This window comes from Gossypium arboreum, chromosome 13, assembly GCF_025698485.1.
Source record: "Gossypium arboreum isolate Shixiya-1 chromosome 13, ASM2569848v2, whole genome shotgun sequence".
Taxonomy (NCBI): domain Eukaryota; kingdom Viridiplantae; phylum Streptophyta; class Magnoliopsida; order Malvales; family Malvaceae; genus Gossypium; species Gossypium arboreum.
In genome coordinates, this window is record NC_069082.1 from 403,956 (window position 1) to 461,621 (window position 57,666).

General features: G+C 32.5%; 5 protein-coding genes, 1 non-coding gene and 2 pseudogenes across 11 annotated transcripts; 3 read left to right on the forward strand and 5 right to left on the reverse strand.

Moving 5' to 3' along the window:
- The first annotated feature begins 14,779 nt into the window (after positions 1–14,779).
- Positions 14,780–14,930, forward strand: LOC128287033 (U4 spliceosomal RNA). Its single transcript, XR_008277733.1, has one exon. It is a non-coding gene; the product is annotated as a U4 spliceosomal RNA (small nuclear RNA).
- Positions 14,780–19,648, reverse strand: LOC128286947 (uncharacterized; annotated as a pseudogene).
- An 11,009-nt stretch (positions 19,649–30,657) lies between these two features.
- On the forward strand, positions 30,658–31,704 carry LOC108463263 (two-component response regulator ORR10). The gene is made up of 3 exons (XM_017763212.2): positions 30,658–30,978; positions 31,063–31,276; positions 31,357–31,704. The coding sequence occupies exons 1-3, from the start codon at positions 30,873–30,875 to the stop codon at positions 31,538–31,540; spliced, it is 504 nt and encodes a 167-aa protein (XP_017618701.1). The 5' UTR covers positions 30,658–30,872; the 3' UTR covers positions 31,541–31,704.
- A 2,563-nt stretch (positions 31,705–34,267) lies between these two features.
- LOC108462370 (polygalacturonase-like) lies at positions 34,268–35,655 on the reverse strand (annotated as a pseudogene).
- A 457-nt stretch (positions 35,656–36,112) lies between these two features.
- LOC108462369 (polygalacturonase-like) lies at positions 36,113–37,772 on the reverse strand. Its single transcript, XM_017762325.2, has 4 exons — positions 37,314–37,772; positions 36,931–37,220; positions 36,613–36,841; positions 36,113–36,455 (listed from the first exon to the last, which is right to left on the reverse strand). Exons 1-4 carry the CDS (start codon positions 37,758–37,760, stop codon positions 36,237–36,239), a joined length of 1,185 nt encoding a protein of 394 aa, XP_017617814.1. The 5' UTR covers positions 37,761–37,772; the 3' UTR covers positions 36,113–36,236.
- Positions 37,773–39,971: 2,199 nt separating this feature from the next.
- Positions 39,972–41,499, reverse strand: LOC108463513 (polygalacturonase-like). The gene is made up of 4 exons (XM_017763440.2): positions 41,056–41,499; positions 40,652–40,941; positions 40,346–40,574; positions 39,972–40,190 (listed from the first exon to the last, which is right to left on the reverse strand). The coding sequence occupies exons 1-4, from the start codon at positions 41,497–41,499 to the stop codon at positions 39,972–39,974; spliced, it is 1,182 nt and encodes a 393-aa protein (XP_017618929.2).
- An 8,620-nt stretch (positions 41,500–50,119) lies between these two features.
- On the forward strand, positions 50,120–52,803 carry LOC108463134 (uncharacterized). The gene is made up of 3 exons (XM_017763084.2): positions 50,120–50,334; positions 52,001–52,038; positions 52,508–52,803. The coding sequence occupies exons 1-3, from the start codon at positions 50,262–50,264 to the stop codon at positions 52,619–52,621; spliced, it is 225 nt and encodes a 74-aa protein (XP_017618573.1). The 5' UTR covers positions 50,120–50,261; the 3' UTR covers positions 52,622–52,803.
- Positions 52,804–54,360: 1,557 nt separating this feature from the next.
- On the reverse strand, positions 54,361–57,435 carry LOC108463997 (E3 ubiquitin-protein ligase DIS1-like). 6 transcript variants are annotated; one of them, XM_017764040.2, is made up of 5 exons: positions 57,055–57,435; positions 56,725–56,784; positions 56,062–56,287; positions 55,145–55,531; positions 54,361–54,916 (listed from the first exon to the last, which is right to left on the reverse strand). In XM_017764040.2, exons 3-5 carry the CDS (start codon positions 56,278–56,280, stop codon positions 54,596–54,598), a joined length of 927 nt encoding a protein of 308 aa, XP_017619529.1. In that variant the 5' UTR covers positions 56,281–56,287; positions 56,725–56,784; positions 57,055–57,435; the 3' UTR covers positions 54,361–54,595. The 6 variants fall into 6 exon arrangements, with proteins under 6 accessions (XP_017619529.1, XP_052879893.1, XP_052879897.1 ...); XM_053023933.1 differs by lacking the exon at positions 56,725–56,784; XM_053023937.1 differs by lacking the exon at positions 57,055–57,435 and having other exon boundaries at positions 56,612–56,727.
- Positions 57,436–57,666: the final 231 nt, after the last annotated feature.

A 57,666-nucleotide genomic window follows, 5' to 3' on the forward strand; every position in this document is an offset into this window, starting at 1 on the left:
ATATGAATTTTAGGCGACTCTGACGCAGAATGGCATACATTCGAAATGCTTAAATAAACAATTTAAACCTATTTAAGGGATAGAATAAGTTTAGTAATGCCTCGTGCTCGATTCTGGAAACAGTCTCGGGTAAGGAGTGTTACAATGTCAATGACTTAGCAATAGTATTCAATTCATGGTCAACAAGAACATTTCCAATGAAGTCATCATTCTCAATAACAAGGGCCTCCACATCCAGCATGAACAATCTTATTAAAGGTTCTGATTATATTTACTATTTTTGACATAATGTCTAGAATTATCTATAGCCTCTCTCTAACCTATAAATAGGAGGATAATGCACTTCAACGCACTCGAACCCACGTCCTACTGTGTAACACCCCCTACCCGTATCCATTGCCGGAATAGGTACGAGGCATTACCGGAGTTTACTGAATATTTTTAGATAATTCTGAGTCATTTATTATTCATATTTTGAAAATAATCATAACGTCTCTTTATTGGGCCCTCGAAGCCCCAAACATACATTAAAAACCAACCGGAATTAAATCGAGATCATAAAAAAAATTTCGCAAAATCTTAAATTTTATTTTCATCTAAGTACTTACTATTTCAATGCTTCTTATAATTAAACATGTTACCATTCAATCAATAGCTTGACCCTTGTCTAAGCGTCAAGCCACATCATTGTTAGTATACTTGCACATATTTCATATAAATTCAACATTGATATACTTATTTTCTCGACATGTCACACTTGAGTTTAATAATTGTCTTTACTTACATAATTTCCTTGTATCAACATATCAAAGATAATCATATATATACATGTCATGAAACATATCATTCTCTTACCGTTTCTTCATAAGTATATATCAATTATTTCATTATATCAATATTTCATGCTCCATCATTTCCATATATTTTATGTATATTTATTCCGGTAAAGTTTATATCAAACTTAACATAAATTATATTCCATGTACTTATTCTTATTTCGTTTATCTATCTTCATAATTATTTCATACAACTATTTTGTACATATATTTCCATATGACCAGTTCTTGTAAACATTTCGCACAACCATTTTATATAACCATTCGTCATCTGATGCATATTACCTGAATATCAATTGTTCAATAGATGTCATCGCGTCTCCCATCCACGGTCTTATTTATCTTTGACATGATGCCATAGTGTCTTTCAACTATGGTCTTACTCATTTTCTTTCATGTTGCCATGATATCTTTCAACCATGGTCTTATTCATTTCATATCACGTTGCCATGGTATCTTTCAACCATGGTCTTATTCATTTTCTGTCATGTTGCCATGGTATCTTTCAACCATGGTCTTATTCATTTCATATCACGTTGCCATGGTATCTTTCAACCATGGTCTTACACATTTCATATCAGGTTGCCATGGTATCTTTCAACCATGGTCTTACACATTTCATTTCAACCATGGTCTTACACATTTCATATCAGGTTGCCATGGTATCTTTCAACCATGGTCTTACACATTTCATATCAGAGAGCACACTCCCATGAACCTTATCCTTACGGTGGGATTACCGGTCAAGCTAAATCACGTAATATAAACTCATAGAGTATTGTCGGGATTACCGGTCAAAGCTAAATCCGCAACGTTAATTACTCTAATGAGCTTGGATCTAAATTACCATCAAAGCTAAATTCAGACCCTAATTCGGATTACCCGTCTAGGCTAAATCCATTTTCCACATATTCTTCGGGAGGGCTATATCAGGGTAGGATCACCCGTCCGGTTAGATCCTTTTTACTATCAATTCCTTCTCAGAGATCCATCGAAATTTCCTTTCATTCAACCGGGATTTCTTCCCTTTTTTATCAAATATATCAATGTTTCATAAATTTTCATACAATGAACTTTCAAATCATATTCACATCAATAACATACATTTCAAGCATTTAAGAATATAATTCAAGTTATACGAACTTACATAGCGAAATTGCAAAAATATCAAGATTCAGGGACATTTTGGTAATTTGCCATTTTCCCAATTTTCACTCGATCTTAAATTGACAATTTCATTCAATTTATTAATTTAGATAATAAAACAATTCATTCCCTTCAATTTGGTCATTTTGATATTTTTATAAAATTACCCCTTGAAGTTTTACTTTTATTCAATTTAGTCCTTAAGCCTAAAACATGCAAATTAGCCATGCTAGCTGAATATTCATATATATTTTCCTCCTCCTCCTCTCCATTCCACATCCTTAATGTGTATAACACATTTGGAAGTAACATCATCTATAATTTTTGTTATTTACTTTTATGAATATTCAAACTGTCCATCTGTGTCATAGTCACTAAATTATTTATATCTGGAGCTATAGAGCTCCAAATTAAGATCCAATAATTTTCCCTGAAACTAGACTCATATATCTTCTTTCCATAAAAGTTTTAGAATTTTTGGTTTAGCTAATAAGTACAGTTTATTCTTTAAAGTTACCCCTGTTCTGTTGTCTGACAGTTTTGACCCTTCTTCACTAAAAATTAATTATCTCCTTGTACAGAATTCAAATGACATTCATGTTTATTTCTATTGAAAATAGACTCATTAAATATTCTAAAAATATAAATTTAAGCCCCTAGTTATTTCTATCCAATTTTTTATGATTTTCCAAAGTCAGAACAGGGGAACCCGAATTCATTCTGACCTTGTATCACAAAATTTATTATATCTCATGATTTACAAATCCATTACTTACACCGTTTCTTCTATAAGAAACTAGACTAAACAATATTTAATCTCATATTTTATTCATCCTATCATTCGATTTTTACAATTTTTGGTGATTTTTCAAAGTTCTACTACTGCTGCCGTCTAGAACTGTTTTAGTGCAAGATATTAATTACCATGTTATAGCACCCTTATTTTCTTTTTCTACACCATTTCTCATCACTTTCTCTTATTTTCTCTTCACTAACATATCAAGAATATAGGACCTTATGTAAGAAAACTCTACTATAACATTATTTCCATGCTTTGTTAATAATACCAAACTTAAAAACATATTGAAATATTGATTACCTTTTCTTATTGACTTCAATCTTTAACTTGATTTTTCTCTCTCCTCCAGCTTCTATTTCTTGAATCCAACTTGATATTCTTGCTCCCCATCATCTCCTTGCTATCTTTGTTTCTTGATGGCTATGGAAATTCTTTCAATTTTTAGGTGAAAATAATGAATTTTTGGAGAAAGGACTAAATTGTAAGAAAAGGAAAACTTTCTTTCTTCTTCTTCTTCTCACGTTAGTTGCATGAGAAAGGTGATCATATCATCCTCCCATTTCTTTCCTTACATATATATATATATATATATATATATATATATTAAATAAAATATCATTTAAAAATCAATTTTAAAGTATTAATAAACTAATATTTATTTATTTAATTTATCTAAAATATCTCCAACATCATCATTGTCTCTAGATTTCTCTCTCTTCCAATTGACCATTTTACCCTTTGTGATCTTTTAAAATTCCATCCTTGAGTCATCACTTAATTTGGTAAAATTGTAATTTAGTCCCTCATAATTCTTCACCTATTCAATTTGGTCCTAATTCATCAATTTTCCTTGGTTTCTAGATCATTCCACCCTTAAAATATTTACACTATTAGTCCTTCAACTTTTCATATTTACACTTTAATCCTTCAAATTTTGAGTATTTACTCTTGAGCCACAAAACTTTTCTCACTTTTACAATTTAATCCTTTCTTGAATCAATATGTCATAATATACTTCCTAATATTGACATAACTCAAAATTTCCCTTTTTGTCACTTTATTTCCTTATTTTACTATATCACGGATAATATTTTATTATAAAAATTTTCGGGATATTACATACTGTATAGATAACAATATGCATATCAATCGAACTAAAACTCAATCAAAGTGAATTTTGAAGCAAAAGAATTTAGCAAAACAAAATTAAGATTCAATGATAGCTTAAAACAATAATTTTATTGCCAAAATACTTGTAGTGAAATGAAAGAACAAAAAAATCCATTGGACTTGGAGTTGTACAATCCACAACCGAAGTCTACAATATATAAACTATTGTTAAGAAGGGCCCAATGCTTTGAATTTGTTCAACGAAATTCCCAGTCCAAATCCACTTGTTTTTCTGGCCATTTTCCAATTTTCTCCTATGCCATTAACATCATCGTTGGTTCAACAGCCTAATTCTTTGCACCATAAATTTCTTTTGTTCAATTTCATCATTACTATTGATGGTAATCATAATTTAAGAGAAGGTCCTTACTACATTTTTTTAATATACCTACATTTACTCATAACCCTTCAAACTCTTAAATCGAAAGAAAATTGTGTATATTTTTTCGTTAAATTATAGAAAAATGTTCAAATTTTTATTTTAATTTCTTTATTATACTTAAATTTGAGATTTAATTTCTATACTTTAATTTCTCTTCAAACTGTTGATTCTCTTCGAAAGATAGTGGGGAGTTGCTATTGGAAGACCCCATTTCTTGTTTTGGTTATTCTCTACTCAGTATTGTGAATATTTTGTTTGAGCAACCTCCAGTCGAAATCCCATGGCTGAGGGTTCCCTTTTCGTGTTTTCTTTTTGACTGTTGGTTCATTTAATTATCTTTTTACTTTGTTTAATTCATTAATAAAGAGGCTGGCTTTTGAGATAAAAAATAATTAATATAGTTAATTTTTTAATTAAAATGTTACGTGATTATATATAATTTAAATGCTATAAAGGTCTTTAAGACTAACACATCTTTTTGTTTGCCTTACTCTTTTTCTTTATTATAAGAAAATGGACAAATTTTAGGTTTGATCCTTATATTATACTCTAATGTTTGACATAAATTGGTTCATCTACTTTTATAATGTCATTAGTTAGTTTAGATAGTTAACATTATTAATTATTTCAATTACAATGCTGACATCATTTTTAAAGAATACTATTCCAACAAAAAAAATCTATCATGATAGATTCGAATGAATATTTTAAGAAAAAATTCACATCAATATTTTCAAAATTATTTTTTGTTACACCATTGCCAAGTGATTTTTATTTTATTTTAAAATATCATAGTAATGAATTCGATGGAAGAATTTTAAAAGTGATAACAACTAGACCTTAGTTTTTAAATTTGAAAAATGCTAGGATTAAATTTCTAAATATAAAGATGGAAAGATTAAATTTCAAATATACAAAAAGCACAAAAGCTTTAACAACAACGCAATTAGCATAAGTTAAACCCAAATCACATCTAAAATAATGAACATCGTTACCATCAAATCATTATGGGTTGAAACTCAATATCTATTGAAGTTTAAATAAATATTTTACACATGCAAAATAAGATTTATAAATAAAATCTATAGCGCTGATAAAATCATAAAGGGGATGATTTGATGTAAAAGGTCTAATGAATGTCACAATAGTTGAGGTAAATGTCATAATTCTAAAAACACACACACAATAGATGTATGTTTGCAAAAAGAAAAGCACATGTCATGGATTTCTTGGACTTCCAAAGTTCCCAACTTTAGTCAAATGAAATTTCATATACCAATGTTTGATAAAAACCACATGGGGAATTGTAACTAAACATGCAGACAAATCTTTTGAATGTAAGCAATTTGGTGGGGAGGGAGGGGAATCCTTTCTGGACTTCTAAAACCTCATAAATCAAATCAAATCAAATACATTTGGTAGTTCAATTTCATTCAATCTTACATTATAAATCGGGTTTTTTATCTTAATAATATAAAAAATAAAATAAAATATTAAAATAAGTTATCTCAAAAATTAAGTACCAAAATGGTACATTTCACTTGGTGGAGGGTGGTGTATAGGCGTTACCATCCTCAATTTCTGACCCAAAATAGTAAAAAAAATAATAATTATAATGATTTAATCGATTTAGGGACCTGTTTATTCAAATTTTTCATTTTTGAATAGCTGCTGAAAAGGAAGGGAAAGGGTGCCACCTGACAGTGTGGCGGCACCAAATCTGAAATTTGGATAATTTATTTGTAAGCCATCCTTATTTGTTATTTTCTTTTTATTCCCCTTCAACTCACTATATTGTGTTTAAACAAACCATTAACCTATTTTTGTAGTTAAATAAGCCCTTTACTTATGATTTTTACTCATAAAAGCCCTATATTTTAATATTAAAGTAAATATATTTTACCCAAAGTAAAGCTATTTAAAAAATATAAACTAATTCACATCTTATGCTAATGTAAATTTGATGAGAATAATTTATTAAATAATAAAATAAAATATTTAAATTTTGAGAGTGCTTATATACATGATATTCTTAACTACTTTTTGAACTTTTGATTACTTTTTAGATTTTATGTTGATGTTAAAGTGTATAATTTTTATTGCATCAACAAAAATTAAGATAAGAGCTTGAAATTAAAATATATATATTTACTTTAATATTAAAATAGGCTTTTATGAGTAAAAACTATAAGTAAAAGGCTTATTTAACTACAAAAATAGATTATGGTTTGTTTAAACACAATATGGTGAGTTGAAGGGGAATAAAAAGAAAATAGTAAATAAGGAGGGCTTACAAGGCAATTATCCAAATTTCAAATTTGTTGCCGCCACACTGCCAGGCGTGCCACCCTTTCCCTTTCTTTTCAACAACCATTCAAAAATGAAAAATTTGTATAACAGGTCCCTAAATCTTTTAAATCATTATAATTATTATTTTTTTACTGTTTTGGTTCAGAAATTGGGCAGCACCACCCTCCACCAAGTGAAATGTACTATTTTGGTACTTAATTTTTGAGACAACCTATTTTAGTATTTTATTTTATTTTTTATATTATTAGGGTAAAAAACCCTTATAAATGATTTTGGTTTGACTTTATTTGGGTTTGGATGATATTTAGATAAAAAAATTTCAACAATGATTACTTTAAAATTTAAATTCAATCTAAATGTTTGAGAAAGAATCGACTACTACTTGATCTTTCAATCATTCAGCAATCGGTACGGTGGATTAATACTCATTGATGAGCAGAAGGATAGTGTTGGAGATAAGAGAAAAAAGCTATTTAAATGTTAGTTTGGATATTTATGATATTCGAAGTTGTTTCATGAAAAAAACCGAATTGTAACAGAGAAAGGGAAGGAAAATAAAAACTTTCAATTGCTACAAGCGATATAAACAAAAAGACTATACAACAATAATAATTTAAATAAAATTTTTTAAATAATTTAATAACTATTTATAACTTTTTAAAATTAATCTAAAATCAAACTTCCAAGTTGAATATTTGAGCCATCAAATATGTGAAATGAATCGGACAGAGACTGAGCCATCAGAGAAATTTGTTGATCTGTGTGCGCGAGTGGCGACTACATGCGTTGAAAGCCTTCATAGAATCATACATAGAGTTTCACACTCCATCCATTGAACTAAGACTTTTTTATTACAAATTGAATGTCGTCTACAAGATATGCCTTTTACCATTCTTGGACTTTGCTGTATCTTTCATACTCTTTCTTTAATTATTATTTGTTTATTTTTCTCTTTGCATCTTATCATATGATATCGTCGTCTGCGTATCTACCTACATGTGCATCACAATCACACGTATATGCTTTATACATTTACGTATATTTTATCTTTACTCAATTAATATAAATATTTTTATCAATATAAAAATTGTATATTTATATAAGTCTTACCTTTTATTTATAGGTTTGAATGCAGTTAAGCACACTATTTGTCCAATCTAAAAGTTGACATTGTGTTAAAAAAAAGAGATAAATATCAAAACTATATATTAACTTGAATTCAATGTATAATTTAATGCATGGAGTTTGATTTTGTGTGATCATACACATTAAACTTTTATTTTAGTTCATATATTTTAAAAATAAATACATTAATTTATTTTTAGAATTTGTATATGTAATATGTAAACGCATACAATAATGTTATATCGATAATGATGTTAATTATTTATGAAAATTGAATCCGATCAAAATGTCATGTATAAAATTGCATGAAATTAAAGTTCATATATTACATTACACATTGAACCAAAGCTTATGGGTAGTTTTGAGATTTATTCTTATAAAAAAGAAAACATATGTAGAAGGAGCAAACCCAAAATTAATGAAATTTTTTTACAAGTCCCTTAACACTCCATATATGATTGAATAAATCTTTTATAAATATATTTTTTACAGAATTTTTTTTCCATGCTTTTAGTTTCTATATTATGTGTAAATTGTGGATGTGGCATCTATAATCTAAATTTAATCAATTTTAGATTTTGTACATTTTGAATTTTGAAATTTCAGTCTTGACTAAATAGTATCCATTAAATTGTGCGGCAAACATTTTGTCAAATGTATAAAGCTCATGTCAGCTAACTATTTTTTATAATACTCTCTCTCGCACACAAAAAAACGTCATTTTTAGCGAATAATTTTAATGGGCTATCGTTTGAGACAAGTTTGAAATTTTAAATTTGAAAAATTATAAAGGCTAAAAATGATCAAATTGAAGAATAGAAATTAAATTCACAACTTACGCATAGTGCGAAACTAATAACAGAATTTGATTCAACGGATTTAATTACTATTTTTCAGGTAATAATTGAATTTTCAAAATTTAAGAAATGTATATAAAGTTTTAAAAGTTTTAAGTTATATATATATACTAATGAATGTTGGGTATAGTGATAAAACACATTATATTTTTAAGAAGAGACGTAAGTTTAAACTTTAAAATGACTAACTCTAAATATAGACTGTAAACAAAAAATATATATGATTAATACAAAAATACCCCTCATATAAAAAATTTAGAAATTAGAGTTAAGAAATCTCCTTAAGATAAGATTTGTGTCAAGAATGTGAGAATCCATTTCTAATTTTTAAAAAGTGATATATTATTTAATTTAGATATTTCTAGAAGGGATAATACGTGTCTCCCATGTGCCAAATGAGGTTTGGAGTTAGATTTGCTAAAATTAGGGAAGACAAATGGAGTTTTGGAATAATTATGTATGAGATTAATCAAATATTCATAATTAGGAAAGGAGTTTTTGGATTTTGACATGTTTAAGCGTATTTTTTATTTTAAAAATTAAAGATAAATTGTAGAGTTTTTTTATAATTTATAATATATATTTATAATAATCTAATTAACATGGATTTTTTAAATAAGATTATGATTAATTATCTTTAGTACTCACTTTCGAAATTGACATGAATTAAATTAAGAGAGACCAATTTATTTAATTTTAAAATTGAGAGAGATTGGAAAGATTTTGTTTACCAAACTTATTCAATTATACAGCACTAATGCATCAAATCTCATCAGAATTAGATGAGAATAATACTAAGATGAATTATCTCCTAGGAAACTCAAGTGTTGAGGGCAAGGTAGCTATTATTCACCTAAACAACCCACCACCAATACCACAAATGTGAATAATAGGCAATGGATGAAATTAGTCAACATCATTAACTCAATGCGTAAGAAAAAGAAAAATGGATTTCCACATCTTCATTCACTTGCTTCCTTCTTCGCAATTCTCATTAATTTATGGACGGAAAATAATTTCCCCCATGTTAAACGTGAGAAAGAATAATTTTGTAGGTTTTTCCTCTATTGCCCATCACTTGGTCTCCATTTTTGTAAAAACTAATAAATAAAGTTTTTATATATATCTAGATTTTATCGTACCCATAACTCATAAAGTGGGTGAATCGAAGAAATTGTCACTCCACTAATAATTATTTTGACCAAATTCTCAAGTTGCCTCAAATAAATCTTTTGACCAATGCTTTCATTTTTGGCCGTTATTGATGTGAATTCGTTTAGTTTTTGTCCACACGATAATTCATGTGGTTGATTTTACTTATATTAATATTATTTTGTCGTATATGTCATGTTAAAATTTTAATTTAAAAAATTTAAAATTATTAAAAATTAAAATGCAAAGAAAAGAACCTTAAAATATAAAAAGAAATTAAAAAGGATTTTAAAAGAATTTTAAAAAAGAAAAAAATTATTATTGAGTGATTTTTCAAGATCAAGTCTAGACAATTTTTAAGCGAATCCTAATCAATTTTCTATTACTTATCCCTTGAAGCAAATATCGTAATTTTACATCAAGTCTTAAATACTTTTAAACTCGTCTTAAAATTGTAACTCATAATTTCATAATAATTCTTTTAATTTGTTTCATATCACTATTCAACTCAAAATTTGTGTTAATAATTGTGGAAGTAGGGTTTTTTGTTTTTTTAAATTCAATTTTTTAATATTTTTATTATGATCATAATGCTCTTTTTATTTTTAATAATTTATTTCATGTCCTATGTATATAGCTTCATAACAATTTCTTTGAAAATTATTTATTGTTCATAGCATCCAATTTTTTTAGTACATCTAAAATATAAAATTAAAAAAGTACAAAGCCTTTTCATTCCTTAGCCTTCAATTAATTATTAAAATCTCAATTAGTTGAATTTATTTTTAAGAGCTTCAATGCGTGGAAACATTTAGTTTAATGTTAGTATACGTGTGTATCAAGGGAGTTTCATAATGCAAGTTTGGATTTAATTCAATGATTTTGATATATTTTTAATTTTAGATTTTAATAATTTTATTATCGTTCTTTTTAACACAATATCTATAATTCTTCTCTAACTAATTAATAGACAAATAATATATTTTAGCGTACTCAAATTTATATTTTCTATATTAAATCAAATTAAAACTTAATCGATAATAATTAAATAATTTTAGAATAAAAAATTTTGATTGATGGAATCCTTGAAAAGAAAAATCCCGACATGAGTCATAAAACAGACATATCAAAATGACTTTACAACCAATCTTCGACATAAAGCATAAATAAAACATTTTATATTATTCTCCTACTATTCCTTTTCATCCAATAAATAATGACAATAAGACCAAAATAAAACACAAAAAGAACTCGACATAAACATTTTTAATTCCAATAAAATCCACAAAAATTGTTCACAACAATAAATATATAATTTCGATAATATTTGATGCTGTAAATAAATAAATTTTGAGTGTAATGATCGATATATCTTTAGAAAAGAACGATATTTTATAAATAAATAAATACTAATAACCAATGTTCTTAGGAATGGATAGATAAGGCAGACTAATTACATCAAGAATCAATCAGTACAAACAAGATAAAAATTGGATTGACCTACTGATAGATCGGAGATCAAAAAAGAGTTGTTTGATTTAACCAACAATAACAAAAGAAAATTTAATTTTAAATATTGATTTTAAATTTATTTATAAGTTGATTAATAAAGTATCAATCCATGAGACAGTCTCTGCATCAAATATTGGTAGAATATAATAAGTGAATTAATTTATAAAATATTTTTTAAAAAATACCCAAAAATAATCAGCTGAATATATTGGGATCTGTCTACTTTGATACTGTCTGATACGGAACATCAGCCGATACGTACCAGATTTCTTGGTCAAATAAAACAAACACTCGCATCTCTTAAAATCAACGGTCCAAATTAATCCAGTCCCAGTTTTCAATTAATATATATCTACTCTTCGTTAAACCCATTTTCCATTTTCATTTCATTTTTTCACATCCAAAGAAAAAATTTTCTTTCATTTACCTCCAAATGACAAAAAATTCTTCGACGGCGACAAGTTTGATTGAAGCAAAGCAATTGTATCATTAAAAAGATGTCTAGATGTTTTCGGCCTTTCGGCTTTGGTGGATTGTTATTGTTGGCGGCATTGACGGCGTCTATGCTTGTTCTTCCGTTGGTGTTGCCGCCGTTACCTCCGCCGCCTTTGATGCTACTGTTCTTTCCCGTTGGGCTTATGGCGGCACTCGTGTTCTTGGCGTTTTCTCCGACGGAGACTGTTGGGAATGTGGTTGTTCATACTTTGTAAGAAAACGAATATGGTGTATGTGTGTTTTGGTAGAAAGGTGGTCGGCGGGCGGCTCAGCTGAGTCTCTATAGGTTGTTGATTTTTGATGACTTTTTTTCTTTTTATAATTCTATAATATTCATATCACTTTATCCTTGTTTATTATTCAATATGATTTTTTTTTTGAGAAAGAAAAAAATGGAAAAGTACTGAGAAACACAGAGTAAAATTCATAATTGTGAATAATTCCCATTTTCCTCCATTTTTATATACTTTAATTGTGAATCATTCTTCCATTATGCATGAAGTTTCAAGTATTTTATATTTATGTGTTGGCCGAATGATTACAAATCATCCTCTTTGTCTCCACCGAAAATGTAAAGTATGATTTAGTTTCAATTGATTCTATACATCCAAATTCATTTCAGGATGATGCTAAAATTTTAGATTATGTAATATTATTTTTAAAAGTCGTAGAATATGAAAAATTAGGATTATCCTGATAAATATGAAAAATAATCTTAGAAAATTTGTAATTTTTATAAGATTTGATTTTGTAAATTTAGAGGATTGGGTCAATTCTTTAAGAATCTCAATTGTAGATAGGCTTTAATCTCCACTGTCGATGTAACTCAATTTTTACTGTTGATTTTGGAGGAGCTCAACTATAAATATGGGCTATTTTTTTGTGGCATTTTGTTACTCTTTCGTTTTGAGTTGCTTCTGCTTTAATTTTCGGTGTCTTTGAGAATTTCTAGCAAGAATTCTCACTTAAGAGAATTAGACTGACTTAGGCAGATTTTGAGCATATGGAGACCTGCGGAAAGTCCAGGAAAGCTAGTTGATTGAGGGATATACTATCGACTTTGGAAAATCAAGTGGTTAATCTCGAGGAGTCCATGAGGGACATGAGGGAGACACTTAAGGAAGTCAAATGACACATCGATGAGTTGGACTCAGTGAAGGAGCAACTCAAGGACTTTGTGTTGAAGTCTCTTGGTTCCACTGCAGACAAGTTGACGATAAGGGATAATGCAACAACAACAAAGAAAAGCAAAAAAAAAGATGTCGAAAAAGGAAAAGAAAAAGCATCATAAAAGGAAAGAAGAGGAAGGGTTTTATCTTCATTGCTTGAGTTCGGTTGGCGAGCTCTAGGTGGCGGTTCATCGATTCAAATGGTGAAAGGGTAACAATTGAAGAGAGGAGTAACATATCAACAAATGATGGCCATCCAACAACAGGTTCAAGAGATTGAAGTTAGGGATTTTCAAAAATAAAAGAGGGTTTTTTGCGACCTTGAAAAGGGATTCTTAGGAAACTAATTGGAGATTCGAAGAGAGTATGGGAAGAGGAGTATTCTAGTGGTACTTGATCGGAGCTCTGATGGTTGTAGATAGCAATGACAATGAATAGTGGCTATAGAGAAAAAAAGGGGAAAGAAGGGAGACTTAATGGTTGAGTGACCTTAATATTCAATGCGACTAACATCAATGATCAGGTTAAAAAATTTCATATTTGAATTACCAAAATGAAAGCGCTACGATAGTTGTATGATTATTAGGATAATTTACCTTATATACTTTTAGTTCAATCTCTCCATTTTATATTAATTACTCTTTAAATGTGTCTCAATAAAACGAATCATTCATAATTATTCAAAATACTCTAAGATCACATGCCTATCAAAATTCAAGGAACCTTTCAAAATAAAATAACATAGTATCAAGTATCTATACTATTATTTAAAGGTTTGATAGAGTTGGTGTTAGCCATCAACTGAGTCCCGGCTTAATTGTCAAATTACTAAAAACTCATTACTTTTTATTAAAAAATAAAGAGTATTTTTATCTTTTATATAAAATTTAAGAAAAACATGCATGATGTGATTTGAAACCAAGACATCAAAATTTTATTATCTCAATTTTATTATTTCATTTAAAGCCACATTTGATTTTTATATAAAATTTTTTATAAATTTGTTACACAATCTTTTACTAACATAGGGGTTATATCAATGTCAATGATACTGAAAAATAACATAAGAGGGGTCTATATTCCATTAGGCATAATGCCAAATTTAGCTTTAAACGTTTATATTTTTTTTATCAATTTGGCATTTATTTTTATTAAGCTAAAATTTCCTTAGACCTTTAAAAAGTCATATATGATCATTAGCGTTTCAAAAAAGTAGAATTGATGGCTTTTTTAATAAAAATATTGATTAAAACATTAAAGTTTTAAGCATGGCAACCCATATAGTAACCCACATAATAATAAAGACATGAGGAAAAAAGGGCGAAGCTAGAAATTTTTTTAAAGGGGTCGAAATTAAATTGTAATTTTTACAATAATAAAAATGCAGTTTCACCATTTTAATAGCTTATATCTTTATAACTTTTAAAGGATTAAATCAAATTTTTACCATTTTAGGGGCAAAGTGCAATGCTACTTTTAATAATTTATAAATTTTATGAGAGTTAATTATTCCATTAACTATTAAAATGTTATTAATTTATGAGAGTTATATTTGTATGTGTTTTTAATATTAAAAATATGATTTATACATTCAAATTAAATATTATATATAATTTATATTTATTATTTAAAATGCATTTATAATTTATATTTTAGTAGATTTTATTAATTATTTTGTAGTTATAATATGATGATTCTCTTCGATCACAAATAGCAAAATAACTCAACTGAATATAAGTAATTGAGTCGATTCCCACATCGATTAGTTAGTAACATGCCACTCCGTGCATCGGCTATAAAAAGTAAGCGAAAACGCAGAATGAAGCATCTTTGCGCTTGGGGCAATGACGCAGCTAGTGAGGTTCTAACCGAGGCGCGTCTATTGCTGGTTGAAAACTATTTCCAAACCCCCTCTTAGGCCTGGGTTCAGCCTGGGCCTTCGAGAATTTCTGGAAGGGCTCCCTTCGGGGTAAAGCCCTACAATTCCTAGTTCTCAAAGCTGTTCTTGATTGGGTCCTCTGCGAGTTTCTGGAATGGCTCTCTTTGGGCTTAGTCTTATAGTTTTTTGTTTTGAATGGGCTGAAGTTTTAGTGGAATTTTAAAATTGAGGATTGAAATTTCTAAAATTTCTGTAAAAATAGTATATTTTAAATTGGTACAAAATTCTTAACATGAAATTTATCATAATTTAGTAAATTTCATAATTTAGTAACTTAAAATTCATAGGATGAATCTCAAAATTTTCAAAATTCATGAATAATGTGTAATTATATACATAAACTTTAATTTCGTGTAATTATACACATGAAATCTTAAAAGAATATATAAATCAATTTAATTTTGTATAATTGTGAAATTTTAAAGAAATAAATACATTTATTTTTATATTAGATAAATGTTATTATTTATGTAGGCTTATGAGGAATGCTAAAAATGGATGAAGCATTTCAATTTGGTAGAATAAATGAACCCACGACCTTGAAAATTTTCAAGTATCAAGGAATCCCTCTTGAGGGAGGCAACTACTGTGTTCTATGAACTAGTAGATCAAAACCATAAATGTTGTCTATTGGACTTTAACTACATCGGCTGAGGACAAATCTTTCAATTAATACTCATTAGGATGCTATAGTTAGCCATTTCGATGAGATCTAAGATATAAGCGGAGGAGGGAACCTCTACTCATACAACTAACAGAATAGGGCTATGGAAATCAATTTGGAACCTCAATACCATTCTAGGAGTTTAAATGTTCATTTTGCTCATGTGCACTAATTTTATAACTTCTAAAGAAAATCTGACGAAACAACACAGAAGCTTCGCAATGGAGTGTCATAAATACAAACAACGAGTGGAATCTTCAGGACACATCATTTTCTTATGTCCTTGTTTCCCAAGCAGTATGGAAGGCATCGAGCTTCTATTAATATCTTTCTCTGATTGGGTTTTTCCTTTTACGTTGAATGGTGGAATGAGGTTTCCAACATGTTGAACCAAAAGGGGTAAGGGTTTGATCTAAGCCTTGTAACATGAACTTGCAAGTTCATTTGGAAAGTTAGGAATGATTCTGCTACTGAGGGAATCAAATCATGTCCAAAGCAAGTCTAGAAACCAGATAAATTAATGGCCCAAAGCATTTCTCTTTCATCGCCATAGAAAGGAGTAGAACATCCATGGAGTACTACCTCTCAACTATTGGTACAATCAATGTTAACATGGATGATAGTTTTAGAAATGTGAATAGAAAGGAAATAATCATAAACATTGCTAGGGATTCCCGGGAAAATATAATTAGTGGGACCAATACACTAATTCTTAGCTCATCTAAATCAGTGATTTAGTCTCGAAAATGTTATGATTATTTAGTTTTTGTCCATGTAACACCCCCTAACCCCAAACCGTCGCCAGAACAGGACTACGAGGTATTACCGGATATATCAGATAACTTATGGATATTTTACAATTATTATAACATTCATAGTATAATTGAAGAATTATGTCCCTATAATGGACTTTCGAAGCCCAACACAAGTATTAAAGTGGAATGAAACGGGACTTGTTCGAGTATTAGGAAATATATATATATTTTTTTACAAAAATTTCGACAGACATTTCTTCTTAATTTTACATAAAACTCCCCGCAAATTCAAACCAAAACCACCTAATCCAAAACCAATGGCACAATCAAAAACAATTTAAACCTAAATATATCTAAATCATAACCAATTCATTAACATAGTCATTTAATAACTAAACATTCATAATATTAATCCAAATTAACTAATAACTTCATTCATTTTTTTTTCATTCCAACTTATACCAAATTATATAATATAATATTTACCATTTTATCAAACTAATAACAAAATATGGTATACCATTCTTATAACTAACTTTACAAGTATATCTATATAACTTATACAACACCTAGTACATGCCACTTTCAATTAAGAAAGAAAACATCACCCAAAATCTTTTCATTTGAAGTCGGGATCACTCGGATCTTTGGACCAGGACACTAGACTTCTATTAACTGCATGACGGAAACAACAGTATTGAGTATTTCATACTCGGTGGTATTACCATAATTCAAATTGCAATAGCAATTAAAAAAAAATAAGAACTCAAACATCAAATAACAATTCTCTTTTTTTTTTTAAGTTATCATTAAATAACAATAAATAAACAATCTTTAGCTATTATTCAATTTTAGTTACAAATCACATTTACCGTGTTTTAATCACCACAATCATTTTAAATCCATGCATTTCATTTCCAATCTAAATTTTCAGTCCACAATTTTAATTTCTTTCATATTCACTAGTACAGTCGATCAAATTCATTTGAACTTCTCATTTCAATTATTCACCCTATTAACATTTCGGACTTTAACGGATACAGATTCCAACCCAAACACACCGAGACGGCACATTGTGCCTAAAACGGTACATAGTACTGATCGAGAGACGACACATAAAGTGCCTAAAACGACACACGAGGTGCCTGATACGACACACGAGGTGCCTGAAAAACGACACATAAAGTGCCTGATCAGTAAAGCCGGCAAATCCCGTACACTTCCATATCCTATGGCATGCCAATTATATCCGACTCAGCCCGACTAGTTAATAGGGTATTTCTATTCTCAATTCACTTTCATTTCCATTCCAAGATTACTTTTCAATTAAAACTTTCATATTCAAATCAATTTACAATTTGTGAAAAATAAAATAGAATAAAATAAATAAAAATAAAGAACACATAAATTTTACGTGGAAACCCTTTCGGAAAAAAACCACGAGGAGGAGGAGAAGAAAATTCACTATGTCGAAAAATTTTTACACAAATACAAGAGGAATAGACTATGTCTATTTATAGGCTTGCAAAGCCATATTCTAGTAGGATTGAAACACCTTATCCTAATCAATATAAAATAGATGGAGTTTAATAAGGTTTAAAACCTTATTCTAAAATAAAATAAAAGAAGTCTAGTTCTATATGGATTTTACTTTTATTTTATTTTCCATCGTATTTTATTTAAATAAGAATTTGGGTCACTTAATTCTAACAATCTCCACCTTGACACAAATTCTCAATGAACAAGTTCTTCATCGCGAACTTTCAATAAACAAGTTCTTCACCTCTTCCAAAAAACCCTTAAGGGTTTAACTTCAACAATGAACACCAACCAAGTCTAAGCAATGCTCAAACTTGGTTATAGGAAGTGACTTAGTCATCATATCTGCAGGATTTTCATGAGTGCTAATTTTGCTCACAACAATATCACCACGAGCAATAATATCACGAACAAAATGATACCGAATATCAATGTGTTTTGTTCTCTCATGAAACATTTGATCTTTTGTAAGAAAGATGGCACTCGATTGTCACAAAATCTTGTCTTGATTTGAAGGTCTTCATTGAGTTCACTAAATAGTCCCTTCAACCAAATAGCTTCTTTACAAGCCTCGAGAATCGCCATGTACTCAACTTGATTGGTAGACAAAGCGATCGTAGTTTGCAAAGTGGCTTTCCAACTAATTGCACAACCTCCGATTGTAAAGACGTAACTTGTGAGAGATCTTCTTCTATCAAGGTCTCCAAGAAAATCAGCATCAACATACCCTATAACTCCATCTTTAGTTCTTCCAAACGTAAGCAAACATTAGTAGTGCCTCGTAAGTATCTTAAAATCCATCGAATCGCTTTCCGGTGTTCTTTACCGAGATTCGCCATGTATCGCTAATCGACCGACCGTGCATATGATAAATCGGACGTGAACAAACCATAGCATACATGAGAGATCCTCATGCACTAGAGTATGGAACATGTGACATGTACTCAATCTCATTATCGATTGAGGAGATAAGGCCGATGAAAGTCCGAAATGGGTCGCTAAAGGAGTACTAATGAGCTTAGCACTCTGCATATTGAACTCGCAAAGAACTTTCTCAATGTACCCTTCCGACTTAGGTACAATTTACTTGCTTTTCTATCTCTCGAGAATCTCCATACCAAGTATCTTCTTTCTGGTCCTAAATCTTTCATCTCAAATTCTTCACTTAGTTGGGCTTTAACCTTTCTTATCTCTCTTTTATCTTTTGCTACTATCAACATGTCATCAACATAAAGAAGTAGATACACAAAAGAACCATCAACTTTTTCTTAAAGTAGACACAACTGTCAAAACTACTTCTTTTGAAATCATGAGAAGTCATAAAGGAATCAAACCTCTTGTACCCTTGTCTTGGTGATTTGTTTCAAACCGTAAAGGGACTTTTTCAGCAAGCAAACATAGTCCTCTTTTTCGAGACTATAAAACCCTCTGGTTGTTGCATGTAAATATCTTCCTCAAGTTCTCCATGCAAAAATGCGTTTTACATCTAACCGCTCAAGCTCCAAATCATGCATGGCAACAATACCAAGCAAAGCTCGAATCGAACTATGCTTAACAACCTGGAGAGAACACATCTGTGAAGTCCACTCACGGAATTTGACCGCAACAAGCCTTGCTTTATATCCGGGTTCTTCAACTCCTGAGTCCCTTCTTTCTTTTTAAACACCCATTTACAACGAATGACCTTTTTACCTTTAGGAAGTTTTACAAGATCCCATGTTCTGTTTTTTGTGGAGTGATTCCATCTCCTCTTGCATAGCAAACATCCACTTTTTCGAGTCTTCACACTAATCGCCTCGAATAATTAAATGGCTCTTGATTAGCATCTATATCTTCACCACATTTAAAGCATAAGCAACTAGATCAACCTCGGCATACTTCTTTGGAGGTTTAATTTCTCTTCTTGTCCTATTTTTGGCGATAGAGTATTGCGGTGAAGAAGCAACTCTATTCTCAATTTTGTATTGGCTTGAGGAGTTGATTACGTATTAATCGATGCTCCACCGCTTTTGGTTTTCTTTATTCAAGAGTCTTTAAGAGATAAGTTAGGTAGCATAGCGTTTCATCAAAAACAACATCTCTGCTAATCACAACTTTTCTATTTTCGGACACCATAACCTATAGCCTTTACACCACTTTATAACCAAGAAAACGCATTTAATGGATCTCGGTTCCAATTTTCCATTATCAACATGAGCATACGCAGACACCCAAAAATCTTTAAATCGAATAATTAGCGGGATTACGGACCATACCTCTTGTGGAGTCTTTTTCTCAATGGCAACGGATGGAGATCGGTTGATCAAAAACATGCGATGAAAGGCTTACGCCCAAAATGACTTTGGTAAGTTGGCATTTGACAACATACATCGAACCTTCTCCATGATCGTTCGTTCATTCGTTCGCAACGCCGCTTTTTTGTGGAGTATGACGAATCGTCAAGTGTCTCATGATCCTTCCGACTTGCACAATCTATTAAACTCATCGAGCAGAACTCTAAGCCATTGTGCATGCGGAGGTATTTTATCTGCTTTTCCGTCTGTTTTTCAATCATAATTTTCCAAGACTTAAATGTGGAAAACACATCGCTTTCGCTTGGAAGAACGCCCAAACTTTTTCGAAAAATCATCAATAAAGGTTAGCATATAATTAGCTCCACCTCTCGAAGGCACTCTGGACGGCCCCTACAGATCAGAATGGATATACTCCAACGTTTCCTTCGTGTTATGGATTCCTCTAGTGAATCGAACTCTCTTTTGCTTCCCAAAAACACGGTGCTCACGAAATTCGGTTTGCAAATTCCTTGCCCATTAAGAAGTCCTCTTTGCTTAATTACGTCATGCCATTCTCACTCATATGCCCTAGGCGCATATGCCAAAGTTTAGTAATATCATCATCGACAAGGAAGAGGAAGCGGCAATTGCATCACCGATATGATAGAACCACGTAAAACATATAACTTGGCAATCTTTCTTTGCCCTTTCATCACAACAAGGGACCCTTTGAAATCTTTAAAACCCCACTTTCATTGTATATCTGCCCTTTTGAATCAAGAGTACTCAACGAAATTAAATTTCTTTTCAATTCGGAACATGCCGCACGTCACTAAGTGTTCGACAACTCCATCAAACATCTTAACTTTAATTGTTCCAACACTGCGATTTTACATGAAGCATTATTTCCCATCAAAACAACACCTTGAGACATTGTTTCATAAGTTGTAAACCAATCCCGATTGGGACTCATGTGGAAGGTGCGACTGAATCAAGTATCCACTCCTCGCTTACTTTAGAATCATTGATGAAGCAACTAGAAGTTCACCATCGTAGTCTTCTACAACATCGCCTTCACCGAATTTTTGGTTGTTTTCCTTTTGATTCGCAGCCTCCTTTTAATCTTATTTTGTAGCTTATAGCTTTTCAGTTTAATGTGCCCTTTCTTCTTGCGAAGTTGCAAGTTTTACCTCTGTTTGAAGATTTCGATCTACCCTTAGATTTACCACGAGGATTCCGTTCTGTGTTCTACCACGATCATCATCAACATTCCGGTCTTGTCTCCCACGAACAATGAGACCCTCTCCCGAGAGTTGGGTTTAACCACAAGATGCTTCATCTTATCATACGAGGTTAAAGAATCATAAACCTCATCAACTGTGAGAGACTCATGGCTATATAAAATCGTGTCTCTAAAGGTTGAATAAGACGGGGCAACGAACAAAGTAGAATCAACCCTAGATCTTCCTTATCATCTTGAACCTCCATGGCCTCCAAGTTTGAGAGAATTTCTTTAAACAACTGTTAAGTGTTCGTGTACTGACGCACCTTCCTCCAAACGATGAGCATAAAGACGCCGCTTCATATGCAACTTGCTTGTTAGAGTTTTCGACATACATATTTGTTCTAGCCTCTTCCATAATGCAATGCAGTTTTCTCTTTCATCACATCCTGTAAAATTTCGTTGGACAAATGCGGATGTAATTGTGTTAATGCCTTTCGATCCTTACGCTTCTTCTCTTCATCTGTTAATGTCGAAGGCATCTTATCTATCCCTAGCAGGGCATCCTCTAGATCCATCTGTGCAAGAACTGCTTGCATCTTAATTTGCCACAATGCAAATCTGGTGTTGCGATCCAACAGCGGAATTTCATACTTCAAAGACGCCATTACCGTGATCGAGATGAATAACCCGGAAGCTCTGATATCAATTTGTGAAAAAATAAAATAGAATAAAATAAATAAAAATAAAGAACACATAAATTTTACGTGGAAACCCTTTCGAGAAAAAAAACCACGGGCAGAGGAGAAGAAAATTCACTATGTCGAAAAATTTTTACTCAAATACAAGAGGAATAGACTATGTCTATTTATAGGCTTGCAAAGCCATATTCTAGTAGGATTGAAACACCTTATCCTAATCAATATAAAATAGATGGAGTTTAATAAGGTTTAAAACCTTATTCTAAAATAAAATAAAAGAAGTCTAGTTCTATATGGATTTTACTTTTATTTTATTTTTCATCGTATTTTATTTAAATAAGAATTTGGGTCACTTAATTCTAACAATCTCCACCTTGACACAAATTCTCAATGAACAAGTTCTTCATCGCGAACTTTCAATAAACAAGTTCTTCACCTCTTCCAAAAACCCTTAAGGGTTTAACTTCAACAATGAACACCAACCAAGTCTAAGCAATGCTCAAACTTGGTTATAGGAAGTGACTTAGTCATCATATCTGCAGGATTTTCATGAGTGCTAATTTTGCTCACAACAATATCACCACGAGCAATAATATCACGAACAAAATGATACCGAATATCAATGTGTTTTGTTCTCTCATGAAACATTTGATCTTTTGTAAGAAAGATGGCACTGATCGTCACAAAATCTTGTCTTGATTTGAAGGTCTTCATTGAGTTCACTAAATAGTCCCTTCAACCAAATAGCTTCTTTACAAGCCTCGAGAATCGCCATGTACTCAAACTTCAGTGGTAGACAAAGCGATCGTAGTTTGCAAAGTGGCTTTCCAACTAATTGCACAACCTCCGATTGTAAAGACGTAACTGTGAGAGATCTTCTTCTATCAAGGTCTCCAGCAAAATCAGCATCAACATACCCTATAACTTCATCTTTAGTTCTTCCAAACTGTAAGCAAACATTAGTAGTGCCTCGTAAGTATCTTAAAATCCTTTGAATCGCTTTCCGGTGTTCTTTACCAGATTCGCCATGTATACGCTAAGCGCCTTGATCGCATATGATAAACGGACGTGAACAAACCATAGCATACATGAGAGATCCCTCGCACTAGAGTATGGAACATGTGACATGTACTCAATCTCATTATTTGATTGAGGAGATAAGGCCGATGAAAGTCTGAAATGGGTGCTAAAGGAGTACTAACAGCTTAGCACTCTGCATATTGAACACCAAAGAACTTTCTCAATGTACCCTTCCGACTTAGGTACAATTTACTTGCTTTTCTATCTCGAGAATCTCCATACCAAGTATCTTCTTTGCTGGTCCTAAATCTTTCATCTCAAATTCTTCACTTAGTTGGGCTTTAACCTTTCTTATCTCTCTTTTATCTTTGCTACTATCAACATGTCATCAACATAAAGAAGTAGATACACAAAAGAACCATCACTTTTTTTCTTAAAGTAGACACAACTGTCAAAACTACTTCTTTTGAAATCATGAGAAGTCATAAAGGAATCAAACCTCTTGTACCCTTGTCTTGGTGATTGTTTCAAACCGAAAAGGGACTTTTTCAGCAAGCAAACATAGTCCTCTTTTTCGAGACTATAAAACCCTCCGTTGTTGCATGTAAATATCTTCCTCAAGTTCTCCATGCAAAATGCGTTTTACATCTAACCGCTCAAGCTCCAAATCATGCATGGCAACAATACCAAGCAAAGCTCGAATCGAACTATGCTTAACAACTGGAGAGAACACATCTGTGAAGTCCACTCGGAATTTGATGTAACCCTTTGCAACAAGCCTTGCTTTATATCCGGGTTCTTCAACTCCTGAGTCCCTTCTTTCTTTTAAACACCCATTTACAACGAATGCCTTTTTACCTTTAGGAAGTTTTACAAGATCCCATGTTCTGTTTTTGTGGAGTGATTCCATCTCCTCTTGCATAGCAAACATCCACTTTTTCGAGTCTTCACACTAATCGCCTCGGAATAATTAAATGGCTCTTGATTCGCATCTATATCTTCACCACATTTAAAGCATAAGCAACTAGATCAACCTCGGCATACTTCTTTGGAGGTTTAATTTCTCTTCTTGTCCTGTTTTTGGCGATAGAGTATTGCGGTGAAGAAGCAACTCTATTCTCAATTTTTATCTTGGCTTGAGGAGTTGATTCGTATTAATCGATGCTCCACCGCTTTTGGTTTTCTTTATTGGAAGAGTCTTTAAGAGATAAGTTAGGTAGCATAGCGTTTCATCAAAACAACATCTCGCTAATCACAACTTTTCTATTTTCAGGACACCATAACTTATAGCCTTTTACACCAGCTTTATAACCAAGAAAACGCATTTAATGGATCTCGGTTCCAATTTTCCATTATCAACATGAGCATACGCAGACACCCAAAATCTTTAAATCGAATAATTAGCGGGATTACGGACCATACCTCTTGTGGAGTCTTTTTCTCAATGGCAACGGATGGAGATCGGTTGATCAAAAACATGCGATGAGAGGTCGTACGCCCAAAATGACTTCGTAAGTTGGCATTTGACAACATACATCGAACCTTCTCCATGATCGTTCGTTCATTCGTTCGCAATGCCGTTTCTTTGTGGAGTATGACGAATCGTCAAGTGTCTCATGATCCTTCCGACTTGCACAATCTATTAAACTCATCGAGCGTAACTCTAAGCCATTGTGCATGCGGAGGTATTTTATCTATTTTCCGTCTGCTTTTTCAATCATAATTTTCCAAGACTTAAATGTGGAAAACACATCGCTTTTCGCATCGGAAGAACGCCCAAACTTTTCGGAAAATCATCAATAAATGTTAGCATATAATTAGCTCCACCTCTCGAAGGCACTCGGACGGCCCCCACGATCGAATGGATATACTCCAACGTTTCCTTCGTGTTATGGATTCCTCTAGTGAATCGAACTCTCTTTTGCTTCCCAAAAACACGGTGCTCACGAAATTCGGTTTGCAAATTCCTTGCCCATTAAGAAGTCCTCTTTTGCTTAATTTCGCCATGCCATTCTCACTCATATGCCCTAGGCGCATATGCCAAAGTTTAGTAATATCATCATCGACAAGGAAGAGAAGCGACAAGCGCATCACCAATGAATGAAGAGAACCTCAGAAAACATATAACTTGGCAATCTTTCTTTGCCCTTTCATCACAACAAGGGACCCTTTGAAATCTTTAAAACCCCACTTTCAGGTGTGTATCTGCCCTTTTGAATCAAGAGTACTCAACGAAATTAAATTTCTTTTCAATTCGGAACATGCCGCACGTCACTAAGTGTTCGACAACTCCATCAAACATCTTAACTTTAATTGTTCCAACACCGCGATTTTACATGAAGCATTATTTCCCATCAAAACAACACCTTGAGACATTGTTTCATAAGTTGTAAACCAATTCGATTGGGACTCATGTGGAAGGTGCAAACTGAATCAAGTATCCATTCCTCGCTTACTTTAGAATCATTGATGAAGCAACTAGAAGTTCACCATCATTGTAGTCTTCTACAACATCGCCTTCACCGAATTTTTAATTTGTTTTCCTTTTGATTCGCACCTCCCTTTTAATCTTATTTTGTAGCTTATAGCACTCAGATTTAATGTGCCCTTTCTTCTTGCGAAGTTGCAAGTTTTACCTCTGTTTGAAGATTTCGATCTACCCTTAGATTTACCACGAGGATTCCGTTCTGTGTTCTACCACGATCATCATCAACATTCGGTCTTGTCTCCCACGAACAATGAGACCCTCTCCCGAGAGTTGGGTTTAACCACAAGATGCTTCATCTTATTATACGAGGTTAAAGAATTATAAACCTCATCAACTGTGAGAGACTCGGCTATATAAAATCGTGTCTCTAAAGGTTGAATAAGGCAGGGCAACGAACAAAGTAGAATCAACCTAGATCTTCCTTATCATCTTGAACCTCCATGGCCTCCAAGTTTGAGAGAATTTCTTTAAACAACATTAAGTGTTAGGTGTCTGACGCACCTTCCTCCAAGCGATGAGCATAAAAATGACGCTTCATATGCAACTTGCTTGTTAGAGTTTTCGACATACATATTTGTTCTAGCCTCTTCCATAATGCGTGGCGGTTTTCTCTTTCATCACATCCTGCAAAATTTCGTTGGACAAATGCGAGATGTAATTGTGTTAATGCCTTTCGATCCTTACGCTTCTTCTCTTCATTATGTTAATGTCAAAGGCATCTTATCTATCCTAGCGGGGCATCCTCTGATCCATCGTGCAAGAAGCGCTTGCATCTTAATTTGAACAATGCAAATCGGTGTTGCGATCAACAGTGAATTTCATACTTCAAAGGCGCCATTATGTGTGATCGAGATGAATAAAGATGCAAGGAAGCTCGATACCAATTTGTGAAAATAAAATAGAATAAAATAAATAAGAAAATAAAGAACACATAAATAAGGAAAGGCATTAACAATTACATCTGATTTGTCCAACGTAAATTTTGCTTGTGATGAAAAAAACCGCCACGATTATGGAAGAGGCTAGAACAAATATGTATGTCGAAAACTCTAACAAGCAAGTTGCATATGAAAAATTTTATGCTCATCGCTTGGAGGAAGGTGTTCAGACACCTAACACTTAAATGTTGTTTAAAGAAATTCTCTCAAAATTGGAGGCCATGGAGGTTCAAGATGATAAGGAAGATCTAGGTTGATTCCAACCTTGCTCGATACCAATTTGTGAAAAATAAAATAGAATAAAATAAATAAAAATAAAGAACACATAAATTTTACGTGAAACCCTTTCGGAAAAAAACCACGAAGAGGAGAAGAAAATTCACTATGTCGAAAATTTTTACACAAATACAAGAGGAATAGACTATGTATATTTATAGGCTTGCAAAGCCATATTCTAGTAGGATTGAAACACCTTATCCTAATCAATATAAAATAGATGGAGTTTAATAAGGTTTAAAACCTTATTCTAAAATAAAATAAAAGAAGTCTAGTTCTATATGGATTTTACTTTTATTTTATTTTCCATCGTATTTTATTTAAATAAGAATTTGGGTCACTTAATTCTAACACAATTCAATTATACATACACATTCACCATTCAATTCAATTCTCATTCAACTCAAATATCAGTACTTACCTTATAATTCACTTATTAAATATAGAATTGATATAAAACATTTAATAAAAAGTAATTTGAATTATAGTAATACAAACCGTGAATTTCTCGTTTTAATCCTCGATAGCTTTCTCCTTTCCTTTGTGCGCCGATGTCTTGGGTTCTTTGTTAACTACGAAAATAATAATAATTTATAATCATCAATATAACACAATTCAATTTAATCCATGAGCCTAAACATGCAAATTTAACCATTTTAATGTATATATATAATTTCACCATTAAGCTGTCTGCTTGAGTCATTGTTACTAAATTATTTATATCTTGAGCTAGGAAACTCCAAATTAAGATCCACTAATTTTCCTGAAACTAGACTCATATATCTTCTCACCATAAGATTTTCAGAATTTTGGTCTAGCCAATTAGTACAGTTTATTCATTAAATACTCCCTGTTATTTCATTTGACAGTTCTGACCTCTCTCTACTAAAAATAAATTATCTCATTGTACAGAACTCAAATAAGGTTTTTGTTTACTTATTTTGAAACTAGATTCATTAAGGAGTTCACAAATATAAATTACACTCCATAATAATTTTTGTACAATTTATAATGATTTTCCAAAGCTAAAACAAGGCACTCGAAATCACCCCAAACCAGTCTTACAAAATTTCAAATATCTCTTGATTCATCAATTCATTGCTTACACTATTTATACTATAAGAAACTAGACTCAATAAGTTTTAATTACATATTTTTTTCATCCTCTAGTTCAATTTATACAATTTTTAGTGAATTTTCAAAGTCAGACCATTGCTACTTCCCAAAACTGTTTTGATGTAAAATGTTAATAACCAAATTTATAACACCAATTCACACCTTATGTCTATTCAAATTTCATTTAAACTCAAATTTAACTATTAAATTCAACATATTTTCTTAATTCCGAAATTTTCCTCAATTTAGTCCCTAAAACACAAAACTTATAGCTTACTTTGCAATTCAATCCTTATATCTATTTTAACTTGAATTTCATTCAATTAAACCCTATTTCATTTTCATTTTTTTATTCAACATGAACAATATTTAGAATTCTAATAACTTTAAAAATATTAATTTAATTTCATCAAAACTTTGTTCTAAAGCTTTTAAAACATTAAAATTAAATAAAAAGGGCTAAATTAACTTACCTATTAAACTTTCAAACCTTCAAACCCTAATTCTCCCTTTTTCTTTTCTTTCTTCTTTCTTTCTTTCCTTCCCCTGCTTTTCGTTTGCCTATTCTGTTTCTTTTCTTTGTTCTTTACTTTATTTTCTTTCTTTTATTTGTGTTAGTTGCTAATAATATATTATAATAATTTATTTATTATTTATTTTTTACCATCCACTTGTCAAAATTATACTATATAACTAAGTAAAAATCTTAAATTTTTTTACTCCTTTGCCGCCTCATCTTCCTAAATAGGCTTAATTCCCTATTTGGTCCTTATTATTTCCTACTAATTTATAATTAAACTTTTACTCCTTATTCAATTTAGTCATTTTTACTAATTACTCTAAATTAAGCTAAATTCACCTAATTTAAACCTAATCAAACACATCGCTAAACTCATAAATATTTCTAGTAATTATTTCGAACTCGATTTACTAAGACGGAGGCCTGTTAATGTACTTTTCAGATGCCCGTAAATTTTGGGTCATTACAGTCCACATGTTGAATTTATACATTGAGTGTAGTATATTCGTTTGTAAATTTTAATTTTTTTAATAGATTAATTAATAAAATAAATTTATAGATTACATCAATATAATTTGTATAATTGTCCTCGTATGATTTTTGCACGCAAAATAAAATAGAATCAAATATTAATTCATTGTTTGTTTAATGTTTAAACTAATACTAAACGATATTTCATGGTCGAATCGTACTGCGGAAAGATAACTTATATTAGTAGACGAACCTAAACAAGTCCTTAGTATAATTAGAAATGAGCAAACTGATTGAAAGACTAATATGTCGTTTATCAAGTTCAATAGTGGAGATGCTTTGTCTTGGGCATCAGAGTGAATGACTCTTAGAAGATAGAGATAAGGATGTGACTGATTAAACTGTCAATATATCGAACAGGACCTAAGAAGAATAGATCCTGACTCCGTTAATGGATTTTTTCACTTGTGAAGTTTATAATGTGGCATAACTAAATTTTGAGTGGATATAATAGACTATGTATGCATGACTTATATATTTTGATATAAGTAAAAGCTTGAGTTCAAATAAACAATGAACCGAAAGCTGGTATGTTGGATATACGACTTCTATAGTATGTAGCGTCATTCACAATAGTGGAATTCATAGTCCGAGACATGGATAAATAATATCTTCTCATTGACATTACATGATTAATGAAAAGTAAAACCGCACTTTTAAAATTGCTTTATAAAATTATTTATTTTACGCACGATACATAATCACATCTTAAGAGAAAGGAACAAGATAGTTGATTAGATGACAAACAAAATGTTCAATAAAAATTATCCTCTAATTAAGGAAAAGTCGAAAGTAAACTCTAATCAAGATGTTTGAACAGTTTATGTAATACAAAATCTAAAAATTCTAATTATTTAAAACCAAACCAAACCAAATCGAATTTAATTTTTATTTAATATATAATTAATTTTAATTTTTATTATATATAAATACATGTAATATATTTATGAATATCTCTCATTACTTCAACATATTATGTGATATCTTATGTTGGAATCTTACAGGTAGTTCTACGAATTACGAAGGATATTATTGTGATATGTGCAGCATATTATATAGTAATGTACGGCATATCTTTTATTATATCTTATAAATATATTCGACTTGTCTAAAAAAGTTGATTTTTCATGTTCGTGGAACCTTTCGTAACCCCAAAAGGGTCAATATTTGTGGCTATGATGGCTAGGATCTCAATAGTTAAAATGTCCTGTAACACAACATCATATTCAGTTAGGCTTAATATACCATTTAGTATCTAAGTTTAGTTTTAATAATTAATTTGATACCTAAATTATTTTTTATCCTAATTTGATACCCAAGTTTGGTTTTGTTGTTAAATTTAATATCTAAACCAAATGTCATCACATGGCTCGATGAATGTTTAACATGTTTGCTTTAGTTAAAGAATGTAGCTACTTAATTGGGATAGCAAAATGCTCAGGTATCAAATTGAATGTGAAAGCCAAATTTAGGTACTTAATTCGGACGAAAGAGAACTTGAGTATCAATTTGAAAAAAATCAAGTATCGAAATTAACATTAAAGGCTAACTCGGGTACCAAATTGAATATTGAAGTCAAGTATGAAATGAAATAAAAAAGTTTAAATACTAAATTGAATATCAGTTAAATTTAAAGTACCAAGTCTGTAAATATTAAAAAATTGGAAACACAAACACCATCTTTGATTCTTTCACGTTTTCCAAGTCAAAGAAAATCATAGCTAGAAGATCTGTGGAGATTTTATATTATATGTAATCGACCGGATCTTTACTTTCTCCGAACTGTCTGATTTTCTCCAATGGGGATTTTCATCTTTTGTTTCCCATTCCCATCCCTTTTATAACCCACCTCCCATTTCTCCTTTTCCTCAACATTCCAATCTTCTATTCTGGGTGTATTTTGCTTTGTTGAATTCATCACATCTTCTTCACTAATCATGGTTATGGCTGCTTCCGAGACTAAATTTCATGTTCTTGCTGTTGATGATACCCTCATTGATAGAAAGCTCATTGAAAAGCTTCTCAAGACTTCTTCTTATCAAGGTTCGTTTCTTTGCTCCCAAACAGGGTTTTCTTTTTCTACCAAACATGGCTTTGTTCTTATACTTATCTGGGTGGTGTTTGCAGTTACTGCAGTGGATTCTGGAACCAAGGCATTGGAGTTTCTTGGATTGAACAACAATGATCATCATGACGTTGAAGTGAATTTGATCATCACAGATTACTGTATGCCAGGGATGACAGGCTATGATCTCTTACGAAAAATCAAAGAATCTTCATCATTCAAAGACATACCAGTTGTCATCATGTCTTCAGACAATATCCCATCAAGAATAAACAGGTTTGGCCTCTTGAAAACATGTTATTTAATCAAAGTTGGATTCATCAATTTTAGCTGACATGAAATTTTATTGAAATCAGATGCCTTGAAGATGGAGCTGAAGAGTTCTTTTTGAAGCCAGTTCAATTATCAGATGTAAACAAGCTTAGGCCTCATTTGATGAAAAGAAGAACGCAAACAAATGTAAACAAGAGAAAGGCGATGGATGAAATTGTGTCCCCTGATAGAACGAGGGCAAGATACAATGAATTGGAAGTGAAATGAACCACCAAATTCATCAATATTTTCTGATTTATTATTAGATCATCAAATAGGGAAAAGAAATTCTTGACTCTCTCTCTTTGCTTTACCAAAATCAGTGTATAGGAAAGAGGAGAGAGGCTATGTAAATCACCATAAGGAAGAAATATAGCTCAATTTTGTTGAAATGAATTTCATTTTAACATCAATTTAGACAGATTGCTTATTACAATAATCAAGGAAAGTTATTTCAATAATGAACAGAGGAATTCTATGGTTTAGGGTTAGCAATAGAACTGACAATTTGGAACGAAGTAGGAGGAGGATTTTTTTTACAACCGTGTTTCGAACTCGAAACTCAGATTATATTTAGAATTGATGAACATCTGACTAAGATAATTTTTTTTTCTCTTGTCCAGAAATCTTCTCAAAGCTTGAGATGAATTAGATTACAATTATATTTATTACGATGATTTACTATAAGTAGAATTAAACATTACTAAGCAAAAAGCAAATATAACCTACCTACCTAGAGTAAAATAATTCTGGATAGGATCTATAATTTAACCAAAAATAAATCTAGACAGTTTCATTCGCAAGTATACGTGGTGAGACTCTGGACAGTCCCATACACATGGTAAGACTCGAATTCTATTTTTCTTTTGAAAATTGTAGATTGTAAATTCATTAGATATTATTAATGGATCACTTGTGATTCATGGGCATTTCTTAAAGTGATGATTCATTAATTCAATGGATACATTTAGCGTTCATGAGATATGTTTTTTCTAAAAAGTATGTTCAATATGAAGGGTTTTGATTATTCAATAGTGTCAATTGAGTATATATAAATAGAGGGATTATAGTTCTAAGAATATAATTATTAGTTAAGATTTTCGTCTTAACCTTCTAACAATTTTGTGAGAGACAAATTATTCTCTTTGAAAAGTGTCACCCGCGTTTCGAAATCTACTGTTTTAATTTCATATCATCTTCGAATCTATTGTCTCCACTCAAATTCTCCAACATTTTTAGAAAATAGAGTAAGTTTTAGATAATTCCTTGATTTGCTAATTAAAAGGAATAAAAAAGTTTTACTGTATACTAGGAGGACCTTTATCTTAACTCTCTAGAACTTTGTGTGTGGGTAAATTGTGGACTCTTTAAAAAGCGTCACCTATCTCAAAGTCTATTGTTTTAATTTCATATCGTCTATGAATCTATCGTCTCCACTCAAACTCTCCAACATTTTCAAGATCGAAAGACAACTCTATTCACAAAAGATTGGCTTGCGATTATGTGGTGCATTTTTATGAGTCCACTAGCTCTAAGTGGAACCAATAAATTGCTTGAAAGATGAGAGGAAAATAGGCAAGGATTGGTTTGCAATTATGAGTGGATTTGCTATATTCCCACTCTAGTGGGACTAAAACTTGATAATGGCCGTTTGACCTTGAAATCAATTCATAGCTTAAAATGAAAAGCAAGACATGGTTTGTAGAATGTTTAGACATTTGGTTGGTAATAACACTTGAGTGCAAAGTGACAGGTATAATTGTATGCGTATCACTTCATTCCCCACATTACATTAGAAGAATCAGATTATATATATGATGGCCATTCCCTACCACTGGTGTGAAGTAAAAGAAAGCTTTTAATTTGGCATCTCTTATTATTCTTATATCTCCACATGCCACTTGATTCTACTGTTGAGATTTAAATATAATTTTCTGATTTGCAGGGAAAGAGACATAGCATTTCCTGTTATTATTAAATGACAACCTAAAACCAATGGGCAATTAGGTGGAAGGGCCCAACTAGATGCATACATAATGCATGGTCAGGCAAATGCATGTTCATGTGTATATGGATGGTTCTTGTGCAGGCAGTGAGCAACAGGGTGGTTCCATGAGTTGCCATGAAATATATTCAAATGGAAGTGTTCAAGAGCGATGAAATCAAATATTAATCCATGTCTAGAAATATAATTTGGCTTTAAACCTTATACTATATTTTCCTGTTTTAAACATAAATCCATTTTAGTTCCCAGTTGGTGGTGGTCTTTCTTGCTTGTGCTGCTTGTAAACAACAATCCTCAATGGACACATTGTCTTTTTATTGGAACTGATGCATACAGATACAATTATACATTTGGTGCTTTCACATCTATAGATCATAATTATCATCCAATCAAATGTTGTTCTATTAGATAAAACGACTATTGTTGGACATTTTCATTCTCATTAATAACAATTGAAACCTCTAAACATCGTAGACCTTCATAAACTTATTTTAAAACCGAAAAATAAAAAGATTAAATTATAACACCACATGAGGATGCACATACAAATGCATGTGAAGAGTATATAGAAAGTATAAAAGTATAGAAGCAATGATAGGCATCCTTAGATGGGGGAATTATTGATTCATAAACTAAGAAAAATTACATGTAAATAAAATTAGAAATTTAAACATGCATCTCATCAACTTTGCTTGATCAATTAAAAAATTTTATGACATATATTTATTATTATACAAAAATAAATAATTTACTTTCGATAAATACATGTGTATAATTTGCTTTCGGTAAATACATGTGTATAAATAAAAATATAAAAAAAGTTTTCTCTCAATTGATGTCCAAAGTTTATAAGCAACTTTCTGGTGAGTTAAATTCAATGCTTTCCAACGAACATTAGAACAAGATAATTGAGTAAGTTTATTCAAATATGACAAATTGACATTTGCAATCTAATCCTTGGAGCTACAATCAAATTTTATAACTACTGGTATAGATGATATTTCTCGAATACCTTCATATATGATATCTTCAACTTTTATTCAGGATACTTGCAATCATTGAAATATAAACAATATTAGTTCAATCATTCCAAGTAATATAGATTCAACATAAATAAAAATCAAGGGCATTTTTCATTACCATTGGTTGAACAAATTTTAAGCTCAAAATACTTAAATTTAATATTATAATTATAATATATTATACTTGATTGAGACAATTTAAATTGTGTGGCAATAATTCTAATCAATTACGATAAGATTTTGCACATTTCTCATAAAAGAATCCATAAATCGAACCTCTTGGATAAATCCAATACTAGGCCTGCCCATGACATGATGCTCAGCCCATTTTGAGTGCCCAAAAATTGTCTTTCTTATGGTGACATTTTGGATCCCCTCTTTTCAAATCTTTTGCTAAACTTTCAATACTGCAGAATGCAAATAAACCAAAACAACTCAATTATGTCCTTAATAATAACAATAAATCAGAAGGATTTTGATTTTATATCCAAGTACCTAATGCTATGACCAGTACTATCCATAAATTCTTGGTACCGGGACCAATTGAGATGCAGTCATCTCCAGTTTTGATTGAGCATTTTGCAATATTGACATTCTTAGATAACTGGACATGGATGGCATCGGTGTTAGGGCTATTACCAGCAGTGATGATCCTAACACCCTGGACGTCTACATTTTCGCATTCATTGATCACGATGTGAACCATTTAGCTATTGAAGGACAATAAACTACGGATTCTAATGTTCTTGGAGTTGGTAAAGCTTAACGTCTGCTCTCACACACAAATAAAAATTAGCATGTCAATTACATGGATGATAAAGACTTAACTAGAATCATACAGGAACTTAAGTGAAAAATTAAAACTGAAATATAATAGTACTGTGGCTCCGGAGGACAGTTGGAGTGGGAAGCTTTGCAAGCCCAGAGAGGTGGTCCTTTGGCATCAAGGGCACCACCAAGGATTGAAACGCCATTCACTCCTTCAAAGCTCAGCCAATCGGTAGATTTGCCTAGTAGTCTATAATCCTGAGGGGCTACCAGGGTGCCGTTGATTATATCATAGTGATTTGAGGGCTTTTGCAGCCACCTTGGAAGGCCATAGAACCGAGTAAATACCGGCCTTTGGGTACACATATCATAGTGGAGTCAGCTGAACTACAGGTTGTTTCCCATGCCATGAGGAAAGCCTTGGTGGAGGAGTCAGTTTTTCCATTAGGCTTAGCCCCAAAGTTAAACACACTGTACTTTGTTGAATTTATGGATAACATGAAAAAGAGAACGAGAATAAAGACATGAGAAGGACGTGTGAGGCTCATCAACAGAGTGATGGAAGTAGTGAAAGAAGCTGAAACTGAAACCGAGTTAAGCTGTACCGTTTGATAAGTAGGTGATTGATGAATGAGAAGAGTTACAGAGAAAATAGATATTTATAGTTTAGCAGATTGAGGATAATTAAATTAAAGAGTAGAAAAGAGTATATGTGTATAATTGTGGAAGTGTAGGATTAAAGAAAGCTAGCGTTTTGTGCGTTTTGAGTACAACCACGACTCAAATGTAAGTTATTCTTGAACAAGAACAACACTTGAACAATAGGCCAAAATTTAAAATTTGGAGTACAAGGTATTTTATTTCTTTCAATTTTTTGTTTGACTTACCATGGTTAATTGTTGAATTGTTCTAGCAGGTAATTTATAAATTAAACAATGAAGTAATGACATGTCTTAATGATAACTGACGCAACATGAAATCAAATAAAATTTTATTGGTTAAGAAGAATAAATCAAACAATTTTTACCTTTATTTATTAATATACAGAAGGAATAAATAATTTTCACCCTATAAATACATGTATAAAAAAGAGGAAAAATTCCGTCTTCCGTCAATTGATCTCCAAGATTTATAAGCAACTTTCTGGTCGAACTAAATTCAATACTTTCCCACGAACATTGGAACAAGATGATTGAGCAGGTTTATTCAAATATGACAAATTGACATTATGCAATTTTATCCCGGTGCATGGATTCTTCGGGCTACAATCAAATTTTATAGCTACCTGTGTGGATGACGTTCCTCGAATACCTTCGTATATAATATCTTTAATTTTAATTCCGGATACCTACCCTCATTGAAATATAAGCAAAATTAGTTCAACCGCATGAAGTGACATGTAGCAAAAATAAATAACAATCAAGGGCATTTCCATTTGCTATTGGTTTAACAATTGTTAACCTAAAAATATTTGGAATTAATACTATAATTGCAATATATTATACCTGATTGGGACAATTTAGATTGTGTGGGCAATAGTTCTGATCAATTACAATAGGATTTTGCACATTTCTCATCAAAGAATCTGTAAACCGAACTCCTTGAACAAATCCAGTACTAGGCCTAGCCCATGACTTGATCCTTAGCCCATTTTGAGTGCCCAAAAAGATTGTATTTCTTACAGTGACATTTTGAACCCCCTCCTCTTTTAAATCTTTTGCTAAACTTCCAATGCTGCAAAGGGCAAATAAATCGAAATAAGCCAATTATATCAATAATAATAATACCTAATAAAAAAATTAATTAATTTTATATCTAAGTACCTAATGCCATGGCCAGGACCACAAGTGACTTGTTCGATCCATAAATTCTTGGTACCGGGACCAATCGAGATGCAATCGTCTCCAGTTTTGATTGAGCATTTTATGATATTCACATTCTTGGATAATTGGACATGGATGCCACCGGTATTGGGGCTATTACCTGCGGCGATGATCCTAACCCCTTGGACATCCACATTTTCACATCTATTGATCACGACGTGAAACATTTGGCTATTTAAAGACAATAAACTACGGATCCTGATGTTCTTTGAATTGGTAAAGCTTAACGTCTGCTCTTACACACAAATCAAAACTAGTAAGTCAATTACATCCACGATAAAGGCTTAATTAGAATCATATAGGGAGTGAAAAATGAATACTACCGTAGCTCCGGAAGGACAGTTGGAGTGGGAAGCTTTGCAAGCCCAGAGAGATGGTCCTTTGGCATCAAGTGCACCACCAAGGATTGAAACGCCATTCACTCCTTCAAAGCTCAGCCAATCGGTAGATTTGCCTAGTACTCGATAATCTTGAGGGGCGACCAGGGTGCCGTCAATTCTGAAAATGATTTGAGGGCTTTTGCAGCCACCTTGGAAGGCCATAGAACCGAGCAAATACCGGCCTTTTGGTACATATATGATGGTGGAGTCAGCTGAGGCACAGGCTGCTTTCCATGCCATGAGGAAAGCCTTGGTGGAGTCAGTTTTTCCATTAGGCTTAGCCCCAAAGTTTAACACATTGTACTTTGTTAATGCAGACGTTGAATTTATGGCTAAGATGAAAAAGAGAAAGAGAATACTGGAATGAGAAGGACGTGTGAGGTTCATCATTTGAGACAGCTTTGCTCTAAAGAAAACTGAGACAATGTTGGACTTATATATAGATCAGAAAATTGAGTGAATGAATGAAGCTGAAACTGAAACCGGGTTAAGCTGTATTGTTTGGTAAGAAAGTCGATTGATGAATGAGAAGAATTTATGAGAAAATGGATATTTATAGGTTAGTAGATTCAGGAGAATTAAAGAGTATAAATGTATAATAGTGAAAGTGTAGGATTAAAGAAAGGTGCGGTTTTTGTGAGTTTGTATGAAATACAGTGTGCTATTCGCAGCTTGCTTGGCTACAACTTAAGCTGCAGTTAATTAATTAGATGCTAATAATACATTTGGTGTTGGATGTAAGTAGGAATTTCATCACCTTCTTGCTTGCACATGAGACAATCCAATTGTTCTTTTATTTATCCCAAAGATACCTTTCATCAAACTCCCGCAGTCATATAAGCTTATATTGTATTTGGCAATGATTGCTGTTGAACTCAGTTTCCTATTAATCTGGCTTAGCAATGTGGAGTTCTTTTAAAGCTACCAAAACCCTGAATTTATGGTAGTTTATACAATCATTGCTCCTATTTTACAAAATCAAAAGGCAGTTTATTTAAAGCTACCATTATCCATATCTATATTATTAGAAGTAGGAGATGCATCTCAAACCCCATCAATTCGAACCAAGTCAAAATATCTATATCTATATTTATATTAATGTTTACTAATATTCATGTCACGAATTAACTTAACATCAACTTAATTGTAAAATTACTAAAATAACTTCTTTTATATAAATTAAGTTATATTTTTACAAGACTATTTTAATCTTTTTATATATAATAAATTAATAAAATTTTAATTATAATTAGATTTAAACCTGAAACATCATCTATAAAAACATTTAACTTTACAATTATATATAAATATTAATGGGATTGAAGGCAGGCCGTTTAACTTCATGTTGAATTAATGTAAAGCCTTGTTTTATTTTTGAAGGAACGCAAAGCCTTTTCTAATTTATATGTATAGATTGTTATCAAGCGAAAAGTTGGTTTATTTGGTTTACAATTTACTTTATAGTTATCATAATTAATTTTTTCGGATTTGTTTAGACAAGATAAAATAATTGAATGAAAGTGTAATTACTAGAACAATGATTATACTATGTTGTAATTGTAAAGAACTGTAATTCTTAAGATGTATTTGGTTGATAGAGGGTAATTATATCGTAATTTCAAATTGTAATTACTAGTTCAAATTGTAATTACACAGTTGCATGATTTATATTTTTAAAAAATATTAATTACTATAAAAATTATTAGTATGATAAAAATAATTTTTAAACAAGTAACAAAAATTAAAATCAAATCATCATATGTATCATGTTAATCTAAAAATTAGTTAATAATACAATTACTAATAAAATAAGAAGAAAACACACATCATATACAATTTTATTTAATTGTTCTAGTACATGTTTGTTGGGTTATTTCCTTTTAATATTTAACATGTGCTCATTATCATCATCTGTTGGTTATTGACCAAGTTCATCGTCATTTGAATTTGAATATGGATCATTAAGATTATCAAAATCTCTTTCTTCCATGTACTCTTTGAAATATACATAATTTCAATTCCACCTATGATTCAAGTTATAAAATATGCAACATGCTAGCACGATCCAACCTTGTTTTTCATGTTATATTAAGGTGATGTTTCTAATACAAAAAATATTTTTTTTACGTCTTTGCATACAATTTTGATAGTTATACATAACTCTATTGAGAAAAATAGATATAAAAATAATTAGTAGAATTCAATTAAGAGAGCAAATGAGTTATGCTATGGGAATGCGTGATCTAATTTAAATAAATTGTGTATTTGAGTTTTTTAATTAGAATTGAGTTTTTCTAATTGGTAAGGATGTTGGCAAGTTAAATTTTAGGAATGTCTCTTAAGGTTATTCAACTTGCAAGGGCTAATTGTCGAGTTGTTCATGCGATTAATTTACAAACTAAAGAATGATGCAATGACATGTTTTAAAAATGACGATTGTAACATTAAATCAAATTAAATTTTGTTGGTAGAGAAGAATAAATCAAACAAAATTTACATTTATTTATTATTATATAGAAAGAATAAATAATTTTCACTCGATAAATACATGTATAAAAAAGAGGAGGAGAAATTCTATTTTTCGTCAATTGATCACCAGATTTATAAGCAACTTTTTGGTCGAACTAAATTCAATGCTTTCCCACGAACATTGGAACAAGATGATTGAGCAGGTTTATTCAAATATGACAAATTGACATTTTGCAATCTTATCCCAGTGCATGGATTCTTCGAGCTACAATCAAATTTTATAGCTACCTGTGTGGATGATGTTCCTCTAATACCTTCATATATGATATCTTTAATTTTAATTCCAGATACCTACCATCATTGAAATATAAGCAAGATTAGTTTAACTGCTTCAAGTGACATGTACCAAAAATAAATAAAATCAAGAGCATTTCCATTTGCTATTGATTTAACAATTTTAATCTAAAAATATTTAGAATTAATACTATAATTGCAATATACTATACCTGATTAGGACAATTTAGATTGTGTGGGCAATAATTCTGATCAATTACAATAGGATTTTGCACATTTACCATCAAAGAATCCGTAAACCGAACTCCTTGAACAAATCCAGTACTAGGCCTAGCCCATGACTTGATCCTCAAACCATTTTGAGTGCCTATAAAAATTGTCTTTCTTATAGTGACATTTTGGACCCCTTCCTCTTTCAAATCTTTTGCTAAACTTCCAATGCTGCAAAGTGCAAATAAATCAGAACAAACCAATTATACCAATAATAATGAAAAGGAAATAATTTTATATCAAAGTACCTAATGCCATGACCAGGACCGCAAGTGACTTGTTCGACCCATAAGTTTTTTGTACCGGGACCAATCGAGATGCAATCATCTCCAGTTTTAATTGAACATTTTATGATATTCACATTTTTGGATAATTGGACATGGATGCCATCGGTGTTGGGGCTATCACCTGCGGCGATGATCCTAACTCCTTGGACGTGTACATTTTCGCATCCATTGATCACGATGTGAAACATTTGACTATTTAAGGACAATAATCTACGGATCCTGATATTTTTGGAGTTGGTAAAGCTTAACGTCTGCTCTCACACACAAATCAAAATTAGCATGTCAATTCATGGATGATACAGGTTTATTTATTATATAGTATTATGTAGCCTAGAATCATATAGGAAGTGAAAAATGAATACTACCGTAGCCCCGGAAGGACAGTTGGAGTGGGAAGCTTTGCAAGCCCAGAGAGATGGTCCTTTGGCATCAAGTGCACCACCTAGGATTGAAACGCCATTCACTCCTTCAAAGCTCAGCCAATCGGTAGATTTGCCTAGTACTCTACAATCCTGAGGGGCTACCAGGGTACCGTCAATTCTAATAGTGATATGAGGGCTTTTACAGCCACCTTTGAAGGCCATTGAACCGAGCAAATACCGGCCTTTGGGTACATATATCATAGTGGGGTCAGCTGAGCTACAGGCTGCTTCCCATGCCATGAGGAAAGCCTTGGTGGAGTCAGTTTTTCCATTAGGCTTAGCCCCAAAGTTTAACACATTGTACTTTGTTAATGCAGACGTTGAATTTATGGCTAAGATGAAAAAGAGAAAGAGAATAATGGCATGAGAAGGACGTGTGAGGTTCATCATTTGAAACGGGGATGAAAGTAGTGAGTTATTAAGAGGGTGATTGATGAATGAGAAGAGTCTCATAGAAAAAGGATATTTATAGTTTCTCAGATTCAGGATTAAAGAGAATAATTGTGGAAGTGTAGGATTAAAGAAAGCAGCTGTTTTGTGTGGTTGTATGAAATCCAGTGTGCTATGTGGAGCTTGCTTGGCTACAACTTAAGCGGCAATTAATTAATTAATTAGGAATAATACATTTTATGTTGCATGCAAGCACAAAATTTCATTCAGCTTCTTCCTTGTACATGACAAAATCTAATTTTTGTTTTATTTATTAAACAGATAGGGTTCATCCATTTTATTGTTTCATTTATTTTGCTTATAATCTTAGTTATTATAATTAAATTATTTAATGTAAATTTAAATTTATAAATATATTATTTAAGGAGAGGAATTCATTTATTATATTGTAAAACTAAAATAATTTTATATTCTTTCTTATATTTTTATATAATTAATATTTTAATGATCTGTGAATTGATTTTTGATGAAATAGCTAAGTTTGCTAGTGTCTTCTATTAGAAGTCCTTGCTGCCATATTCTTTTCTCATCTTCAGAAATCTGTTCTCCCAAGAAATTGTTGAGTCAAAAGAGACTTATAAGAAAACTGTGCCTCAATTGAAATTTTCTCACAAGTGATTAGAAGGAAAACATGTGATGAATGAGCCAAGCAAAGCTCAAGCTTCGGAGGTTGAATTTGTTGGGGAAGAAGAAGGAAGTTACGATGTGCCCACTCTCGCAGGCACTATTCCCATCTCGAGAGGCATTTCAGGCTAGAACTGTTGCAGACCTACAAGCCTCTGTCGATTTCCTCCAAAAACTCTATGATAAGGCAGAAGCCAAGGCTGTTAAGAAGATTAATAATAAACAGAAAGCCATTATTGCAGATATTCGAGCTTCTGAAGATGCTGCCTAGTTTGGCAATTATGTAGAACAAAAAGGGGGAGTTTTGTCTGGATTTTTTACGAGCTTCTTTAAGGTTTATAGTTTTTGGATAACTGTAAGGTGATTATGCTGCTACTCATTTTGCTAGTGACGAACTTGGATTTCGTTTTGTTATGATAAGGTGTTTAGTTTAATTGATACTTTGTTTTTTCCGCTTGCTTAGTTGTAATTATTGTTGGTCAGTTGATGCAAACTTATCTTAGCATTGTTGGTCAGTTGATGCAAACTTATCTTAGCATTGATGATTGATTGCTTAATTATTTTCCAAGTTAAGTTAGATTAAGTTAATACGTATATGTTGAGGGGAAACTTATGTTCATCAATGATTCTTGTGTCATGTTTTATAAGTTTTATTCAACAAATTGTCAAAGAGGGAGATTATTGAAAAATATGAAACTCGCAATTTGGTATCAAAGGAACTGCCCACTTCTCTATCCACCAAATCTGTATAGTAACTGATTACTTTTTTAACTGTTGACAATTTATTGAACGGACATGACAATTACTTAGATGAATATCTAACCTATTATGAAAGATCATGCTATTATGGACTACTAATATTGGTAATTGATTTGAATTGAAATTCCTCAAAGTTCTTTTAGATTATGTATTGGAACCCACCCATTGTTTGAAAATTCAAAAAGGGTGGGCACCGAAAGTAGAAAATAAGATTGGTTGGCAAGTTGGGTTAAAAGTTAGCATGGAATAATTGCAATTTTGGTCCCTAATTGTATAGGGACATTGCAAGTTGATCCTTGAACCTCAACTATAAATAGGCCTAACCATTTCTTACTTTCTTCATCCCATAATTGCCATTCTCTACTTAAGGCATTATTCTCTCTCACTATTTGTAAATTTCACTTGTAATTTTTGGAGTGAAATATATTTGGTAGTGCCCGAGGACGTAGGCAAAATTTGCTGAACCTCGTTAAAATTCTGGTGTTCTTTATTATTTATTTTGCATATTTTGTGAATGTAATTGTAGTGATTTATTGTGCTATTAAATTACGATAGAGGGATATTCTGGCTAGGAAAGACTTGGTATTTAAGTGATCTTCGTGATCTGCCTCTCTTTCTTGGGAATTAAACTTAGTGTGATTTTTCAGTACAATATTTTTACTCTTTCACATTCTTCCGCGCAATAGTTGGTATCAGAGCCAGATTCGTACTTGAGGAATACGACCATTTATGACACTATTCACGTATACAATACTATTCACGTATCTGAGACTATTTACGTATCTGAGATACTATTCATGTATACTGATCTGTTCACGATACTGATGAGTTGGGATTGAGGAGAAAAATGGCGCAAAGATCGTCATCAACAATGACTCTTGTGACAAATGTAAAATTTGAAGTAGAGAAATTTGACGGTACCAATAATTTTGGTATGTGGCAATGTGAGATCTGGATGTCTTATGTCGCAAGAGCTAGATATAGCCCTTGAAGAAAAACCTGACAAGATGGATGACAAGGAGTGGGCCAAGATCAATAGACAGGCATGTGGTACAATCCGCCTATGTTTGGCCAAAGAGCAGAAGTACTCTGTCATGATGGAGACATTAGCGAAGAAGTTATGGGATACACTAGAAGAAAAGTTTCTAATGAAAAGTTTTGAAAATAGGCTTTATATGAAAAAGAAACTTTATCGATTCACGTATGCACCCGGTATGTCGATGAATGACCATGTGAACTCATTCAATAAAATTTTAGCAGACTTGCTAAATTTGGATGAGAAATTTGAAGATGAAGACAAGGCATTATTGTTGTTGAATTCCCTTCCTGATGAATATGATCATCTTACCACCACATTGCTTCATGGGAAGGACACGATCACATTTGATGCAGTCTGTAGTGCGTTGTATAGATCTGAGACTCGAAAGAAAGATAAAAGAGATCACAGAGATACAACTGCGAAGTCTTAACAAGAAGAAGTCGTTCACACAATGAAAGAACGGTAGAAGGGAAAGTCCAAAGGGAGACCCGCCAAAGATGAATGTGCCTTCTGCCGTGAAAAAGGGCATTGGAAAAAGAATTGTCGTAAGCTACAAAAGGGCAAGGCTATTTCTAATGCATGTGTAACGGAGCATGATGAGGAGTCAGATTTTAGCTTGGTTGGCATGGCAATGGCATGTCAAACGGATGAGTGGATTTTGGATTCAGGATGTACTTACCATATGTGTCCTAATAAGGATTGGTTTTCTAGTCTTAAAGAGCTAGAAGGTGGAATTGTTCTTATGGGCAATGATAGTGCTTGTAAGATAATGGGAGTGGGTACAGTCCAATTGAAGAATCACGACGGCTCATTCCAAGTCTTGACAGATGTTCGCTACGTACCTAGCCTGAAAAAAAAATCTCATCTCATTAGGGGCCCTAGAATCTAAAGGGCTCACAATCACTTTGAGAGATGGATTACTAAAAGTAGTAGCTGGGCAATTGACGGTGATGAAAGGCACAAGAAGAAATAACTTGTACTTTTTAAATGGAAGTACAGTTATTGGATCAACATTAGAGGTGTGCATGGGCCGAGCTACCCGGCCCGGCCCGAAAGCCCGCCCGAAAAATAGGAGGGTTTGGATAAAAATATAGGCCCAAAATATGGGTTTGGGCACAAAACAAGCTTGTTTAGAAAATGGGCAGAAGCTTTAGTAAAAAATTTGGCCAGAGAGCCGGTCCCATCCTACCCAAATTATATAATAAATATATTTTTTTATTTTAATTATATTTATATTTTAATTTTAATTTTAATATAATCAATTTTTATTATATTTTTCAAATTATGTATTGTTTTAAGAATTGTTTTAATATATTTTTATTTGTTTCTTGTTTTAATATTTGTTTTAAATGTATTTGATTATTTAATATATTTTTAAATTTTTATTTAATAAAATAAGTTAAAAATTTTAATATGGGGGCAGGCCGGCTCTAAGCTTAACAATTTTATTTCGGCCGGGCTTAGGTAAATTTTAGGCCCATATTTGGTAGGGCCCAGCCTAGAAAACCTACTGAATTTTTTGTGGGTCGGCCCGATCAAGCCCATGCAAACCTCTAATCAACATCAACAGCTTTCTACAAAGATGTAGATTCAGAGGCTACCGATTATGGCATATGCGATTGGGACATGCTGGTGAAAAAGCTTTGCAGACTTTGGCGAAGCAAGGCTTGTTGAAAGGTGCAAATTCTTGCAAATTGGAATTCTGTGAACATTGTGTTTTGGGCAAGCAGACGAGGGTAAAATTTGGTCCAGCAATTCACAATACGAAAGGAATTCTGGACTACGTTTACAGTGATGTGTGGGGACCTACCAAAGTGACTTCTTTGGGAGGTATGCACTATTTTGTTACTTTTGTTGATGATTATTCAAGAAAAGTATGGGTGTATCTAATGAAAAGAAAAATTGAAGTTTTGGATGCATTTCTGAAATGGAAAAAGATGGTGGAGACTCAGACTGGTCGAAAAGGTCAAACGACTTCGATCAGATAATGGCACTGAGTACAAAAATGATCCATTTCTACAAGTACATCAAGATGAGGGCATTGTGCGACACTTCACTGTTCGGGATACACCACAGCAGAATGGGGTGGCAGAACGCATGAATCGAACTATACCGAGAAAGTTCGATGTATGTTGTCCAATCTTTGGATTAGGCAGGAATTTTAATGAGGCGATTACATATGCGTGCCATCTAATTAACCGTTTGCCATCAGCTGCAATAAATGGAAAAAAATCCTATGGAGATGTGGACTGGTAAATCTGCTACTGATTATTATTCTTTACATGTATTTGGTTTCCCTGCATATTATCATGTAAAAGAATCTAAGTTAGACCCAAGTGCAAAGAAAGCATTATTCTTAGGTATAACTGATGGAGTAAAAGGATACCGTCTCTGGTGTCCTGATAGAAGGAAGATTGTTTTCAGTCGAGATGTGACTTTTGATGAATCAACCATGTTAAAGTACAAGGATTCACAAAAGGATGACAAAACCAGTAGTACTTTGCAGCAGGTGAAGCTTGAAAAGGTTAACAATGATCCAGCTAATATTGAAGGGACAAATGATGAAGAGGTTCCTACCCAAGAACCTCTATAGCAACAAGATTCAATTGCATATAGGAGGCCAAGAAGAAAGATTCGTAAGCCTGCTCGCTTTGATGATATAGTGGCCTATGCACTTCCAATTGCAAATGATGATATTCCTTCTACTTACACAGAAGCAATAAGTAACCCTGATGGTGTAAAGTGGAAGCAAGCAATGAATGAAGAAATGCAGTCTCTTCATAAAAATAGGACCTGGGAGTTGATGACACTACCCAAGGGAAAGAAGGCAATTGGATGCAAATGGGTATATGCAAAGAAGGAAGGATTTCCTGGTAAAAATGAAATTGATACAAGGCTAGATTGGTAGCAAAGGGTTACGCCGTAAAGAAGGAATAGACTATAATGAAGTGTTTTCTCCAGTTGTGAAGCATTCATCTATACGGATTTTGCTAGCCTTGGTTGCGCAATATGATCTCGAACTAGTTCAACTTGATGTGAAGACTGTGTTTTTACACGGTAATTTGGAAGAGGAAATCTATATGACTCAGCCAGATGGATTCAATGTTGCTGGAAAAGAAAATTGGGTTTGCAAACTGACAAAGTCACTTTATGGATTGAAGCAATCTCCGAGGCAGTGGTACAAGTGATTTGATCAGTTCATGAAAGGGCAAAGGTACACAAGAAGTAAATTTGATCATTGCTTGTATTTTCAGAAGCTACAAGAAGGAACTTTCATATACTTGCTTTTATATGTTGATGATATGCTAATAGCATCTAAGAGCAAAATTGAGATTGAAAGATTGAAGACTCAACTCAATCTCGAATTTGAGATGAAAGATCTAGGAGAAGCTAAAAAGATTCTCGGCATGGAAATATGGAGAGATAGAGCTCATGATAGAGTTAGCTTGTCTCAGAAGCAGTATTTGAAAAAGGTACTACAGCAATTTGGCATGAACGAATAGAAAAAACCTGTAAGTACCCCGTTGGCTTCTCATTTCAAGCTTTCTGTACAACTATCTCCTTCGACGAATACAGAACGAGAATACATATTGCAAGTTCCGTATTCTAATGCAGTGGGTAGCTTGATGTATGCAATGGTGTGTACAAGACCCGACATTTCACAGGCAGTTAGTACAGTGAGCGGTATATGCATAATCTCGAAAAGGACATTGGCAAGTCGTGAAATGGATTCTACGGTATATTCGTAAGACCGTGGATGTTGGATTCTTGTTCAAGCGAGGATAATACACTTGGTAAAGGTGTTATTAGGTACGTTGATTTCGACTATGCGGTGATTTGGACAAGCGAAGATCAACCACCGGTTATGTGTTTACACTTGCTGGAGGACCAATAAGTTGAAAGTCTACACTACAGTCTACAGTTGCGTTGTCAACCACAGAAGCCGAGTACATGGTTGTAACAGAGGCTGTAAAGGAGGCTATTTGGTTACAAGGTATGACTAAAACCTTGGGATTGGTCCAGGAGCATATTAACGTGTATTGTGATAGTCAAAGTGCTATTCATTTAGCAAAGAATCAAGTTTATCATGCACGTACAAAGCATATTGACGTACGTTTCCACTTTGTGCGGAAAATTATTGATGAGGGGAAAATTTATCTTCAGAAGATCAAGACTGTAGATAATCTCGCAGATATGATGACCAAGGTGGTAACAGTAACCAAGTTTGAACATTGTTTGAACTTGATTAATATCCTGCAAGTTTAACAGTTGAAGAAGGCACTATCAAGTATTGTTGTCAAAGGCAGAAAGAATTGTGTGAAGATAAGATTATCCTAATCAAATCTTCAAGGTGGAGATTATTGGAACCCACCCATTGTTTGAAAAGTTAAAAAGGGTGGGCACCAAAAGTAGAAAGTAAGATTGGTTGGCAAGTTGGGTTAAAAGTTAGCATGGGATAATTGCAATTTTGGTCCCTAATTGTATAGGGACATTGCAAGTTGATCCTTGAACCTCAACTATAAATAGGCCTAACCATTTCTTACTTTCTTTATCCCATAATTGTCATTCTCTACTTAAGGCATTATTACTTGTAATTCTTGGAGTGAAATATATTTGGTAGTGCCCGAGGACGTAGGCAAAATTTGCTGAACCTCGTTAAAATTCTGGTGTTCTTTATTATTTATTTTGCATATTTTGTGAATGTGATTGTAGTGATTTATTGTGCTATTATATTACGATAGAGGGATATTCTAGCTAGGAAAGACTTGGTATTTAAGTGATCTTCGTGATCTACCTTTCTTTCCTGGGAATTGAACTTAGTGTGATTTTTCAGTATAATATTTTTACTCTTTCACACGCTTCCGCCCAACATTATGAAATTTAGATTTAACCATGATTCTAAGCTACCAATGGTCCCATATTTTCTAGTGATGGTATTATTGTTTATTGGGATTACGTTAAATCTTATGTTGTAAAAGTCTCGAAACTAATGTCTATATATTTCAGAAACTTGTATGGAAAATGTATTGATTATTAGGCATTTAATCTATTCTTGTGAGAATACTTTTGTAAAAGCGTTGTTGTTAAAATAAAACCAGTTAGAGAAGAGAGTTCATATTTCTCACTAAGTTAGCTCTATAGACGTAGGAAAACTTAACATTTAAACAACATTTTTATATCTTACAACTTGAGAAGGATGGATTTTCTTTTATGAATCGATAAAATGTATTAAGTTACCATACAGTAAAATAGTTTATTTAAATTTTTACTATAAATTACAAATTTTTACTTGAAAACAATATTAAGTAATACAATTAACAATTTTAAATAAACAAAATGTTATGCATAGGTCAATCTCCAATAAATTGGTGTTTTTCTTCTTTTAAATTTAATATGGTTGTAGTAAAATTTACTAAGTTATGGTTATGGTGTATGAAAACAAAGATGAAACTGAGGTTTAAATTGTATATTTTTACGATAGTAATAATATAATTTCATCATTTTAATAATTTATATCTTTATAATTTTAAAAAATTATTAAAATTTTATCATTTTGGATGTCAAAGTATAATTTTACTATTACTAATTTAAAATTTTATAAATTATAAAATAAATTAAATGAAAAATTTTCCATTTTAGGAGTTCGAGGCCCTTGCTGGCCTTGACTTCGCCATTGAATTGTTGCAATGTGGTGCCTATATTTGGATATAGAAAAAAAAAGATGAAATTTATAAGATTTAAATCATAATAAACAATAACGCTAACATAATAGACGATATGCTTAACCAATACCGACTTTGTTAACAAAACAAAAACATCCCAACATTGCTTATCAGAACCCTCGGATGTGCCACCTTTTGCCTCCGCATCATTACATAATAACCTCAGTACAAATGACAGTTTACTAACACGTAAACATGTTCACACCAACTTACATGCCGTATCATTCATCACTATATCCTACAATCCATCGCTTATCAAATATTAAACACTCTATTTTTTCTCTGATATTGTCTCTTCAAATTTCGATAAAAGGAATAATTTTAAATATATCAACTGCTGATTAATTAAATACAGAATTAGATAAAATTTAAAAAATAAAATATGGTTCGAAAAAAGGAAAAATATATAAGTTTACCAATTGCTCTAGACGTGGTTAAAAGGCCGTGAACACTAGGGCCGTCACAGTACATTATTTTTCCACCATCTTCTTAGATTCGGCTTAGTTCATTAGGTCAATCCGACTGCAATCAAATAATAAGTGGTAGATACTGACATGGCAAGAGACAGCTGTTTGGCTCGCGTCACTGCCGGCGTTGCCGTCGGAGGAGCCCTTGGCGGCGCCGTTGGTAAGTCTCCTATTTTTTCCACTACTCACTAAAACCCTAAACCTCATTGTTCTGTTTCTGGTTATCATAAAAAAATAAACAGCCACAAATCAAATTCGTATCAATTGCAAATTTCAATTACGATAATAGTTTAATTATTTCCAAAAGCATGAAATTATCTATTTTCTTTTTAGAATAGTGACTCTGAAACTTATTTCTAAATTACTGTCAATTGCAATTATAATAATAATTACTATTGTCAAATTTTAAGTATTTTCAAAAGCTTGAAATTATCCGATTTCGGTTTAGTATAGTGATTGTAGAACAAATAATAAGTATCTTCATAGTATTTTCTTTTTCCTTTAGATTATGGATTTTTCGGATTTTAATTTTCAGTGTTGATAGTTTGCAGAGAAAGTTATCGGTGAATGCACTTGACAGGTCCCTCTATTATAGAGACCTGATCAAATTAGTCCCTTTAGTCTCGGTACTATTAAAAAAATCAAATAAGTTCAAATGTAACATTTAATGCGTAAAAATTATTTTTTGCTGTTTCACAAAGTTAATATTTTTAAAGTTTTTATGGTTCTGTAAATGAAATCTTTTGTTTGGAATTGAACTGCAATTGAAAAAATAATTTTCAAGACATTTTTTATATGGTAAATGTTAACTCTGTTACAATTTGGACTTATTTGATTCTTTTTAATAGTACAGGGACTAAATTGATCCATTTAATAATAGAGGTACTAACTTGATCCAGCCCCTATAATACAAGGATCTTCGAGGTATTTTAACTGAAAGTTATTAGTAAAAGAAAGCGCCAGATAATCAAATAAAACATTGTTTACTTTTCAATTCATAAATTGATTAAAGAAAAACTTGCTTCCTTGATTTTCTTAATATGGTCCTATTATGAGTTCTAGCTAGCTAATTACATGTTTTGAGCTTGTTGCCTTCATCATTGAAAAGCTGTTTTCTTGTTTAATATTTGCTGTTAGATGGATGTGATTAAGTGGGAACAATTTAGCTAATTACATGTTTCAATTGGCAAGTTAAATTCCCTGGTATATTTATAGTGGTGATATGTAGAAACTATAGACTAGGAGACAATGTAATTGTGAACTTCTAGTTTTGGTCATAGAACTGAGTATGTTATCTGTCTTTTGGCATATAATAAAGCACATTGGTCTCCGCTCCTTGGGTTACAGCTATAATAGAGCTACCCTTCTCCATTCCATTAAGCTGTCCTTCCTAAGATTCGACCTTGAGACCTCTAAGCTGGAAGTTTAAGCTTTAACTATTGGGGACGTAGTGCTGGAGTTTAGTGCATATGCAGATAATGGACAACCATCAAGAAACATGCATTGCTATTACTTTGTGGTATATTTGGATTTTTATGGACAGTTGCACCATTCAAGGATAATGTTCTCCGGGTGTCAGAGAGGTTAGAAGGATGAAGATGGATTGTTAGGAGAGGAATTAGATTACTGTAGAGAGATGGATTGCGAAAGGGGGGCAGGGGCAGGGGTGGGGGTGGGGAGGTCTTCTATTAGAATCTTTTAAATGTAGCTGCTCTCTTTCTTTGTTGCTTTGAAGCATTACTTTCCTGGATCATATATTGTCTGTGCTTTGATTTTAATCTTTTATTCTTGAACGGTAAATAAGTTTCTTTTATGTGATTGTGCAGGTGCTGTTTATGGTACTTATGAGGCTATTAGATACAAGGTAATCTCCCAACATTTTACTTTTCTTTCATGAAATTAAACCATGTTGATTCTATGTTTGTGTTTCTGCATTTGCCACCCGAGTCACAAGTAGTGATAAAACTTACATGGATCATGATCCGTATTTTTATAAACCTTGCAAAGACCTGTGTCATTTTGGTATCTGGCCATGTGATGACTTGCCTGTGTCATGGATGATATTTTAACAGAAATGACCAATTTCCTCTTTGATCTAATTTATAGAGACTAGTTTGTCCATTTTTTGAGTAGAAGGGGCAAAATGCATTCCAACTCTTAGTAAAGAAGCCTTCATAGTACTTTTACCGATAAAATCTCGCTTCCATTGCTGGGGATGACATTGGCATGTTTAACTAGTACCTGAACATAAATGTTAAATGCTAAAAGAAAGGTTTTGTGTGTATTAATAATCTCATTCATTTGGAATTGATTCATATTGCGGCGATATGCAGGTCCCAGGACTCCTCAAGATTAGATATATTGGGCAAACAACTCTTGGTAGTGCTGCGATTTTCGGTCTTTTTTTGGGTGCTGGAAGCTTGATACATTGTGGGAAATCATACTGACTATTCTTTGTTTGCCTTATAACCTTGAGATTATATTCTTTGGATGATGCTAGCATAGTCTTTAGATGGAAGGTGTAAAATGCTTTTGCGTAACCTTTGGTTTTTTTTTTTTTTTTTTGGTTTCTATGTTTCTTGTCTTAAGTGGGTGAAAATTTGAAAATCTATTACTTCAGTATCACAAATTTTCGCTTTTGGGTTTCGTTTTTCCCCCTTAAAGAAAACCCGCACTCATTGTTAAAAAAGAACTCACTTAGAGCAGAGATGAGTGCATTTTATTGACCTTTACTTTTGTCACTTTCATCCACATTGAAATTTAGGAAACCACGTCTCGATTTGCTACGATGTCCACGTTGAGCTTTAGGAGACCATGTCTCGGTTTGCTAAGACGTGCAGGGCTATTATCAGTGCCAAAACTCATCCGCAGGAGATCTCTTCTGGAAAAATGTTTGGCCTTGATCAATTTCTATCAAAGAGAGCATGAGTTTGCCATTAAGCGCCACATAAAAGAAAAGAGCTTTCCTTTTCAACATCGAACTTTCATCCAGATGTTCTCTTTGCTATCATTGTGGGAGCCCAAAGTAGATTGGAATCTATCTTGGGACATATGAACCCTTAAATTTTTCCTTCTTTAAGGCTTGATCTTTGCCAAAGAAAAGAAATGTTTTGGTCCACATTTACCAAAACACTATTGTACAACTGAAGATATGATTAGTTTTTTTTTATAAGTGACAATGATGCATTTAAAGACCGTAGTGCGTGATGACAGGGGTGACGCTAGGGGCAAATGTCATAGTCCACTCGTGAGCAGGCCATCCAAAGGTGTGGAGTAAGTCTCTCCTAGTGCATTAGAAAAAACTTGAGTTAATTTGCATAAGCAATGTTGAATTGGTTTTGAGACAATCTCATTGAAGTCTTGAGATGAGTTGTTTTTGTTTTGAAACGAGAAAGCATCGAAAGCTTTACCTAACTTCAAGTCTTGAGAAACAATAACTCTTTATCTTGAGACATTCAAACATCGAAAAAAAAATAGAAAAATAGGGAAGGTTCGTCTCAAGATTTGAGGGACCTTGTCTTGAGACATGATGTTCATTATCTCGAGACATGTTTATATGAAAGTAAAACTACTAAAAATAAAAATGAAGCCTGTCTCAAAACATGGAGTCCCTTGTTTCAAGACATAAATTTAAAATTTGACATTTTAGTTTAGATTTGAATCCTAACTCTGAATTTGACTTAGTATAACTCTATATCTAATGAAATAGATTCTTATGCTCCATAAATGTATGTATTTGATCATAATGAATAAGTTTATTGTTTTGAATGATGATTATGAATTTAACTGTGAAATTATGTCAAGTTAATTCAAGTTGCTTTGGTAATGTAATGTGATATCACACATTCAAATCCGAAAATCGGGTCGGGTGTGTAGTGTCTCATTCAAGTTTGGGGTTTAGAGAGACACAACCATAGTGGATAGTGCCTCTTACTGTTAGCCCGTTAAAGGTTTAGAAAACAAAATGCAATTTAAGGGTGAGTTTGGATGGGCGAGTAGGTGCGATGCGGTGCGTTTAGCTTACTTTTTATCTCACGCTACAGTATCGCTACAGTATCTAATCTCACCGCCACCACTATTTTTACACTAATCACAAGTAAACGCACCGTCAATCCAAACTCACCCTACATCTAAGTATAAATCACGGAAGAATATAGAGAAGACACTGTAACACCATAAATCTGAATTTATGGCCATCTAAATCATTACAGATAGATATTAGTTTTGCAGGCATAAAAGTTACATCTTTGTTACATCTTTCCCATCATGTATTTGATGCATGGATAAGCAAGAGTGTTTGCCCTCTACAAACCAAAAAATACAAGACCAAAAGACCCATAAAGCTACCAAAAAGATACACTAATCTATTGCTTGGGATCACAACAAAACAGAATGAGGGCAGATTTACAGGCACAACCCCATCACTGCTCTTTCCATATCCTTCCTGTCACTCTAAGCTTCAATTCTTTCCGGTCTCCCCCAGAGAAGAACAAAGCCATGTTGCGCTGGATAATGAGACCATCAAAACTATCACGAACCTTCCGGTGACTGTCCCTTATGCTCCTTGGCACCCCTTGCCAAATCAGCTTCCTCCCGTTCCCACCCACCTCGAGGCTGTAGCTATAGTTCTTTGCCTCATTATTGTCACCCATAAACCGCAAGAATGCTATATAAACAGGAGCTAATCCGATATGGAATGCTTCAAAATGCAGGCAAAAGTACTGACCAAAGCAACTGAAAACCTAGAAATTGAGAAAACAAATCCAACTATAAGTTGCGTACCCTTTGCAAATCCTTTATATGAAGTATAAAAATACATATAAGAACAATTCCTTTTCCAAAAGCAGCTTTCAATTTTATGTACCAAATCAACTTCAATAAATTGTCCCATCTATTATTGTATTCTTCTCCTAGAGGGTTGGGAAGAAACCAAATTTGATAAATATAATGCAAGAATAAAGCAACGGTACCGTTAGCATCCATGTAGCATTCTCAACCTCATGTGGATTTGATTTGACATAGCGGTGGTTAAAGGTGCAGCCATTGTGCATATCGACTTTGTGATCATCTTTTAGGTGGGCCACTAGATGAGGAATATCACCAATGACTGTGCATTCTGACCCAGCATAGGGGCAGCCATATGGTCTATAAGAACATTGATACTCGTGTTTTGGCTTGCTATAATATGGATATATGCCATTGCACCCAAAGCTTTGATATTTACAGGGAAGCTCAAGAGAAGCAGCAAGTTTCTCCAAAGCAAGACACCTAATATTCCCGAGTTCATGCCTGCATGTAGGGCACCGGTTGTCAACCTTTGGCTTGCAACCAGAACACAATGTGTGACCATTTAAACACTGCATAAAGGAGGTAAACCAGCAGTTAACTTCAGTATTAAGTTCCATGTTAAGTTATGATAATGGCTGTATAACAAAGTAATATACAACATAATATTTACAAGGCACTAAAGAGGATTCTGATGCAAGAATTTCTTGCCATTGCACTACCAAGCATACATTGTAGCATTATTTCCCAGTGTGAATCTGCAATTTTCAGGGGGGCATTAATATGGATATTGATCGATTTTTCCCCCTTCCAAATTCCATATCAAGTTAACAAAACTTACTCCTGTGACATCATCAAGTCTATAAAAAAATCGGGGTTTAGTGTAATGATTAGAAAATAAATGTATAACAACATTCATAGATAATGAAAACACAACACATTGGAGGCTTCGTGACCATATCAACATGTGATGTTAAATCTATCCGCATAATGGGTAGAGTGAGATAAATAGATATCATCTTGCACAAGGTAGTTTAAAAACGATAATTAATTACTTTCTTGAAAGTAAGGCATCAATCATAAGGTGTGATATGAAACCAACCTGAAGAATTGGTGGGTACATCGAATTACAACAAACGGGGCATTCCAAAAGCTCTCGAACACTGCTAGACACAGTCCCATTAGGTTTTACAGCAGCTTGAGAAGAAATATTTAGAGACTCACAATCCATAGTGTCTTCATTTTGTGGATGATCAATAGCCTCACCCTTGTTCTGCAAGTCATCGAAAGACGGATTCCCAGATGCCATGCTAGTATCCATTCCCAGTCTGGAAATGAAAAATGCAGAAATCAGTTAACATTCCACCTACCATAAAATGTTTAATATGAACAAAAATTTAAGCAAGATTATAAGATAGTACATAATAGTCTCATTCAAATTCCAAAAAATAAAAGTACTTTTAACACATAAGCTTAAGTGATGGGTAAAAAAGCACTTTATCTGCTGAAAGAAAGCATAATTATATGTATATATGAAGAAAGAATAATCAAACAAAAAGATAAAGAGTGATATTTTACTTTTCAAAAGTTCATCAAAAAATAATAAGATGAATATAATTAATCAATGATTGATTATTTGAGTTAAAACCAACCTAATTATCAGTCAATAATAATAGTCGAGGTCCCTCAATGCCAATCTTCAAAATTAATCAATCAATTTACAAAGAAATTTTCTGAAATTTATTAAATGACAATATATGCTTACCACCCAATTTTGTTAAACCCTCAAACGTCACCCTTTTTCTGTCTTAAATTCATCGGCTGGCTGTAAACTCATCAGAAAATTAGGTTAAACTTAATTTTCCTCATAATTCCCAACTAGAAGTGGGGAAAAAATTCAAGTAACAAAAAAATGGAAAATCCAGTTGTATTGCCAAACCAAATAGGCATTATATAAAAAAGAAAAACAAGAAAACAAAAATCTAATAATTCCAAAAATAAAACCAATTTAAAGACTACAACGGATCTAAAGGAACTTTATGATAATAAAAAAAAAAAACCAAAACCTCCGAAAGAGAAATCCCAGAAAACCCACCTTTAGTTCGAACTAAAACAACCCAATTGAATCAAAAACAGAAAAATGGAAAAAAACATTGGAAAAAAACGAGTGGACGGCCTCCCAAAGTGAAGAATATGAGAATTTATAAAGAAATGGGCGGATGTTTCTTTGTTTTTCTTTTTTCTTTTTTTTCCTTTCTATGAAAGCAACAAATAGCGACAAAAAATTGAAGCGGAGAATTTCAAATGAGAGAAGAGCGAGAGATTGAGCGTGTTTGCCCGTTTCGAAACAGGATTGGGAGAGAGAAATTTTCCCGAGAAAGTACAAAACAAAAAAGAGAGAGAAAAGTTTGAATTTTTTTTTTTTTGGATAAATATACCTTTTCGTACTTGAATTTGGTCCTTATTCAAATTAAGACATTTTAGTCCCATCATTAAAAATGGGATGATGTGTATTAATCAAGTTGTTATGTGTCGTATGTATGTCACATCATCAACTAAATGTATTTTCTACATTAGTGAATATTTTAAAAATAAATAATAATAATCATTTTTATAATAATTAAATTAAAAAAAATTAGCTAACATTTTAGAATGTAAAAAAAAAAAAATCTTATAATGGAATCCTGTGTTGACTTGATGGTCCGAG

Coding starts and splice junctions, on each gene's coding strand:
- LOC108463263 (XM_017763212.2), top strand. CDS start 30,873: ATGGTTATGGCTGCTTCCGAGACTAAATTTCATGTTCTTGCTGTTGAT. Junction 30,979..31,062: donor CAAGACTTCTTCTTATCAAG/GTTCGTTTCTTT, acceptor TGGTGTTTGCAG/TTACTGCAGTGGATTCTGGA. Junction 31,277..31,356: donor ATCCCATCAAGAATAAACAG/GTTTGGCCTCTT, acceptor TATTGAAATCAG/ATGCCTTGAAGATGGAGCTG.
- LOC108462369 (XM_017762325.2), bottom strand. CDS start 37,760: ATGATGAACCTCACACGTCCTTCTCATTCCAGTATTCTCTTTCTCTTT. Junction 37,221..37,313: donor ACTGTCCTTCCGGAGCTACG/GTAGTATTCATT, acceptor GTGTAAGAGCAG/ACGTTAAGCTTTACCAATTC. Junction 36,456..36,612: donor ATCTAAATTGTCCCAATCAG/GTATAATATATT, acceptor CAATGAGGGTAG/GTATCCGGAATTAAAATTAA.
- LOC108463513 (XM_017763440.2), bottom strand. CDS start 41,499: ATGAACCTCACACGTCCTTCTCATGCCATTATTCTCTTTCTCTTTTTC. Junction 40,575..40,651: donor GGTCCTGGTCATGGCATTAG/GTACTTTGATAT, acceptor TGCACTTTGCAG/CATTGGAAGTTTAGCAAAAG. Junction 40,191..40,345: donor ATCTAAATTGTCCTAATCAG/GTATAGTATATT, acceptor CAATGATGGTAG/GTATCTGGAATTAAAATTAA.
- LOC108463134 (XM_017763084.2), top strand. CDS start 50,262: ATGGCAAGAGACAGCTGTTTGGCTCGCGTCACTGCCGGCGTTGCCGTC. Junction 50,335..52,000: donor AGCCCTTGGCGGCGCCGTTG/GTAAGTCTCCTA, acceptor GTGATTGTGCAG/GTGCTGTTTATGGTACTTAT. Junction 52,039..52,507: donor ATGAGGCTATTAGATACAAG/GTAATCTCCCAA, acceptor GGCGATATGCAG/GTCCCAGGACTCCTCAAGAT.
- LOC108463997 (XM_053023933.1), bottom strand. CDS start 56,280: ATGGATACTAGCATGGCATCTGGGAATCCGTCTTTCGATGACTTGCAG. Junction 55,532..56,061: donor TGTACCCACCAATTCTTCAG/GTTGGTTTCATA, acceptor TCCTTTATGCAG/TGTTTAAATGGTCACACATT. Junction 54,917..55,144: donor ATGCTACATGGATGCTAACG/GTACCGTTGCTT, acceptor CTCAATTTCTAG/GTTTTCAGTTGCTTTGGTCA.